The 62865-nt window shown below is 36.9% G+C and overlaps 2 protein-coding genes across 3 annotated transcripts; one reads left to right on the plus strand and one right to left on the minus strand.

Moving 5' to 3' along the window:
- Nucleotides 1-1356: 1356 nt before the first annotated feature.
- Nucleotides 1357-5402, minus strand: hsbp1l1 (heat shock factor binding protein 1 like 1). Its single transcript, XM_030146810.1, has 3 exons — nt 5188-5402; nt 5021-5087; nt 1357-1743 (listed from the first exon to the last, which is right to left on the minus strand). The coding sequence occupies exons 1-3, from the start codon at nt 5230-5232 to the stop codon at nt 1649-1651; spliced, it is 207 nt and encodes a 68-aa protein (XP_030002670.1). The 5' UTR covers nt 5233-5402; the 3' UTR covers nt 1357-1648.
- A 2001-nt stretch (nt 5403-7403) lies between these two features.
- Nucleotides 7404-50772, plus strand: slc66a2 (solute carrier family 66 member 2). Of its 2 annotated transcripts, XM_030146805.1 has the most exons (5): nt 7404-8459; nt 11702-11835; nt 13760-13810; nt 27752-27968; nt 48465-50772. In XM_030146805.1, the coding sequence occupies exons 1-5, from the start codon at nt 8257-8259 to the stop codon at nt 48673-48675; spliced, it is 816 nt and encodes a 271-aa protein (XP_030002665.1). In that variant the 5' UTR covers nt 7404-8256; the 3' UTR covers nt 48676-50772. The 2 variants fall into 2 exon arrangements, with proteins under 2 accessions (XP_030002665.1, XP_030002666.1); XM_030146806.1 differs by lacking the exon at nt 13760-13810.
- The last annotated feature ends 12093 nt before the right edge of the window (nt 50773-62865 follow it).

The raw sequence follows: 62865 nt of genomic DNA on the forward strand, positions 1-62865 counted from the left end.
GAATTAATGATATATTGTAAAGCTGCTTATTACATAAAATAATCTGAAATAAACTGCATAGATTCAACAAAGTATTCCAGAATGGAGACGATTATTTAACCACCACCTGCACCATTCACTGCTCAAGGGCACTGAATTATTTCACCTTTTGATGCCTTTCCAAGTGTTTTTATGGAGCCATTACAGAGACATTAGCGTTAATGCAAACTCTACTCTTTGGGTGAAAATACTGCAAATGATATAAAGCAACATCTGTGAGTTTTTGCTCCATTAGGCAATATTTTCAAAGCATACGACGTGTTGGTGGTTCTGGTTGTGGGCCAATTTATCACACAGAGTGAGTGGGCTTTTCTGTTCAAAAGCTGGAGGCTGAAGTCGAGACATTAGTAAAAACTGAGTTTGTTTTCATTGTATTCTTTGTGATGCTTATTTTTTTCTGCAGTTAGACAGTGTGGATATGTGAGCACAGATCACTGCAGGACTTGGCACCGTGCAAAGAGATAAAATCTTTTAATCTAGATTCTACTGAGGAAGCAAGACGATAAAGCTCTTATGTGTGATTTGTGACAGTCTTCATAAATATGTTCGTCATATGTTGGGTGTTTTTCTCTTAACAGAATAGCTGCTTGTGTGACATGCATTACATTTTTCTGGTGTTAGGACAGGAAGTGCAGTATAAAAGTATTCTGAGGTGCAGTTTTGTGTTTTGTCTCCATCTCCTTTCATAAAAGTGCATATAGAGTTTGAACATTTGTAATGAGTGATAACAAACTGCCACTAGATTTAAAAACTGCATATTTCAAATCCTTTTTTTAAGAAAATGAGGTAGTAAATGCATATAAAGGAGTGACATTTTGTTTTTTTTAAATGGAATTATGCATTTTAAAACATTTCCCTGTGGTCTACGTAAACTGTAAATGCTATGCTTGGGTCTGAATTCTTCATTAATTCAACTCCACAGGTCCATCTTCAACCCTATTTCTGAGTAATGACACCAGAAAGGTCATTTTGAGCACTGGCCCTTTAAATGCAAATGACCCCACCCCTTCCAGGTTGTTGACTGTGCTGCTCTGTCCCATTCAGCCACTTGTGTTCGTTAATACAACCAACAACTGAACATTTTAGGTAATCGACTCAAAGTTCTGACATATTTTCAGTTTTTACTACAACTGCTGCTGCTGATAAACAATTATGGCGTAACTCGGAGAAATGTTTGTCGGAAGTCTTGACCTTATATGTGCAAATGTCGTGACGTAGCTAGTTATAGATGCAACAAATTAAGAAGGAATTAAAACAGGTTGTAGCAATCCACTTCATTTTTGCCAAAATGAATATAAAGATAGCTTTGCAGCACCTGGGAGGTTCAAATTCCAACTTTTGGAACTATTTGTGTCCAAATACACAAATAAATGTACCAAAGACTAATAAAAGTAGGTTTAGTAAAATATGACCCCTTTAAGCTGCAAACAGGTTATCACTGTACAAATTCAGAGAAACTTTAAATGTCTGAGATTGAGTGCAGCACCTTAGAGAACTCAAACTTGTGTAAATCTTTGGGCATGTTTGATGTAAATTACTGGTATCAATCCTTGTTTGCAAGGATCTACGACACCAGTGTGAGGAGGTTACAGGGAAAAAGCGCTCCGCGTCATTTTGCGACCCCTTGCTGCTCCATGCCGGCTTGTGTCATTAACTCATTGACGTTCTTCTCCAGGTCATCGATGCGTGTTCCCATCTCATCTAGTGTGACAATTAAAGAAAAGAGTTGTACACATAACAGCGTAATACAGAATGCAGAAAAAGAAACTTAAACCAGTATTTATGGCTTTAGAGGAGTTTCACTTCAGTTTCAAAGACAAGATTTTTTTCAGCAAAATATATCATTAACTGAGGATAAAACAAGTGTCTACAACTGCTGTCATTTATTAAACTACATAGATTTTACTCATGAATCAATGTTACAAATGATGACAGTGTTTCCACGCTCAGTATGGAGCATCTGAATATCCAAGTGGGTCATATCTGGTGCCAGTGAAAAGCTGAAAAAGTCCATTTTATGTGGATTATTTCAGTACATTGACAGAATTAGTGGTTCAAAGGTTATTTAACATTTTATATCAGTAGATGGGTGAGGTCAAGGGAAGGTTAACATCTGGTCAAAAAAATGTTTGATTACAATAATCTACACCAAACTTATATTTTTGGGTAGGTAATTACTTATATTTTCAGGGAAATGTATTTTGAAATGGGAAAAAATTTGTGAAAAAAAACATTTGAGGAGTTTAATGAGTGTGAATGTTTGGAAAGTGACAAAGTTTTCTGCCGTCACTCTGGGTTCATTTTATAAACTCTCATAAATAAACTACATTTATTCCAAATACATTGATATTTGACTATTATATTATTTATGTTATATTCTAAACACACAATGTTTAAAATTTATAAATGCATATAGCTCTACACAATATGTTTGAATAAAATGTTAATATTATTTGTATGTTGTAAATATTGTAAATAAAAGAATATGATATTGATAATTGAAATAAAAAATGTTAAATAAATTTTTACTTTTGTTGTCCAACCGTGACACTGCCATTTTTCAAAACTATTGCTATTTAGATGTGATCAAATATTTTTTTCCTCTAACCAATTATTAGGTTGTAAAATAGAGGGTTTAAAGTATACACTGAATACATTTTAGGATAAAAATGTCAGAGGAACTTCACTTTTGAGAACTTTGTAATTCTTGCAAAAAACAGACGTCAATTTTTTGTCCATCCATAACCCAGTAGTCTTTGTTATTTTTCATTTAAAAATATCTGAAAGAAAATTTTGCCCTTTGAGGATGTTTAAGATGGCATTTAGACATTTCCAATCATGCGTAATATTTGTCTTAAACTTGTCTGGTTCAAAAGTTATGAATCAAAAAGTAGTGCACAAAATCATAAAATATTGATCCATGCCTGCGCAGAGTTGTATTTTTAGGGTTTGTATGGGTTTCTGTGTTGAAGAGGTGACGCCCAAAGTGATTGTTTTTTGTTTTTTTTCCAATGTGGCCCCAAATCCGTGGATACCCCCCTGTTCACAGTTGTATGTCTTTGTCTCTCCGTGCCAATACAAAGCTCTTTAATATGGCTAAAATTTGCTTAGAGGTCTTATTTCTGTCTTTGTGCATAAGAAATCAATATAAGTGAATCCCCAAAGGAACTTTGTGTTGGTAAATGCAAGTTATGCCAATTTACAGGATTTCAGTTCTGTTGCAACATGTTGATGGTCATATGAACTATGTTTTCAGCTCAAAAATGTCCAATTTCATCACAATTAATGCTATATTTTCATGTCACAAATGGCCAAGTTATATTTGAACTGAATTTACCTGAAAAACAAATATTCTATTCTTTTAGATTCCCCAGTTTTTCTTACAAGATTATAAACTACAAACCACGTTTTATTTTTACAGGTTGCAATTTGGAGTATGGTGCTGATCCATCCTGCTTATGTTACGCCAATACATACATTAAGAATGTCACACGTCACTTTTTAAATCAACAGTTTTCTAATAATAAGCATTTTTATAAAGAAATAACAATTCTATATTGTTATTTACTCTTTAGTATGATGATAAACTATACAATAAATAATTCTGATCCTAGTTTTTGCACAGGGATCATTAGTGTAAACGGTGACATGGCTGCCGAGCATCAGTATGATGGGATCTGTAACAACCATGTCACATCCGTCCACTGCCACATTTTGTGTTTTTGTGTCAGCTGTTATTGTTTTAGAGCCACAATACTAACATTTATGAATAAGAGGAGAATTAGCAATAGTAAGTCTATAAGTTTATTACTAATAAAGTACTGGTACTGACCAGAGCATCATGGGTAATGTCACGACCGTCCACCAGCCAAAGTTTTCACATACACGTGCTATTCAAAATCCAATATTTCTGAAAATAGAGCTTCCACTGTCAAATAATATCAGTAGCCTGTGCACTAATGTATTAGCATTATTTCAAGTTCTATGCATTTCTTAAAACTTTTTTTTTTTTTTTGACAAAAATGGCCACTCATTTGACCCCCTAAGTCACAGGTGTCAAATATGCGGCCTGGGGGCCAAATCCAGCCTGCCAAAGGGTCCTGTGTGGCCCCTGGAATGAATTTGTGAAATGCAAAAATTACACTGAAGACAATCATTTCAGTTCAGGTTCCATATACAGACCAATTTAATCTCAAGTGGGTCGGATCAGTAAAATACTAGCACAACAACCTATAAATGATCACAACTTCAAATTTTTGTCCTTGTAAATGTAAACATTTTCATGCCATTTTACTGTATTTACACTAAAACAAACTAACATTTCACAAAAACACAAATAACCTCAACAAATATGAACATTTTAAAATGTCTGAAGTGTAATTTTAACAATATTCTGCCTGTTTTTAAATCTTTTGTGTATTTGTTGATCCACTGTGATCTGTAAGTTGTAATTTACACGTTTAAATGATAAACTGAGACATAATATTGTTAAAATTGCAATTAGTTTGCTTAAGAAATTTCAGTTTGTTCATGTTATTCACATTAAAGGATAGTTAGTAGATGTAAACATTTTCATCGCATAATTTTACATTTTTTGCTCTACAACATAGAGGAAAATTTGGAGATGACATTATTTATATATTATTACCTTATTATTTTACTGGTTCAGCCCACTTCAGATCAAATTTGGATTAATGTGGCCCCTGAACTAAAATGAGTTTGACACCCCTGCCCTAAGTAAAGTTTAGTCGTAGCCCTATACTGGGAGTTGTAGTCCATTCCTTAATCTTAATACTACAAATTGCCCCTTTAATCTCCTCATGTTCCAACCTGTAAGTGTCCCCAGTGTTCATGCATTCTGAAACAGGTGTGTCTACCACTGGGAGACATCATGAATGTGTGGACACAGTGTGTCCATCTGGGTCTACTGTATCTAAAACTAAGCCATAAAATGACAACTAAATCAAACACAAAAGGATATCTTTGGACTCCAGCTGTTCAGACATCGCCTGGAACCTTCCCTGAAGCCGCTGCATCGTCTTCTCCATCTAAAAAGGCAGAAAATGATCAGTAAAACACACTAGAGCTAATGTTAGTCAGTCCAGCTGTGGTTCCAGGTGACATGTGCGTCATCTGAGCTCAACCTACCGCAGCAGTCAGATCCTGAGCAGCTTTACACTCTGTTTTGGACATGGTTTTTCCAATAACACACACACCTCCGCATAGAATGTAACTCCCCACTGTTAAACAGAACTATGGGTAAAATATCCTCCTGGTTTTGTTGAGTTTCACAGGCACAACAACGTTAGAAATCCCCTCGGAAGCATTAGCAGCTGTTTCTCACAACTTTACGGTAAGTTGGGTGGATAAAATGAAAACAAATAACTTCCGGTTGTAGTTTGGAAGATTTCAAAATAAAGGCAGTTTCACCACAATAGTATAAAAATGTAAAAATAAAGTTATGCACGTCATTATGAGGAGGACGAAGATTGAAACGAAAAGGATTGCTCCTTTAATTCCTAATCTTACAGAAGTAATAATGTAGACAAAAACCCAATATCTTTATGGCAGGGGTGTCAAACATGTGGCCCAGGGGCCAAATGCGGCCCACCAAAGGGTCCACTTCGGCCCCTGGGATGTTTTTGACAAGTGCAAAAATTCCACAGTCTTGAATTGAATAAAGCAAAAAAATACAATAAAAAAAATAGCTTGAATTAAGGAAAATATCTTGAATTAAGCCAAAAAAAAAAAAAATCTTCAATTAAGTTAAAAAAAAAAAAAAAAAAAAAAAAAAAAAAAATCTTGAATTAAGCCAAAAAAAAATCTTCAATTAAGTTTAAAAAAAAAAAAAATCTTCAATTAAGCCAGAAAAAAAAATCTTCAATTAAGTAAAAAAAAAAAATCTTCAATAAAGCCAAAACAAATCTTCAATTAGGCAAAAAAAAAAAAAAAAAAATCTTCAATTAAGTAAAAAAAAAATCTCGAATTAAGCCAAAACAAACATCTTCAATTAAGTAAAACAAATCTTGAATTAAGCCAAAAAAAAAAAAAAATCTTCAATTAAGTAAAAAAAAATCTTCAATTAAGCCAAAAAAATCTAGAATTAACAACTTAAGTTTTTTCCTTTGTTTTAGTGCAAAAATAACATTAAATTATGAAAATATTTACATTTACAAACCATCCTGTAACACTAAAATGTGAATAACCTGAACAAATATGAACAACCTGAAATATCTAAAGAAAATTCAGCACAATTTTAACAATTTTTCTGCCTGTTCCTCAGTGTTTAGTGTCTTTGTAGATCTGAGCCATAATGCACATGGACAAATGATAAGTTGAGGAATAATATTGTTAAAATTGCACTAAACTTTCTTATGTTTTTTTCATTTAAATTTCAGTTTTGTTTTGTTTTTTTTTTGTTTTTTTTTTTTTAGATAGTTTATGAAAGTAAGTATTTTCATAATTTAATGTTTTTGGTTTTTTTACACTAAAACAAAGACAAAAATTTGGAGTTGTCATTATTTATAGATTATTCTGTTATTATTTTTCTGGTCAGATCAAATTTAACTGAATATGGCCCCTGAACTAAAATGAGTTTGACACCCCTGCCTTATGGGAAAGAACATTAAAATCAAAAACTGTGGCATTAACATATTACCATCTGCAAATAAAACTACAATGCACACAATTAATCATTATCATCATCATCATCATCATCAGACAATCTTTTTTTTGTTTTTAAATGTAAAACTATGTAACGCCTCTTACTGTAAACGCTTTATCTTTTATTCTGAAGGTCTGCATGTATTTCCTGTTTCTTACTCATTTACCTTGACCATCCTGACTTTAACATTCTGGTTGATTTACATGCATGGCTGCGTATGGGGCCAGTGTTTTTAACTCTTTGTAACCCGGTTTGTCCCGTCAGACAGGTAACTGACTGTGTAGCAACGAGGAGGTACTGGTTTAGTCTTTGGTTTTATATAAGAGATTATCCTGGCTCACGTAGTGACACATGGTAGATGAGAAACTGTCTCCAATGGAGGTTACATAACTTTCATTAAGCTTCAGCAAATCTTTATAATCCGGATTTTGGTTTTGTAGCAGTTTGGAATATTGTAAAATTCAACTGCAATATTAACATAAAGGTTTGCATCCGCTGTAGCCTGCTTTTCTTATGATATTCCCAAAGCACGTCGACAAAAATAACCCATATTTATGAAATATTTAATATGTGGCTCTACAGTCAGGATAGAGAACATAAGGGCGGGACATGTCAGAGTCTGTTAGGCTCAAATTGCATGGTTTAACTAGTGATAATCTTTATTAAATGTGTGAAAGTCTCAGTGTTTTTGTCTATAACTACAAAAAATCCACAACAATGATGCTTTCAGAAGAGGTTGACAGATGTTAGCTAGCTAGTAACAGGCTTTCATAGGGCTATTTCATTGTATAAAACAGGCATACTTGAACTATTATTACTATTATTGTAGCTTGAGAATGTTTCCACACGTTTACAACTGTTTCTAGACATTCAAACTGCGAATGGGACATAAACAGGCCATTAATCCGCAGTTTTTAGTGTGACTTTTAGCTAGTGGGTTAACTTTCTTGTTTGAGCTAAGTATCTTTACGTGAACGCGTGACGTCAGACGTTCCAGGAAGTATGGACTGGACTATACAAATACCACTGGAAATCGACTAGACAGTGAATAAGGAGCTGTAACACAGAGAAATGTTGCTATTTTTGTCGCGTTTCCAGTCATTATCAGGGGTTGTTAATGCTGTTAGAGGGATTGTCGACGTCTTTGGCTTTGAAGGGACGTTAGCTAGATTTGACGGAGCAGTTTAAAAACAGAAAACGGAGGAATTCAGTGGAGTATCACTAGTCTGAACCTTGTCTTCCATTGTCATTTAAGACGTTTATTTTGGTGATAACATTCATGTGACCGCGGTGTACATGTGGCGACAATTTACATTTTCTGTTAGTGTAACGACAACCTCAGGAGTCGTCCTTGGTGTTTGAGTGCTCGGCTAGTGATGTCGTGGCATTAGCAGCTTCTTTGTGTGGAGCATCTATACATGGAAACGGATGTTAGTCTGTCCACAGTCTTCATCAGGAACAGGACAGTAAAGACCCTGGTATTATAGACTCCCAGTCTGCTGCCAGCACTTTCCAACCTGTTGGCCAGGAGTTGGACTGGTCAGCAGTTGAATATGGAAGATGAGGTGTTTGATCAGGTCGTGTCCGTGTTCAACAAGCTGGTGTCATGGGTGGCAGCCGGTGCCATGGTGTTCGGTGGGGTAGTGCCCTACATCCCCCAGTACAGAGACATCCGAAGGACCCAGAATGCAGAGGGCTTCTCCACCTACGTGTGCCTGGTCCTTCTAGTGGCAAACATACTGAGAATACTTTTCAGGTATGACACTATTCCATGTCTAGTCTTTTCAAACTAGGTTCATTTGTACATTAACCCTCAGGCAGATTATATATACAGGGTGTCCCATAAGTCTCCATACATAGGAGACATAATACATTCCATACATATATGGTTCTAACATGTATTTCTTTATATTTCTTCTTTATAGTTCTTCAGCAGTGGAGGACACGCATTGAAATGTGTTCCCGACAAAATGGCAGTCATATACAGCATATTATATAAATAAAAATGGTTTATGTCAAGAAAGTTTATTTTTCCTATGTATGGAGACTTATGGGACACCCTGTATATATATGTGTGCAATATAATCAACATGTTTGGTTTTCATTTGTCAGAGAGGGTGAAAACTGTAATTGGATAAGTAACTAAAGTTTTCAAGCCTTCAGATGTAGTGGAGGTAAAAACTACAACATTAAACTTTAAGTCAGGGGTGTCAAACTCATTTTAGTTCAGGGGCCTCATTCAGCTAAATTTGATCTGAAGTGGGCCGAACCAGTAAAATAATAACATAATAATATATAGATAATGTCAACTCCGAACTTTTCTCTATGTTTTAGAGTGAAAAAGTACATTTACATTATGAAAAGGTTTCCATCTGCAAACTATCTTTTCAAAAGATGTGAATAACATGAACAAACTGAAAAAATAAGTGTTATTTTAACAATTTTATGCCTCAGTTTATCATTTACACATGTACATTATAACTTACAGACAACAGTGGATCTACAAATATGCAAAACATTGAGTAACAGGCAGAATATTGTTAAAACTGTACTTCTCTTAAGACATTTCAGGTTGTTCATATCTGTTCAGGTTATTCACATTTTTTGCGAAATTATACTTTGTTTTAGTGTAAATACATGAAAATATTTACATTTACAAAGAGAAAAATTTGGAGTTGTCATTATTTATATGTTATTATGATAGTATTTTACTGGTCCTGCCCACTTGAGATTGAAATGTTCTGAATGTGGGACCTGAACTAAAGTGATTGTTAATATCTTAGTGTAATTTTTGCATTTCACAAATTCATCCTGAGGGCCAGGCTGGACCCTTTAGCGGGCCGGATTTGGCCCCCGGGCCACATGTTTGACACCTGTGCTTTAAGTGGTAAAAGTGCAGGTGAAGATTAGAGCTGCAAAAATGTAGTTTCATGTTTCATGTTTCAAGTTTCATGTGCTCAGATTTGTCTTTAAAGTTTCAATGTGTAATGTTTAGTGACCTCTGTTGAAGAGGTTGGAGATTGCTCCACTCTGTCCCCACTTCAAGCGCAGCTTAACTAAGGCCCTGTCCAGACAAAGATGGTTTCGGTCATATCCGCAAAAGTTTTGTATCAGATAGGCCTTTCTTCCACACAAAACCGGCGTTGTCAGTCACTGAAACCCCAACTTTGTGGAACCGGGTCCCAGGTGGATAAATTTGAAAATGCCGCTTTTGTGTATTCGTCTGTACAACCAAACCCCAACTCTTCTAAATCAATGATGTCATAGTCCCACCTCTCTAACCTTTCACCCCAGAAGCAAGACACCACTTCACAACAACAATGGTGGACTACAGAGTTGTGCTCGTGCCACAACAGCTGTTGAGCTTATTGAAAATATTGAACCAAAATCTTCGGCTACGCTTTCATTACAATGAGCAACAAACAACCATAGCTAACAATATTCACTACATGCTCTTGGATCTACAGCAGAGAGGGACAACCAGAAGGGACCAGACCTGGTAGAACCAAGCAACGCTCTGTTTTCTTGTTTTTTTGTGAGAGCATTACACCACATACAGGCCTGGCATTTGGACTACATAGTTTTCAGCCATTTTCAGTGGTTTCATGTGGACGCAGACATTTCCTGAAACGACTCCGTGTTTACGGAGCACTTTTTTGAAGACGACAAAGAAAAAGATTGGATAGGAAAAGATGCAAAATCATGTGGACATGGCTCAAGATGTTTAGTTGGGCTGTTGTCTTTGTCCCAGTCTACTGTACATACACTGGAGAGTAATTGACTTATTCTTGAAATCACCTCTCCTCCACTACAATAGGTGGCGATATGTACTCTTTCAGGTTGTTGACAAACCTCGTCACAGATCATAACAATTGCAAGTTAGCAACCCACAGGTAAACTGGAATGACAATCCATTACTAAAGTCCAGTTTTATTTAACATACTAATTCAGTTTTTTTTCCCATCAAGTAAACCCACTGAGCATTGGTGTTGTCTGCTCTTATCTGGAAATGGGAAACAAGATGGACTCTACTAAGAATGGACATTTCCGTTCCATCTGTAGACATAAACAAGCCATTCTATGATAACAACCATGAATCTTAGTGTTAAGAGATTATACATTAATGAAAACTTTACCAGAAATATTGTTTTCCCAGATGTTTTCAGGTCAAGACCCAGAAGATGAAACTGTAAAATTAGTAGTCACTCCAGATTCCAAACATCCACAAATACATACTATTTTTTTTTTTTTTTAAGATCTGCATGCTTGCATCAGTTGAGAAGGGCATGTTGGAATGCTACTTGCAGCTAAAACTGACAAATCAATGTTAGCTAGTTGCTGATACTTTAGTGCTGAAAGAAGTGCATTTTTTTCAGTTTTTGAGTATTCCATACTGAGAACCTCTCCACCTACAGCACATACAGTCTTGTCCTCTATATCTCTAATGGCATTTAAAAATTCATCCTTCAACCACCATATTTAAATAAATAATTTAGAAATTTGAGAGTTTGAAGTTAGAATTTTACATGCCATTTTGATTTCATAATTAAATGTCAGTAGTTGTAGGTACTTGGATCGCATGAATCGTATGCCAAACCTAATAAGATGTTACCAAGTAGGTTATTAGTGGTCTCAAAGTGATGTGTTTAATATGTTACACTAGTAATCTTGGATTGTAGCCCTGAAAAACCCTCACATTGTGTTATATTTGATGTTGCATTAGACTAGTCGAAGCAGGAGGTGGTGGATACATAAGAGACAAACCACAGTTTGATATTTGTCTGTCTTGATGAGCCTACTGAGATAATCCTGACAGGATTATACAAAGTGATCCTTTAATAATCTTTAATACTCTGCAAGATGTTGAGAGCAAGATATGGCACACGCTACAAGCCTTAATATCAGACTGTAAGAGAAGTACTCCTAATGGCAAAGATCTGACTTTTTTTCAACTCTGCTATCTGCTACAGTGGCTCACTCTTGCTTTTCTTCTGATAGATTTGGGCGATACTTTGAGACGCTGCTACTGTGGCAGAGTATCATCATGATCGCCACCATGCTCATCATGCTGAACTTGTGCACCGACGTCCGCATGGCCGCTGAACTCAACACCAAACGACGCTCATTCATAGGTCAGAAAACCCTTTGCAGGGCCTCTTTACAGTACATATGATACATTACATCAGTGAGTGAAAGCTTTTACAGTCCATTGTTTTGTGCATAAAAACCTCAGCGCGTGTGGGTGATGAGGATGTGACTGATCAGTGTGAGAGTTTAGAGATAACTTGAGCGTGAGTTGATGTGTGTAGGCAGGCGCAAGTGTGTGAATGAAGTTGCATGAGCGTGGTGTAAATAGGTGTAACTAACTGTAAATACAGAAAGTCCTTATGTTTTTAACGTACAGACTAACTAAACCTACTGTAAGACTTTTATAACAGTCACAAAGCATGAACAGAAGCTGGTGCACTGTAAAACCAGTGGGTGTTTACAGCATTATAAAGTTACTGAACACACTGCATGTTGAAACATTGTTTGATTTACACACTTCTGTAAATGATTCAATAAGTCATGTGATGTGTGTGTTCCTGCTGTAGGATTGGATATTCTGCTGTTTCCTTTTTCCGTGGCAGTCAAAGATAGGAACACTGGAGTGAGTGGCACTAATGTCAGGTTCAGGTTATGATCAGACAGACCTGAGGTATTTAACAAAAAACAAGCACGCAAGCAAAACTTTATTTGTATAGTAGTAATAGGAAGCATGAACTGTGAGATGGTATGGTATTGAAGTTATCTCTACCAAAACTGTGTGCATTGTGTAACAATAAAATATGTACATGTGAACATGTTTAAGACAAGCACAGAAAGTCTTACACATGATTTAAGAAAAATTAATAAAATAAGTGAATCAAAACAAATTATGAAGAAAAGAATAGATTAGTCATGAATAAAATTATAACCAAGACCAACAGTAGACTATTAGTGAATAACACGACTTAAAACTAATGAAAATAAAATAAAATCACCATCCAAATCTTATTTATGTTTTTCAAGTCAAGCATCCACTGTCCAGTTGAGCAGATATTTTTCAATTTTGTAAATAAAATTATAGGCTTAAATGGACGTGCCCTTTATTGTCAGATACTGTTTGTACAAGGAAGGAGTTTAAACCAATAAAAGCAAAAATAAGAGAAACAATAATTACACAAGAAAGCATGCTTTGGGACACTTCTAATGTACTTGTGTAGGAAGTTTGATCAGCCTGGACTATTAATGCCAAATGCAGCTTCACAAGTATCGTGGAGAAGAACAACCAGATGGCCATTGGCGACCGTGGCAAGGGTGTTACATGGTTGTATTTCTTTTTTTCCTGTTAATGAAATTCCTCTGCATTTGGAAGTAGCTGCAGTTGAGAACTAGGCTTTTCAGATATTCTTCTGAGTAGTAGTCTAGCTGACAAGAAACTAAACCATGGATGAATGTTAGTCAAGAGTTTCTAAAGCAGCACCATGAGACATTAACACATTAAACATCAATACAGGGCTTTGACACAATATTAACAACCAACATTAACTATTTAAGTCATATTTCAAACAAAGATGATACACACATGGCAATTTCAGACAAAATGTGAAAAAAAAACAAGAAATCTGATGTCATCACCTTGGACTCCTAATATTTTTTTAAATTTTGTTTGTGTTTTTATAGACTTTATAAATCAATGAACAGATAAACAAAGCAATTGGTGGTTTTCATCCATATTGTTGATTTTCCTCCTGGAGGTTCATGATAAATGCACCTGCTAGAGCGTTTTACTGGTTAACAGTTAAAGGAGATGATGTAGACACCGTGAATTTCACAGTAAAAATACTAGCATTACTAGGAAACTAGCATTGGGTAGTTTTGTAAATGGTAAAATTGTTTCCGACCATGTGATACAGCTTCACAGCTTCATTTGTCATATCCCAAGTTAATAGGTCTGGCAGAAAAAAAACCCAAACAAACCAAGCTGTGTTTTTCTTTCCCTCTCCTTTTTATTCCTCTATTTTGTGTCTGAAGCGACAGACAGTAAGGACGAGGAGGTCAGAATCCCTAAGAGGCTCTTTCTGGGTATGTAAACAACTCAACGTGTCTGCCATGAAACATCAGTCGTAGTTCATTTTGCCGCTCCCTCTTCCGTCTCTGTGTTCCATCTCATGACGTCTAACACCGCTCATCACATGTTGGGATGATGCATGAGCCTGTTAGTTGCATGTCACCCTGTCGTGTTTGATTCACTCAATGCCACTCACGTTCACTGTCCATCCATTGTAGCAACAGTTTGATGTTTCAATGCATGTTAATACACTTCTTCTCTTAACAATGGAAGAAGCAGCCTTCCTTTAACAAACCGGTGTGATTGTGATGTTTGCATGTATTATATGCAAAGAAATCTGTCATTTACGTGAAATGACAGATGAGGAAGAAATCAAAAGCTGGGTTGTAAACTAATTTTGACTACGGCTAAAATTTGCTTAGAGGTCTTATTTATGTCTTTGTGCATAAGAAATCAATATAAGTGAATCCCCAAAGGAACTTTGTGTTGGTAAATGCAAGTTATGCCAATTTACAGGATTTCAGTTCTGTTGCAACAGGTTGATGGTCATATGAACTACGTTTTCAGGTCAAAAATGTCCAATTTCATCGCAATTAATGCTATATTTTCATGTCACAAATGGCCAAGTTATATTTGAACTGAATTTACCTGAAAAACAAATATTCTATTCTTTTAGATTTCCCAATTTTTCTTACAAGATTATATACTACATATCACATGTTTTATTTTTACAGGTTGCAATATGGAGTATGGTGCTGATCCATCCTGCTTATGTTACGCCAATACATACATGAAGAATGTCACACGTCACTTTGTAAATCAACAGTTTTCTAATAATAAGCATTTTTATAAAGAAATAACAATTCTATATTGTTATTTACTCTTTAGTATGATGATAAACTATACAATAAATAATTCTGATCCTAGTTTTTGCACAGGGATCATTTGTGGAAACAGTGACATGGCTGCCGAGCATCAGTATGATGGGATCCGGAACAACCATGTCACATCCGTCCACTGACACATTTTGTGTTTTTGTGTCAGCTGTTATTGTTTTAGATCCACAATACTAACATTTATGAATAAGAGGAGAGTTAGCAATAGTAAGTCTATAAGTTTATTCCTAATAAAGTACTGGTACTGACCAGATCATCATGGGTAATGTCACGTCCGTCCACTGTCACGTCCATCCACCAGCAAAAGTTTTCACATACACGTGCTATTCAAAATCCAATGTTTCTGAAAATATAGCTTCCACTGTCAGATAATATCAATAGTCTGTGCACAAATGTATTAGCATTAGTTCAAGTTCTATGCATTTCTTACAACTTTTTTTTTTTTGACAAAATGGCCACTCATTTGACCCCCTAAGTAAATTTTAGCCGACTATTAAATATCAGTTTAATAGACTAACATACTGACTATAGATAGATAGTTTAACATACTGCTATCTATACTTGTCTTTTTTTCCCTAATGTGAATGATAATGCAAATGTCAGAATGAATATTCACTCTAAACAGATGCATGTTCACAAGTAATCTGTGTATTTTTTTGTCTACAATTAAATGCCAATGCACAGTATCTCACTTATTGCTGATGTATGCCAATGTATGTGCTAATGGCTGAACTGTATTGTTTCTAACCGACTTTTAACAAACTGCTTCGAACTACAATTGGTTGCAGCATATTCGCTCCTTACACATCATCTGTATGTGCAATGAAGGGTTGAAACAGGACAGTGTTGGCAGCAAAACTCGCAGGGAGAGTTTGTTAAAGTTTTAAAAGTACACAACTTGCACATTTTCACCCTTTATGGAGACAGAACTTAATGAACTTTAAATAAAGGATTTTCCAATTTGTGCAACAGCAGTTTCACTTTATTAGCCCGTCACAGTGTCTTACCAGGTTGCTGCTGACTGGCGCAAAAACCATGGGGCAGTAAACTCTTCCTTACACCTGTGGCTAGATAAATGACTTGGATATCAAATAAAGAGCTGGAAATCTCTCATTCAAACAGCCCAGTCTAACCTTTATAACCTGAGGCCCAGTGCCATAGTACTGTACCTATGAGCATAAATCAGGGTTGACGTCAAATGGTCTTTTTCTGCTTGGGAAGGTGTCTATGAGTATGTGACTGCCAGGAAAGATGATTTAATGTTTCCTTTCTGTCTCTTTTGTATCTCCTCTAGTACAGGATACAGTGGGCCATCCTTTACAAAAGGAGATAATACAGTCCCATAATTCCTAGAATGATGCACGATCTGATCGTTCATGTCATTATTATTAATGTAGTCCGAGTACAACCAGCCAGAGTCTTTTTGTAAGTCCTCGTAAAATCTTTGCATCTTTTATTAGTTTCATCAAGGAAAGATGGTTCCTACAGAGCCTAAAAAAGTCAAAAAAAAGGTGAATCTGAGGCCTTAAAATGTATGAACTATAATTGTGATAGAAATTTAGTGCTTTGTTGAAGCCTGTTGAAAGCTGCTGCAAAAAAGGTTTAAAGGAGGAACTTGAAGGCTTTAGATATGAAGATATGTGAAGTATATGTGAAGGCTGAGAATGTAAAAACAAAGCAGATGTACAGAAGCAGTACCAAAGCCCTGCCACTGCAAGAATTATTATTATTATTTTTTTATTTTTATTTTTTTGTAATATATATAATTATTTTTAAATTCTGGTCTGAAATGAATGCTAACAGGTCTTAAAATCCACAAAGTGACAGATTACAAAACTCTTCGAAAGGAACATTTATTTTATGCTTTTATAGCTATCTTGTCACATTTAAGAACTTCGAAAGCCATGTAATAAATGTGACTAAGTTGGGGGAATTTATAGTGAAAGGTTCTACTATTATGTTGTAAAATAAGTTGCTCCAGAGTGTTGGTGAAGAAGGGGTTGTTGTTGTTTCTGATAATGACACTAGATGGCAGTAGGAACCAATATTTATTTGACATCCACCTGGCTCAGTGTGCTACAATACCTCACACAATCTCACCCAAGTACTGACTAACGCACTGTAGATCACTTGATATATCGAAATACTGTTTTATAACTTTATACAGATGGGTGACACAAAAAAATCATTAAAAAAAAAAGTGTCTTTGTAAGATGTTGTGGCATTGATTCTGTGAACTCTACTAGAGAGAATGGCATTCTATCATCACATTGTTGTTTTGATGGGGTTTGGTTTTGGGTTTTGATTCTTAGATTGTTTTTATTTTGTGGGAATGTAGGGAACCAACCTAAATTCCAACCAGTTTTTGCAATCAAAGAGGAATCAACAAGAGAAGGGTACGGAAGATCATAATATGTAAACATTATACAGCTCACATTTTTATTCGTATTTTTGAGTCTCAGGGAGATTTGTTGTTGAGTTTGCTAACGTTGGAGTAAAACCAGCCTTGGGCAACAATTCCTACCTCAGCATTGTTGTTTTGTCTATCACCTCTGTCCAGCCTGTAGAAGACAGATGTCAAACATGCGGCCCGGGGGCCAAATCCTGCCCACCAAAGGGTCCAGTCCGGCCCTTGGGATGAATTTGTGAAATGCAAAAATTACGCTAAAATATGAACAATCCTTTTAGTTCAGGTTCCACATTTAGACCAATTCAATCTCCAGTGGGTCAGACCAGTAAAATACTATCATAATAACATATAAATAATGACAACTTCAAATGTTTCTCTTTGTAAATGTAAATATTTTCATGTATTTACACTAAAACAAAGTTTAATTTTGCAAAAAAAAATTCGAAAAACCTGAAATGTCTTAAGAGAAGCAAGTTTAATTTTAACTATTCTGCCTGTTATGAAATGTTTTGTGTATTTGTAGATCTACTGTGATCGATAAATTCTAATCCACATGTGTAAATGATAAACTGAGGCATAATATTGTTAAAATTACACTTATTTTTTTCAGTTTGTTCACGTTAATCACAGCTTTTGAAAGGATAGTTTGTAGATGTAAACCTGTCCATAATATAAATTTACTTTTTTTGCTCTAAAACAGAGAAAAGTTTGGAGTTGACATTATTTATATATTATTATGTTATTATTTTACTGGTCCGGCCCACTTCAGATCAAATTTAGCCGAAGCTGGCCCCTGAACTAAAATGAGTTTGACACTCCTTCTGTAGAACATCAAGCACCCACAAGGATTTGCTCCTCAGGTCAGGAACAGTCTTCCAGTTTTATTGATTTATTTTTGATTGTGAAGCTTTGAATGGTGCCAAATTAGGTGCACGAACCAGATTCTAGGGCTGTCAGTGATTCCTCATTCACTATGGATGGGAGGCCTTCTCGTCTTTGAACAGTCCACTCACATTTGTTTTTCCTGTAACTTGTTGCCATCTGTATCATATAGATATCACTGTGTGCCTAGCAGGTACAGTAAACCATAAAACTATCCCATTAGCACTGTGGTTTTCAGTAACTGAGCTGCCTTTTCCTGGCATCCTTCCGGAGACAATGAAACAAAGCATTTCCTTGCCTTCAGTACCAGGTGTTGCTTGCTTGGTGTGGTTATGTTGAAACTGGCTTCGTGTACTCTTTTATACATGCCCATCAATCAGTGAGCCCTGCCAAACATTATCAGAATTGACAGACGGCTATGTTCTTTGATCATTCCTTTGCTGTTATATGCCTGCTCATTGATCTGCCAGGGGAAATATCAAGGGTAAGCATGTTGTAATGGATTATTGATGGATAGAAAGGAAACACACCCGTGAATGGAGTAAGGAAAAATGAACCGGATTAGTTAGATGGCACAACCTTTACTTAGAAGGTGCAACAACTTTAGCCAGTGTCAGTGCTTTTGGCCTGATGTGGGATCAGAGGTGCTGCAACAAAAAAAAAAGACAACTGCATCAACCATCTTGAAATATAACACAAATACGTACACAAAAAATACATACAAGTATGGGTTTCAGATGCCTCTAATTGAACTTTAACCCATAGACAGATTTTGTACAATTGTGCACTTGTCAATATCAAACTTTTTGCAAAGTATTTAATTAAATTATACTATTAAAAGATTTTTAAGTGTAGTAGCTTACTATGAATAAAATGAATCCTAAAGACAAAGTGTATTTCAGATGTCCTCTACATGCAAGGGTGTGGTAGCTTACCGTTAATATGAAACAGTGTTGAGAATGTCACGTGGATGGATGAAATTAGATTAAGAAGATCTAGTTACCCCACCCCCGAAGGGAAGGTAAGGGGTATTGTTTTTGGTTCGGTTTGTTTGTTTCTTTGATTGTTAACACTCTAGCAGCAAAACTATCAGTTGAATTCATACTAAATTGGGTTTATTGATTGCCAGTGACCCAGAATTCATGTGGTTACATTTTGGGGAAAAGCAGGTCAAAGTTAAAATTTTTTATGAATTTTTTAAGTCTTTTTTTTTTTTCTTCTCCCATTTACTTATAGTGGGTGAAATTTCAAATGTCAATAAAAACATCAATTTTGTTTGAATTTACTTCAAACTTGGCACATATGTAGAGGCAATTGATATGATGACAATCATAGACATAGGCATAGACATGATGACATCGGCTGGATCGATGCCACAATTTGTGTGAGGGGCGGGCTTTGTTGTGCCTGGCACCACTTGTTATATAAATAATGAATCGCTGTTAATGCAACATTTCTGGGTAACCTTTTTTTTTTTCTTTTATCAAAATTGACATTGCCTTATGTATGTTTGTTTTTGCCTGCTTTTAGACGTGATATGTGTTGTGAGATCGTACCAGAATTCTTTGCTGAAACAGAGACAGGCCTCAAACAAATTTCTTCTGTGTGTCTTAAGAAATGTCACTCTAATGTCAGAAGATATGACGCCTGTGGAAAGGCAGCCAGTTGTTACTTGGGTGACTTGAATGAACGAGACAGGATCTGCATCATCTAGAGGGGTGGAACAGTGGAGAAACCATGTGACACTGAAACAGGAAGTCACTCTCCAATGAACATCCAGTTCTTAAGAATCTTTGTTTAGTTCACGACAGTGATGTAAAATTGTGTTGTGATGATCTTTACCATTTTATCAACCAGTCTAGTTTGCAGCTCTGTCAGTGACATTGGAATTGGAATGAAGTTTATCTTCATTATTGTTAAGATGGTGGACAGTTTAATGGTCTTTGCATTATAGTGATAAGACATGACCTACAAAAACAGTCTTACAAATGTTCAAACAGATACTTTTTTTTTTTTTGCTACAGCCAGTTTGCAGTTTTCAGGTGGACCGGCTTCCTGTGGTTGCTTTATGTTGTGTTGTGTAGTCAGCGGGGGAAACTCTCAATCTGTACATCTCTCCAATTGTTCAGTTTGTTCCCTCTGTGCTCTGTAAGCTTTAATCATAGCACATATTTTTGTTCTCATAGTAGCACAGTGTCATTATCGCACCAGGCACTTCTATCAAACAGCTGGACATTTGTACTGAGAAAGAAATACGCTGCACAGCCAACTTTTAATAGCATAGATGAGGATGGATCATAGTAGGTCTAAGTGACTGAGAACACTTTAAATCCAGACCTCATACGTCATTATGTGCTGTTGGATGGTTATGGATATGGATATATATATACATACACATACACACACACCTCTGGTGGCGCAGCTTAGTCACTCAGCCGGCCACATTTGCACCATACATGCATGTTTTGTGTGTAGTTTCAGTTTTCTGACAATGAACAGTGTAATCCTGGTGTAATAGCAGCTCAGTGTGATTTATATGGAAGACTGCCTGCTGCAATCCTTTAAGGAGATTAAAAGATCAGATCATTCGGCTGCGTCAGAATCAGAAATTCTGGTGATCACTCAGGTGGACGTAAAAGGGTTCGGGAGACAAAAGAAGGATGGAACATTTGGAGGGAAAAAAGTCCCAGCAGGGATTTTTGGGAAAGTTCTTTTTTTATTTGAGGTTAGTTCAAAAATCTTACAGAGTTGTGTGAATGTTTATCAGATTCTTAACTGCATAAAAATAACATCAAGTGCGCAAATGAGCAATGAAGTCTCTGCTCTAAATTTTGCATTAAATGGTAGGATTTCAGGGACAGCGGTAGCTTTTGTTCATTGCAGTCGGTTCAACTACTTCATGTGAAAAGGATCATAGTGATGGAACTCTTCAACTTGAAGATCATTATTTAGATTTTATTGTCCACTGTACATTGTTTTTGGTTTGGTTCATGGTCTCATCAACGTTCTTTGGAGGTGAATTCAGTGAAAAAGCATAGATTTACCCACAGAAGACACATATGGTTAGAGACTGGCGAGTAAATTATTGGGGATTTTAATGCCTGTAGAGTTATCCTGCAAGAGTGGAAAGTATCTTAACCCTTAAAGGCCCAAACAGCAGCTGGCAACCAAGAATCGCCCACTGATCCTATCAATACAGGTAAATAATTCAGATAAAACGCTGTTTCTCATCTTTTCATGGCCTTTAGATATGACCCATTGGGGCGTTCAGAGGCTCCATAGTAAACATGCAAACACCATCAACTTCTGCAACATTGATTCACCAGTAAAACCCAAGGAGTTTGTTTGACAATGAGTGGTTGCAAGCGTTTGTTTTTAAGTTCAGTTAATTATATATTTTGTTGAAAAAGTCGCAGTCCACAAACAAATGGGTGATATCAGGGTGACTATATCCACCTATTTTAGTCTGTAGATGAGATAAGGTAAAATAACCCTGTATTAGCTCCACAACCGGGAAATTTGCAGTGTTACAACAGCACAAGCGATAGGAATATTAAAAGTAAGGACTGAAGTAAAGCTATAAAAACATAAAAAACAAACAAACAATAAAACCAGTAATAATAAATAGCCACAGAAAAATGAGAGTGCAGAGTGTGTACACTATTTACCAAAAATCTTGCACCTTGCGAAGAGCCCTTTGCTCAATAATAACTGGACGTTTAAAAAATAAATAAATACCAAAATAGGTAAGTAAGGGAATAAATATTGGATCTTACTGGATGATTTACAACTAAAGGTGAAGAGAAATGTTGCTTGAATGTGTTACCAAAATAACTGCTAAGTAACTAGTTTGCTTTATGCATTATACCTCCTTCAGGTGGTCGAATAGTGAGTTATTGATGTAGTCAGTGACATAGTTACATGCTGAAATAGTATAAAGAGAATGTGTTACAAACCATCTGTTCAGCACATCTGAATTGCATATACATGAAGATATAGACATCATAAGCAAAACACTTAAAAGTGATTGAGTGACAGTTACAAATTGAATCTTGTTATCCTTCCCACAGAAAAGTAACTCAAATACTGTGGTAAAGTTGCCATCCCGCTCCTGTTGTGGTATTCTTAAACAGTTTCCATTATGTCACAATGATTGACAGATCTCAAATCACAGCAGCACTGGGAGAATGAGGTTACAAATGTACGTAGCACTACAAGAGACTGTGGTTATGATTCATGGCCCATTCTGATTCCAGACTCTGTTATACCCGTTGCATGAAATCCATCCTCTAGTTGTGATTATATCCATTCCTAAGGACAGGTAGGGGCCATAACTTTCAACCTCAGTCCTTTTTTATAGGGGCAGACTTGGCATATAGTTTTGGTGGCTGGCAGTGTAGAAAAATGGCTGTGCTTTGGCTTGGCAGTGAAAGCCTATTAGTCATTGTGAAAAAGCTCCCTGTCGAAATTTCAGAAAATGAAGCTTGTTGAAATCCGAAGTTTAATTTCCCGCTACGTTATAACTGTCTTTCATGATAATGTCCCTGCTTCTCCCACGGGCGCTTTTGAGTGACAGCAAGCCATTATTTCGGCTACCTCCATCAACTTTTCCCGGAGCCTAACTGAAGCTGGCAAGTAACAGTTGGTAAACAAGCAACTGAAATCTTCAGGTCTGACCTGTGTCTTCCTACACATGTACCAAGAGCTCGGTGGGACTTCAAACTGAGCTATGTGAACGGTGTTTGGCCACCACAGGGAGCCTGTTATATGCAGCTCCTGTCTGCCCACACACATTGGCACTGTGGCTGCCACACAACATGGGGATTAAAGAGGAAAGGGAGACTGCCCCAAGGCTCCACTGTGGCATTGTAAGCGAAGTGGTGTGGCAGTGTGTGGCTGACGTACAGTAGACCAATAAACATCCCTTGGTGGTCAATGTGAAATTCCATGTCAAAGTCTTTTTCTGCCACAACACTGCATGTTCTATGAGATGTTATTTTTACATCAGTTGTTGCTTAGTGTCTTCAGCCTGTCTACATTAGATTAAGAGATGAAGAGATAAAACACTGGTGGAAACAGGGGCTACTCAAACAGAAAAGCATTCCATAAACCCTGTTTCCTGTGATGGCGATCTGAACAAACCAGTCGAAAACTGGCTGAAGTTTTGTTTAATGAGCTTTTGCAAAACGTTCTTTCATTCATTCATTCATCATCAGAACTGCTTTGTTCTCGAGAGGGAGTGCTGGAGCCTATCCTAGGTACCTATTGGCGAAGGCGGGGTACACCCTGGATGTGTGGTCAGATCATCGCAGGGCTAACACGAACAACCAATCACTCTCACATTCAAACCTATGGGCAATTTTAGCTTAACCAATTAACCTATCAGTGCGTGTCTTTGGACTGTGAGAGGAAGCCAGAGTACCCAGAGAGAACCCACACACACGGGGAAAACAGGCAAACTCCACACAGAAATCTAACCCAGGACCTTCTTACTGTGAGGCAACAGTGCAAAAGGTTCAGCCCAGAGTCAAAAAGACTAAGCAGAGGACTGACAAAGAAGAACGGACCCAAAGGGATGTTTTATACCCACAAATTATAAGCATCCTTGTACAAAGGCAGCATAAACTCATAAAAGTCAAACAAATAGTTGGCCGATCTCCACAATTAAAGACAGGTTATGTTTCAGCAGAGACGTCCTGGAGTTGAGAAGGATGTACTCTCTCATATATGATATTGCCTACTGTGTTTACATTTGGAAAACAAGACTCTTATACACCCATGATAGTCATCTTCAATATAAATGTTCCCGTATTCAACATATGACCCAATACAGACACAGTTTAAGCCTCCAGTCAAGAGTTCAGGCTGGGGTTTGGCATCATACACTGTAACCTGAAGAACTATTTTGCTTTATTTTGGTATATTTTGTGGCTTCTTTACATATAATTGTGAACAAGGGTCATTCTTAGGTCAGACATAAATCAGGGCTGTCCCCGTAAGTGGATAAACTGATATGGTCTGCATAATGCATCCACCTATAGAAATTAGAAAGTCTGTGCATGTATCATTAAGTTTCCTTTATATCTAGACCCAAATTGTGTGTTGATAGGATGGTGTTTCTGCTTTTTGCAGAGTCCCTGATTCCCAAATTAAATTGCACCCTGGAAAAATATCTTTAATTCTACCACCAAGGAAATTTCACACATCACTTCTGCTGTTTTGAGTCCACAAAATCTGCTGTAGGAACTAGGAGAAAAGTTAGTTTTTACTCTTTTTACTTTAAGACCCAAAAAAGAAACTGGGCACATAGAGTTGTTCTCATGAATATGGAGTATTTGCTGCATGTTTACAGCAGTTAGAGGTTCATGTGAGATTCAGTTATTCAAAAATATTATATCTTAGGGCAGACAGAGAATAGGATCATAATCACAATATCCGTCTGTACAACCATATAATCACAAAAGGGTGTGAACTATCCTTTCACAACAAATTATGAAGACCCTGAACAATTATGAACAATATTAAATATCTTAAGAGAAGTACGTGCAATTTAACAATAGTATGGCTATTACCATATGTTGTGCGCCTGAGTATATCTGTATAACTGCAACCTGTATATTGTATTGCACATGCGTAAATGATGAGCTGAGGCATTATATTGTTTAAATTGCACTTATCGTTGATGGTCATTAAAGGGTCATTTGTAGATGTAAACAATTTCATAAAGTAATTTGACTTTTTTCCCGCTAAAACAGAAAAGTTGGGAGTTGACATTACTTATTGTTTATCTTATTATTATTTTACAGGTCTGGCCCCCTTGAGATCATGTTGGACTGTATGTGACCCCTAAACTAAAATGAGTTTGACACCCCTGGTCTAGACAATATAAAGTTATGACAACACAAACATTGGCATGAATATGACTTACTGTTCAGGTCATTTGTAAATGCACATATGACTGTGTGGTGTATTCCTTTGTCTTTAGCTGCTTTGTAAAACTTAAGTGACCTATCCTGAATAAGCTGCTAGCATGATAACAAGCCAGAACAGTAGCTAAAGCAAAGCGTCCGTCAGCTAATCCTACTGATATTATGTCTCTTTATATAGGACTGAGTTGAAACCATACATCTTATGCATGGTATGTTGTTTTTGTGTTTCGTGTAAAGCTGTGCATGCCTCTTAAATGGCCAGGTTGGCGCTGACTGCTGCTCTATTGCCCCTGATTGGCTCCCTGTGTGTTCAGCTGTTATCAGCCAGTGCCAGCCTGGTGCTAGCTGGCCTACATTCACAGTCTTGTGGCTCTGTTTCCAGCAAAAGCTCCACAGTCACACCACCAACACCTACAGAACAGTGTTGCCTTACAGTACAGAGAACAGCTCTCAAAGGATATTTGTAGGTATTCCAAAGAAATGCATTCTCTTGTTGCCTTACATTCAGCTCAGGACATTGTGTTGTTATTGTGCTGTAGTACCAGGTAAGTGTGTGTGTGTGTGTGTGTGTGTGTGTGTGTGTGTGTGTGTGTGTGTGTGTGTGTGTGTTGAGTTGACAGAAGGCTGTGGCCTGGCTGGAATTGCTCTCTGAGATTGATTCAGGTACATTTATGGGATTTGTTTCACTTCCCTGTCGCTGAGGAACAATTGGATTGTCTCAACATTGCCAAACCACGCTGCCATTCGTGGTCATTCACAAATGTCAACCAAATGTCAGAATCAGTCACTGTTAATTCTGTAATGAACAATAATTTCAGTCAATCATAGACTCAAATGTCAGAAACATTCCTTTTTACTTCCCCAGTTATTGGAAAAAATATCATGTTTGTTTAATCTAGGTCTGGTATTTACTCATATCTCTGTGGAAGCCTTCATGGGCCTATCGTGTCAGCCTCCGTAGAGATCGTGGATGTGTCTCTTAGATAAGGAAGGCCTCATTTAAACACGATTAAACCAATAGGCTCAATTTCATTTGAGGCTTGCAGAAATCCCACTTAAGATACAGTAATGCAGCAACATCTTTTCTAGGACATTATTAGATTTTTATGATTAACTCTTTCATTCTCACATACTTTACACCAATGCCACAAATATCCATTATATATTCTATTCATAGCCTTGAGGCACAGTGTATCACGTATTTGAATGCATTATGTTATTGCAGAATAGGTACAGAAGAGGAAATTGACTTTGATTTATTTATTTTCTCCGAGCAAATGCAGTATTGTAATCATTGTGTTGCTTCCATGCCATTCCTTCATCAGCCCTGGTTGAAGTACTACCTGAGGCACAGGGCACTTTGCGGCCTTGAGATATTATCACAGTCTGATTAGTATTGGCTCTGTTGTTTATTACAGGAAGCCAACGTTGTGGCGCTCTGAATCTTTATCTAACTGTTGCCTTTAGAGAGCATACGAGATGCCAGAGGGCAGAAAACGGGGTTTAAATCATTCAGCAGTGTCTACATTTTAACTGTGTGGAGGATATTATAACTTGGGCCCCCCCCCCCCCTCAGGGCGCCACACTCATAAAGTATCCTCACTCATGACCCTTAAGTGAAAAGCGTCTGTATTACAAGAAACTGAAAGAGATGTCATCTAAAGCGCTCTATTTGTGGCCGCCATGTATAGATTTTTTTCCGAGTACAATCAGGGGATTGTGGGAGTCGTGAAAATTCGCAGCTCAAGTGTGAAGTGAGTTAAAGTTTCAAGATAAAGGAATTTTTGCTTCTTTTCATTGAACAATTAGAACTGAAAAAAGAATTAATGGGATGGGTAGATGATTCTTTCTGCCAAAATATGAAATGTACAAGCAAGTAACAGCTGACCGACTGACCTGAATGTATTACTTGGTGTTTCAAGATCCTTTCAGGGCTAGAGACGGCAATTTCCGATTTCTAAAAAATTCAGCTGAGGTGGTGTTTTTCATTTAGCACTCAGCTTTTCTTTGGCTTAGAATGAGCTTTTTGTGTGTACTAATGGGACAGAGTCTGGCCTTGGATGTATTATTAGATCTGGATCAGGGCTGTAAAGTGGCACTCATTCTTTTCAACTCAAATTTACTCAAAAAGTTTCTTCTTCCCAAGGTACTTCCACTGTATTTGACCCCTGTACAGACTAATGTTCACCCTCTGCACATACCCACACCTTCTCTGTCAGCCCTTTTTGGCTGTTAAATCCTGTGTTATAAAATGAATATTTGTAATTTTAATTACTTTTTTTTTTTTACCTTGACAGACACAGTGCACCATTTCATGGATTAAGCTTCTTTAATGATTAGGGTTTTTTGTTGCTTTTTTCTTGATCATTAAATACTTGTGAGTTTTCTGGCTTTTGGTTATTTATAATAATTAACATAAACACATTAAAATTTGAAAGTTTCTTCAGTTTTGAAGTGAAAGATGAACAAAAGCACGCGTTAATAAGAGCTAATCCAAATCCTGCTGCTGGTCATGCCGCAGGAAAATCAGAATCGCTGTTAATCATTGTGTCATTTTGCTATTTTGGGTTACAAATCATCCTGAGACAGCTAATGAGGCTTCAGACTTTTTGTTTTCCCAAAAATTGCACCTGGGAATGAAACACTTTCAGTGATTTTTCTCTGAACAACATAACTGTAGCTCATCCCTGAGTTCACACTAACACTCAGTGTACATCAAATAATAAATTATAGCTTTCTAGTATTTGCCAACTGTTTTATTTTTTTTCGTTCGGATAGTCCCTTGAGTGGCTTGATGTTACAAGATACTAATTAATTTTCCACCTATATACTGTTCAGACTTTGACTGGAACTACTTCTGGTTGTGGAGCCGCTTCGTGGACTACATGCAGTGTGTGCTGGCCTTCACTATGGTGGCGGCCTACATCACCTACCTCCTGCTGGACTCTGCGCTGTTCGTAGAGACTTTGGGTTTTCTGGCCGTCTTTACAGAGGCAATGCTGGGCACGCCGCAACTCTACTGCAACTATCAGAATAAGTCAACAGAAGGCATGAGGTAAGTGACTGTTCAAGTTAACGTCCTAAAAGTTATTGTCATATTTCTTATTTAAGCCAGTTGTGTCACTTCAGTATCAGCTAGATTATATTAATGCAGTGTCATTTTAGGGACATACAATAAACAGGTCCACTGCCATAGTGATTTCTCACTTGACTAGACAAAGAGTATAGGTTTGAAGAATGGATAACTATCTTACTGGGGTGAAAAGAAAAATGTGCAACAGTTTTTGCACAGTTTGTACTTTTTGCACTTTATGTTTCTGAGAATATGTGCAATGTAAAACTGGGTCATTATAGCCACAGACACTGTTAAAATATTCATCTTTGTTACCAAAAATGTGTTCTTCTCAAAAAATAGAAAAGTAACTTTATCATGTAGTTTTAACAAGATAATTACACATTTCATGTTTTACTTGTTACACTACACTCTTGTTGAGTTTATTTGTATTATTCAAGCAGAAATTTAAGTTGTTTTTTAATTTGCACCACAAATTATTCAAAGAAAAGCAAAAAGTAGGATTGCAATATTGATGTTTCTTTCAATAAGTTAGATTACAACCAGTTACGATTAGGGGTTAGGAGGCAGAAATGTCTCTTCCTCCAATGGGGGGCCCCAACAGAAAAAAGTGTGAGAACCACTGTATTAATCACACACAATACTGCTGCAAGCTTTTAATGTAAAAAGTAGCAGAAAGTACTGATTAATTACATCTGTCATTTGTCCGATAGAAATAGCCAGAGCGTGACAGTTACATATGCAGTTTTACCTATAGATGTTGTGCACATACTGTTACTGTGTTTGATACTCTCACATCTGCACAGAGAAAGTAAACAAACACCTGATTTCATGCCCTTTTATTAAGTATGGATGAGTACTGACACCTGAAAAGCTGTAACTTTTTCGTAGTAGGTATATTTTAGTTGGTAATTTCTCCATGTGTCAATGTTTAGCACCAGACTAAGCCTTAACCATTTAGTCTCTGTGCATGATTTGGCAAAAGTCAGTGAGATGAAATGCAAAGTGAAGCATGTTGTGTTCTAGATTAATGAATGAGTCTCAGTCCTGATGAGCGCTGTTTTATTTATGAGCGACACCTCGGTCACAGCAGCCGAGACGCCGTGTCGTTGCACACATATCTGAGTAATGGCTCCAGATTATATTGTCTCACATATGATCATTAACACTGACACGTGCCTATTAAGTATTTCTGGCATCTGTCAAGCAGGATCTAAAGACAGGGATTGTGACAACTATTCATTATGTGAACATGACAATTTGGCCTCTTGATGTTTCTTCAAAAATCAGTATGTTAATATGGTACTCTGTTCTCACTGTATCTATTCCTACTGTATCATTTTGGTTCATTAATTTTGATTTGCATCAAGTAATTAGAGGTTTTGACATAAAATAGATATTTGAAGGTATGTAAAGTGTTGAAATGTGCCTTTTCTGAGTTGCAGCAAGCCCTGAAAATGTTCTCCAGTACTGTACAAGACTTTCAATATCCTGTAAAATGCAATGATGCAAGAACTGGATAGGATCACCGCATTTAGGGCTGTTCAAAGTAATTGAAAAGATGAAGATGATAATGTATATATTAAGACATGAGAGTTTGAGATTGTCCACAGAACACACAGGCCTGATAACATGCTCTCTCACAGTGTGTGTCCTGCCTTGGAGCAGTGTGAGCCCCCCCACCCCCCCACTCCCCCTCTGCTGGTTGGCTTTCTGTAGCAGACAGATAACAGAGCTCCAGCAGAGCTGCCCGTCCACTTAACCGGCCATGACAGCTCCCACGCTGGCTTTTTCCATACCCTCTCTGTCCTATGCTTTCATTTTGGTCTTTTGTTTGTTAGTTATTGTGTTTGTTTTTTTTTTTTTTGGGGTGGGGGTGGGGAGGTACTTCCTGTGCAACATTTTGTCTTCCCACCCTCAGTGTCAAGTACTTACATGAAGAATCCAGAATCCCTCTTCGCCTCTCAGCCTCACATCTGACAGGTTCCATGATTTATTTTGTGATGCGCCACTGTTTTTTGGTAATCAGCGCTTTCATGACAACTTCAGTCGATTGGTTTCCCAGAATGCCTAGCAACAAACCTCCAGAGACTGGTGGTAAATGTGCTTTCAGTCAGTGTGGACATATAGGTACCATATGTATAAATTCTGTACAACCTGCAGTGCCAAAGAATATCTATAGTCAGACTCGAACTTCAACACCTTTTATCACTGCAATGCATTCTGGGCTGTTTTTCAGCCTTTGTCTGCACAGAAATTGGTACCTGTTTCATGTATTTATCACTGTGTGATACAGAGTGCAGCTCAAAAGAGCACTTTTTTTCTCCTTATGGATGCTTGTTGAGCGTCATGTGTTCAGGTCCCTTAAAGGAACAGTTTGACAGTCTCTTAGAATTGAACATAAAGTTGATATTTTGATTCACATTTTAGCTCTACAGAGAAGACATTTATTGGCTGTATGATTTGATGAACATTTAACATTACAGCGAGGGAAGTAGCGAGATAGTGGTGTATTGATAATCAAGAGGTAACTACTTTATACCATATGATTACCAAAGAAATGACCTGTTTTAGCTTCATTTTCATTTTAGTTATATCTGTCTAATATTAAACTGAAATATATGTTACAGGATGATAATAAGGATAATAACTTGTTAACAATGAAGCGGTTATCAGTGCAATATTTGGAGTATAGGTTGCTGATATTATCTGGCTAAAAATTTGATAATACTGAGTCAGTGTTAGTTGATGTTTTTGTCAAGCTATTCGTTGACATAAAATCGTTTTTAGCAGCTCAAATGACCACTGATAAGAATCTTTCAGAAGTGCCCATGTTTGTCGTAGAAGAAGAGCCACATTCAATCTGGAAGTGACTTTTAGTGTACAAGGGAGGATGAATTTCAGCATTATGATATGCTAATTAATTGTTTTAATGTTAAAATAAATTTGATGTGATTTTCAAAGTATTTCAAGGCTCACTATATTAAATTGTCAACGTGTCAGCATGTAATACCTCTTTATAATCACATTATAAATCAATCATCACTAGGAATGTCACAATTATTAAATAATCCCTGTATTGCAGTGATTTAAGATAATGGTGATCATTTTATTAGTTTTATTTCCTTAATGTACAAAAGGCTTCCTGTCTGATCCAAGTGTCAGGCAGAACCTGCATCTTCATCCAGTCCTGTTTTCAATAGTACTATGTTGAGCGCAGTATGCTAACAAATAGTCATTAAAATGTATTTTGTGAATTTTCAGTGGCCGATGTTGTGTACTGAACACTTTGCATCTCTGATGGTAAGTAAGTGTAGACATTAAATATTAGTTTAAGTCAAGTTATATGATGAAACCTGTGCATTCAGCCTGTTCATAGTAAGCAACACAAAACAAAACAAGTGGTGCCAGGCACAGGCCCCACCCCTCACACATATTGTAGTGTATTTTGGCATCGATCCAGCTGATGTCATCATGTCTATCCGTGTGGTGATGTCAGCGTATCAGTTACCTCTATATATGTGCCGAGTTTGAAGTAAATTCAAACAAACTTGCTGTTTTATAGACATTTGAAATTTCGCCCATTATAAGTAAATGGGGGGGGGGGGGGGGGGCGGTTAAACAATTCATAAAGAAATTTGAACTTTGACCTACTTTTTCCAAAATTTAACCACATCTATTCTGGGTTATTGGCAAAGTATAAACCCAATTTGGTATGAATTCAACCAATAGTTTTGCTGTTAGAGTGTTAACAAACAAAGAAACTGAACCAAAAACAATGCCCCTTGGTCATCATATTGTCACTTTAATATTGATTGTTTACGAAGAAAGCCTTATTATATTGATTTTTCATGTATGAAAAAAAAAAGCCAGATCCGGGTGTATCAATTTGTTCTTTTTTCCAGTATGTTTGCCCTGAATCCTATTGTGTCATCCACCCTGCAGTGGAGAATAGGCTGCCATAGACAGTAGAGGACAATATCATTTCCAGTTCTGTTTGTTGTTTGTGTCCTATCCTCCCTCTGTGCACAACCTGTTGAGTATGGCGGGCTGTTGCTAGGTTACTTTACCTCAGCAGTCTGTTCAAGGTCTCTGTGTGCATATGTGTGTGTGTGTGTGTGTGTGTGTGTGTGTGTGTGTGTGTGTGTGTGTGTGTGTGTGTGTGTGTGTGTGTGTGTGTGTGTGTGTGTGTGTGTGTGTGCCGGAACAGGAAGATGAGCAACATTTTGTAGATATCTTGCTTTTAAAGTGCAATTTTAAGGGTGGTTGCAGGGTTAAGATGGTTCAGCACATTGTTGCTATGGTTAAGTGTGAGGAAATGAATGAATGCGTACATGTGAATGAAAAAAACATGCACATATATTTGCAGAAACTAACGTAAGAAGGGATGGTTGCTGCCCTTTTCAGATGCTCGCCTGTCTGTGTGACCGAACAATGGCCTGACCAGTTTGCCCTGGAGTAACATTTAAAGTGCCAGACTACTTATATATTCAGGAGAGCAGCAGGAAGCTTCAGCGCCTTACTCACCTTCCCAAGTAGGCAGGGGATGGAGTAAGAACAGGTTTAAGGCGGAATGAATCACACTATATGTCAAACCCTGTATACACATCAGCAGAGCACCGTCACACACTGTCAGACACTTAGAAGTGAACCTGCTTCTAATAAGGACATACAGAGGGGAGGGTGATGAGCCTGTCACCAAGGCACTGAAGGCTTTTAGCATTTGTCTCATACCGATTCAGCCTCAGATTGTTCTTCTGACCTCCGTGTTAACCCTCTGATGCCGGTTCATTTGGTAACTGCTCCGGGATAGTAATTGGCCCCAAGTGGTTTGCATTAATGACTCCCATACACTGTGTATGTGGTCATAGCAACGCTGTCATCCCATCCATCGGTCTTCACAGTATAACAGAGTAACTTACACATGGAACTGATAATAAAGGAACGTGTCAAGCAATACAGTGGTAAGAGAATTATTTTCTTCTTGTTTGTGTGAAGGGGCAGGAACTATGATGTCAATGTGGACATATATTAAAGTATAGTACCAATGACAACTACTAGATGCTGGCTCCAAAACAATATTGGCTCCAGATAGGAGGAAAAAAAACAACTATTTCCTAGAAATGTGAAGTCAGTCTCTGAGGCATTCCGTTCTGTTCTGTTTTGTTTTATTTGGACCATCTAATGAGTGTACTAGTCGTCCTTTTGTAAATTAGTTCTCGTTGAATGGGGTCTAGGACTAACAAGTGGTACCAGGCACAACAAACCCCACCCCTCACACGTATTGTAGATTTTTTGGTATCAATCCAGCTGATGTCATCATGTCTATGCGTGTGCTGATGTCAGCATATCAGTTACCTCTATATATGTGCCAAGTTTGAAGTTAATTGAAACAACATTGATGTATTTATAGACATGTGAAATTTTGCCCATCATAAGAAAATGGGGGAAAAAAAAGATTCTAAAAATTCATAAAAGATGTAAGTTAATATAAGTAAATGGTTGACCTACTTATTCCACAATCTATTGACATCTATTCTGAGTCTCTGGCAATCTGGCAATCCCAATTTGGTATGAATTCAACCAATAGTTTGGCTGCTAAAGTGTTAATAAATGACTGAGACTGAGTGGTAATAAAAGACTGAGCATTGATTATCAGATATAATTCAACAGAGAGTGATAAAGTGATTGTACTGTACCAAATAAGTGGTTAGCTTGTGGGGAGAATATGATCTGTTACCAGGTAAACTCCATTCATGGGTGTGGGCTAGAAGGTTGGAGAAGCGGTTTGTGATCAAAGAGAAATGATGAATTGTAGGCTGATGTGCCATTGAGCAAGGCTCTTAAATCCCCTTTTACTCTCCAGACACCTGACATGGCAGCCCAACTGCTCCTAGTCTGCAGTGTGTGGTGTTCGTACATATTCAGCTAGTGATGGGTTAAATACAGGGGGTCCATTTTAGTGCATGTTGCATGTACAGTATACTGACAAATAATGATTCTTCTTCTCCTAAACAGCTGCAGCAGAGAAAGCACACTAATCCTAACTGGACTAAGTTATGCAGTTGCAGCTGAGGATACCTGAGAAATATTTTTCTCAGAAATCTACTCCAGTTCAAAAAATGATGCTTTTTTGAAGTATGTGAGTCACATCTGTCCAGTAAGAGTCATGTGGTTTGTAGTCTTTTTTTTTTTTTTTTCTCTGTGGATAGAAACTGAACCAAGGTTTCCAAACTCATCAATATATTTGGACCAGAGCCAATGAATCCTGAAAAAGTCAAAAGCAGAACCAGTGGAAAGAGCGCGGTGATGTAACTCATGGAGTCATGGAGGTCAGTGTGGATAGATGAGTCACTGAAGGTATCGACTTTAACATGTCTGAAAGGAACGCTGCCGTTTTCAGACTGGTCTGGTCATCACTCAGCATTTTGATGGAGGTTTTAAGTCCTGAAAACTGGCATATATTTTTATGAGAAATGAAGAAAAAGGCAAGAAGATACTGTACAAAAACACTTGGATTTACCCAATCCCATTGGATATAGACACAAATCTACACATCTAACATATTGTGTGCTGGTTGCAACAGTAAAAATGTTGATGTAAAATTCCAAGGGGCTTACTTAATTGGCTGGAAACTGCTTGTGCGTTTGTCATAATATATTTCTCATACAAATTTAATCTTAAAAAAATTAAAAATGGAGGCTTATAATGTGGCTGCAGCCAAGCTTAAACGTTATAAGAGCATTTAATGTGGACCAGTGAGGGGCAAGAGCGCAGATTAAAGGTGTGTATTCAGGGTTTGGAGCCAGTTGAAGTTGGTGTGAGGAGGTTTTCAGACTGCTGCTATTATTAGGAAGTCTTGAGCCTACAGAGCCAGAGGTACATACTGATACAGACCAGCCTGCCATAAAGCAAAGCAAATACAACAACAACACACAGACAACAGGGAGATGGGACATCCAGACAGCCAAGTGCTGCCTTATAAGGCTTGTGGTCTTGAGCTCCATCCCAGTATGCTAGATAACAGTGCCAGAGCCTTATTTAGCCTGCAGGCTGCAGGACACACACTTACACACAAAGCCACATGCTGAGATCCAGGCGTATTGACTGCTGATGCTGCCGGGTGTCAGCCCTGCGGCCAGGTGCTCACAGCCACAGCGTACAGCCAGGTCCCTGCAGGGGATCACTGCATCTGGACAACCTTCACATCATCTGCCCAAGCCTTTCCATCCTCCATCTGCTCAACCTTCTCTCATGCTGCTTTATCATATTGGGACGCATTAAAGAGAAATTGGTTCATTTCTGCTCTTTAAGGGTAAAAACTCTGGGATTTACCCATTGACCTAAAGTCTTAGTTTTTAAGGCAAACACTTCAGCATTTTGTATTTGGTTTTTCTTTCTCTGAAGAACAAATTGTACATATTGTGGTTTTAAGACAGCAGGCAAAACAAACAATAAAGGGAGGGATCACAAAGAACCATGTAATGATTTTCAAAAATAGTTGAAGCACAACAAACAATAAATGAAATTACCTTTTATATGTGACTTGGTGCAGCTGCTTTGTGGACAAAATATTACTTTTCAGCCCAGAACCCTTAATATTTGAGTGTTTCAACTCAGGACTCTTTTTCATTGTCACTATGTTTACATGGACCAAATATGTTTTATACACAACTTCCTACACAATCAAGCATCTGAGTCAGCAGTTGTAGTCACTGTAGTCAGATCATCTAAGATCATTTTATTTCCGTAGCTGCTGGAAATCCTGTCGTACAGACTTGTGCAGGTTAAAGAGGACAAGCCTGATACTTTAACCTATTTATATAGACTCTAAAGACTCAATATAAATGGACTTAAATACACCTTATAGCCTCGCAACATTAATGTTACAACAACCTATAATCCAACACCCTCTGTATCCACTCATAAAATTTATACTGGTGGAGCAGGGAAGTTCACTAACTAACTAAATAAATAAATTAATTAATTAATTAAAAACAAAGAAAACAATTTAAATAGATATAAATCCAGCAATTTAATAATGCTTTGGCCAGAAATAAGTACACTTATCCTTGTCAGTTATTCAATACCTGTAAAAAGTTTGGAAATGGATACTTTTATAGTGTTTTGAGACACATGCACTAAAGTAAGTAATTTCACAGTATGAAGATTATTTTAGACCACATAAAAATACATATCTACATACGAATATCAAAAGCTTAATTTTTGTCAAACTGTCACATTATGCAAGACCAGTAGATATTTAGGTGAAATACATGTAGCTGTATCACCATCTTTTATAGAGGTTTTGGAGAACATGTGAACACACGTACAGTCATGGCCAACGTTTTGACAGTGACAAAAAAATGACCTAATTTGATAATAAAATTCTTATAATTGTTCTTGACCTCAGAAACACCTAGGAAAAAAATCTAAAAAAAAAATAAAATGAAGTAGCAAAGCTTGTCAAAACAAAATATGACAGCCAAAACTTTAGCCGTGATTGAGTGTACTGATGCATGAAAAGCAATGAAACACACCGTGGTGGTTCAGCATTGATACTGTCACCGTCCTGAGAAATAATGGCTATTCTTTGTGAGTTATAGCAAAGACATTGAAGATTGAAAAAGAGTTTATGAGTATCTGCAGAGAAAAAGCAGTGCAAGGCCTGACAAGGACACAAAAGGAATGGAAGGTCAAAACGTACCACTCCTCTAGAGGACGAGTACCTCAGAAAGCCTTCACAAGCGACACTTAACTACTCCTGAACTCACAGCAGAGTCCAGTGACACATGTGATGTACCAATGTCAGCTTCCACCATTGAAACGAGGCTCTGAGATACAGGGCTGATGGGTAGAAGTGCTTTCAATAAACCACAACGAAAAGCTACATATACAGGGAAGCAGCAGTAAAGCAGACAAAAACACATAAGAATTGGGACAGGAGGAAAGTTCTGTGGACGTATGTGTCCAAATGTGGAATATTTGGCTCTAACAAAAGAACTTGGAGTGTGTAAGATGAAGAGGAGAGAAGATGTTACGAATCAAGGTTATCATTAACGAAAACTAACGAAATGACGAAAACTAGAATTGTAAAAACATTTCAAAGAAATTAAAAGAAAAAAACGATAACTAACTGAAACTGTGTTGCGTGCTTACAAACCTAACTAAAACGTATAAAATTATGGATAAAATTCCCTTCGTTTTTGTCTTTGTCAATGTCGGATTGATGTGAAATCGATTTATTTCCCTCAACCAGTTTTAGCTGCTGGCACCACATGATATTCAACAATCCGTCACTTCTTGTCACTTGTGGTTTACAGTCGTCTTTTGGTTCCCACTCTACCTGGAAACATGGAGACTAAAGTTGGGAGAAAGCAGAGTCCTGTCTGGGATTTATTTGAATTCGACGAAGAAGAAGAGAAAAGATACAAAAAAAACCCTGAAACTAAACTAAAAGTAAGCATTTAGAAAATAACAAAAACTAATAAAAACTAGCAAACCTGCTCTAAAAACTAATTAAAGCTAACTGAATTAGAGAAAAAAAAAGTCAAAACTAAATAAAACTAAACTATAATGAAAAATCCAAAACTAGTTTAACCTTGTTACAAATTGCCTCTCATCTACAGGCAGACATGGAGGTGGAAACATGATGGTTAATGGGCTTATTCTGGGTGAAAGGATTTGGAAACAACATGGCTACCATTCCATACTTCAAGGCCCAGTATCTGTAATTTTTTTATATTTTGTTGACCTGCCCAGTTTGTTGGATATAAACAACAGGAACATGTACTGTATCTCTCAAAATTATAAAGACTAGAGGCTAGATTTACAAATTAGTGCTGGAAAGGTGTGGATTGCATATGTATTTGTAGGAATTTCCTTTTTCAAAGTGAACATTTTGGGGGAGGAGAGTATTTAAATAAGCTGCGGAACATGGTTTACTAAGGGTTACACCTGATTTCTTGCTGATTGTGCCTTTATTTTAGGCCAAAGAAAAGCATGACTTAACTCAGCTGTGCCTGGTATGACTGACAGTTACACACAGAGGGGAATTTTATTCTACTTTTATGGATTTATTTGAAAAGATAGAGGAAAGTCTCATCAGTCTTCCTGTCAGAAAAACTCAAGTGAATTTTTAAGCCGATTACATTCTAATTTCTATGTCTTTTTCCTGGTTCTGTAGCAAAGACAGACAGTACACCATGTTTTCTCTGTATTAGGTTATTGTTTTGTAATATCACTCTCTGCCGTACAGGATAAATGTATTTACCTCAGAGGTTTGACCACAGTGTGTTGTGATCTGTGAATGTAAGTCAGAATTCAGTCGCTACTATGGAACCATACAAATGTGTCCCCTCTGTGCGTCTCCTTTGTTTCATGGGCTGTATCATCTTCTTTAATTTCCTCTGTGGAATACATCTCTCCCCTCCTGTATTTACCTCCCTCCCTGTGGTGATCCAGATCTGCCATTGAGAGGGAGGTGATTTTAAAGCATTTTAGCCACTATTATAGACTAGGTTCCATTCATCCACCGCCTCCTCTAGTTTTATCACAGAAAACCCATTTTTTTCTGCCTTTCTTTGGTCTGTGTTGTTGTTTCCAGAGAAACAAATGCTTGCTTTCATCAGATGTATCTATGCGCAATTTGCCTTTGCTCTAAAGCAGGGGTGTCAAACTCATTTTAGTTCAGGGGCCACATTCACCCCAATATGATCTGCAGTGGGCTGGACCAGTGAATTAATAACATAATAATATATAAATAATGCCAACTCCAAGTATTTCCATGTGTTTTATAGTGAAAAAAAATAAAATTACATTATGGAAACGTTTACATCTATAAACTGTCCTTTTAAAAATGTGAATAACATGAACAACCATGAAAAAACTGAAATTTATTAAGAAAAATAAGTGCAATTTTAACTATATTTTGCCTCTGCTTGTCATTTGTAAATGTGTATTACAACTTACAGATCACAATGGATCTACAAATTTACAAACTATTTTAGTAACTGGCAGAATGTTAGTAAAATTACGCTTACTTCTCTTAACACATTTCTAATTTTTCATATTTTTTGTGAAAGGCTAGTTTGTAAATTTACACATTTTCATGTAATTTCACCTTTTTTTTTACACTAAAACAGAGTAAAAATTTGGAATTGTCATTATTTGTAGGTTTTTATGGTAGTATTTTACTGATCTGACCCACTTGAGACTAAAGTAGGGCTTTTTATGGCCCCTAAAGTAAAACGATTGACTGTTAATATCTTGAGTGTAATTTTTGCATTTCACAAATTCATCCTACGGGCCGGATTGGACCCTTTGGTGTGCCGGATTTGGCCGCATGTTTGACACTTGTGCTCTAAAGCAATGCAGGTCATTATTGAAATGAACTAATAGCGTAGTTCTGTGAGTCCTTAGTAAGTCACCCACTAAAGGTACCACTCCCTCAGGTGCTTTTTTTGGATTTTACCCTCACTAATTCATGCTGCCTTTAGAATATCTGGCCCTAAGTGTTCCTAAAGTTTTGACAGACGCTGTATATTAAGTGATAACTTTATAAACAACCATTTGCCCCGATCCTAGCTTACAGTGGGTTAGGGTTAGTCTATGGGTGTGCCTTAGGAAGTGGACTGTGTGACAGCTGATTGAGAGGTCGGCGGTGTGTCATCGTCCACTCCAGCATCATCTGGGCTTTCAGTTCAGTTCACATCACTACAGAACATCTCAAGGCACTTAAAACAATGCATGTATATGATATTACAGAGGCAAACTTAAGCCCTTGGTGACAGAGGGAGGGAAAAATGTCCTTTAACAGAACCAGGCTCAGAGTTCATATGCCTCGACAGGTTGGGCTGAGGGTAAAGGAAGAGAGAAGTAAAAAAGCACAGAAATGGCAAACACAATTACTTCAAATTCTGAGTTTTGCTTGCATTGGTATTTTCTTTTTAATGAAATGTAAATGTTATTCCGATTACATTGTGCTCATTACTTTAAAAAGCAGACAAATGCAAATATCGTCTTACAGCTGGATGCCATCACTTACACCCTCATTTCTCGGCATCATCCCACTCGTGGATGTTTGTGCAGTAATTGTGGTGAATCTGTCTTCGCCTGAGAGAGATCAGGTAGTCCTCATCTTCAACCTGTTCTCTTCTTTTGTTCTTGTTTCTTAATCTTTGTTACATAAAATTGTAACTTTTTTGTTTGTTTGTTTGTTTGTTTGTGTGTTTTTTTACCTGAGCTACAGTCACAGGATACAGTGACAGACTATATTATAGATTATATAACCACAGTCAACACCAAGGAAACACTCATAAAGTCTATTCGTCTGGCTACTTCAAATGCTGAAGATGAAATTATTTTACTTTTTTGCTTTAGGGGGCAACCTCACCACTTTCTGAATCCAACACACTTGTATACAATGTATTTCCTCATATAGAAATGGGGACAAAAAGCTGTCAGTTGTGAATAATTCAGATTCACAAACACACACACACTTTGTACTAAGAAGTGTGCATGTGTCATGAATCCAATGGTAATTTTGCAGCCACACTTTGACTGTTATGTGACTAGAGGTGCTATTACTTTAAGGGGTCATATTTAGCTTTTTTAAATGGAATTATGCATTTTCAAACATTTCACTGTGGTCTACATAAACTGTAAATATGCTTGGGTCTGAATTCTTCTTTAATTCAACTCCACAGGTCCATCTTCAACCCTATTTCTGAGTAATGACACCAGAAAGGTCGTTTTGAGCGCTGGCCCTTTAAATGCACATGAGCCACTTCATGCCCCACCCCCTCCAGGTTGTTGACTGTGCTGCTCTGTCCCGTTTCTGTATACTTGGACAAATGTTCATCAGAAGTCTTGACCTTATATGTGCAAATGTCGTGACGTAACTACTTATAGACACAACAAATTAAGAAAGAATTAAAACAGGTTTTAGAAATCCACTTGATTTTTGCCAAAATGAATATAAAGATAGCTTTGCTGCACCTGGAGGGTTCAAATTCAAATTTTTGAAACTATTAGGGTCCACAAATATACAAATAAATGTACTAAAGACTAATAAAAGTGGGTCTAGTAAAATATGACCCCTTTAAGCACATAGTACAGTGAGGCCAACTATTCCCACTATGCTGTTTACACGCTCAGTTAATGAATGAATGTTCCTGAAAATATCCAGCCATGCATGCTCAGAAAAATGTACAACACCTCTGCAACTTATGTCCCACAGCTATGCCTTTTTAAATAGCTGAATTCAGCATTAAAAACCAAGTCTTTGCTGTATTTGATATAAAAAAAAAACAACTTTTTGTTTATGTCCATAATAATGCTTAAAAGTAGATTAGTTTCTCTCTATCTCTATCCATAAATATGGCTTTTGTTTTACTATGTATCTCTGCTGTAGTCTTTAAACTGTTGGCTAGTTGGTCATAGACATGTGATTGTAAACAGGACAGAAGCCATGTTTTGTAAACTATGTTAGAAACTTACTCTGACACATACTGAATGCATGTCCACAGAATTCTCTTCCAACGTGAATAATATGGTCATATAATGTCATATGTGGAATATTAATGTGCATGTGAACATAGTGATTCATAGTTTTCCATTACTATCAAGTTAAACTTTTAAATTTCCACTTTCTTTTGTCTTTAATTAGCGCTAACTTTAAAGAAGTCAAGAAGTTCTGGATGAAGTTTGGTTGCGCAGCAGGAGTTTGCACTGACTTCGTACTGACCTGCCACGTTTGAAACTCTTTACATTTTCCGATACTTAACTTTAATTCCTCTACGCCTTAAGACTTTTTCCCTACTCCTAAAGATAGACTTCCCAATGTCAAAGCCTTTTATGAAGTTCAGAGTGAGCCTGAAGACTTTTCTGTTGCTCAAAAAACATACACCCTGCTGCCTCCATATTTAAAAAAAAAAAAAAAAAAAAAAAAAAAGTCAAATACAATTACAGCTGAACACACTGAAATGCGTAAAAGCTGGAGCGAGGCGATAAGATTTAGAAAATACAGTGTGGAGATGGGTGTGGGTTGCCGACTTGACGGTGTCTGCTTAGTAAGATGATATGACTACATATAGAAAAAAGTTTATTTTAGTATTAATTCATCACGGCTCAGAATAGCTTTCTTCATGACAGTGGCTGCTGTGTAGAGTCAAAACCAGTGTTACTAAATTATAACTGTCTATCTCCTTGTAAAAATAGTATGATTCAAATCTTCCTACAGCTCAGCATGCTTTCCATCCTCTACCTTCTATATGTCTCGGTGATAAATAAGTAGCCAGACATGTTCTCACCCTGTTCCTGGCCCTCCTGTGTTAGCTCTTATTAGGAAACCAGCGGAGGAATTGATCAAACACGAATCCCGCCTTTCTTATCATTACCTGCATATACGCGTTGTCATAACTCAGACAGCAGCCGCTGTGGAAGAGGCAGAAGGAGGGCCTCTTTCCACAGAGCTAACAAGCTCCTTACTGAGAGGGAAGAGTGCGAGGGTAGTATGAGGGGGGGCGGGAGGCAAACGCAAACAGGTGTAGAGAAGCGAGGCGACTATAGGAGGGGGAGGTGGGAAGATGAATGGAAGGAGAGAAGGACAGAAGTGCTGTGGAGAGCCGGTCCATAAAGGAAAAATGTGAAAATCGAAGCCAGTTGAGACAGTCAGAGGTAATGTAAAGAGGCAGAATAACTAAAGAGGGTGGATAAGGGGAAAAAAAGCAAGGTTTGCATAAAACTGGCCACACAAATAAAAAAGGGCTGAGGTGAAAAATGAAACATGAATAATGCAAAAAGGAGATTTGGCTGGTGAGATTTGTTCCAACAAGGCTAGTTGGAGGGAGAAGCACTAGAGTACCCTTCATCCTTTCTTTACATGTGTAAAGAGGCTTATGTGTAGAAGCAGGATATCTGTTACTTCACACACTTTTTATCCTGTTTCTTTTATCATCCAAGCACTGTTTCACTGCCGCAGTCTAAGTCCAGTGTTATTAAAAGCAGTTTGTAGATGTTCCGTGATCAGATTTTACTTTTTTACAGACCATATTGCTGAAAAACAAAGCTTTATTTTTGGGTTGTCCATCTGTTTCATGCATGGGAACCAAAAATCTCAGGAACACATTGACAGAATTTTCTTCAAATTTGGCACAAACATTAACATGAACTCAAGGATAAACAGTTCAGTCAAAGGTAATTGTCTCTATGACCTCAGTTTCACTTTACAGCCCTGGTCTTGCACATCAATCTAAAGCAGGGGTGTCCAAAACATTTTAGTTCAGGGGCCACATACACCCCAATGTGATCTCTTTTTCTTTGTATGGTGCAAAAAGTAAAATAAAATGATGAAAATGTGTAAATTTACTAACTATCCTTTCACAAAAAATGGGAATAACCTCAACCTGAATTTTTTTAAGAAAGATAAGTGCAATTTTAACAATATTATGCCTCAACTTATCCTTTACATATGTGCATTACAGATCACAGTGGATCTACCAATGCACAAAACATTTAGTAACAGGCGTAATATTGTTCAAATTTTGAGGTTGGAGTTTAGAAATAAAATGACTTTGACACCTTTTACTGTTAATATCTTAAGTGTAATTTTTGCACTCTGAAAATTCATAGTGGTGGCCAGATTGGAACCTTTAGCGGGCCACATGTTTGACACCCCTGATCTAAAGAGTAATTTTTCTACAGAAAATATTTTTGTGTTTTATATGAGTGTGAGGAGACATGGATGTGAACTGCAATCACACCACTTTATGGAGTTACTTATTAAAAGTGAAGCAAAATTTATTGTTGCACTGTCAGAGTCATTTTTGATCATAGGTTTTAGTCGGCCTCCTTTATCCTTTATCCTAATTACATTTGTACCCCGTAACATCATTATCTACATGAGCTCCAAACACACAGAATCATTTAGACTGTAGTGTTAACATGTTCACATTCACTCATTTTCACTAATGGACTTACAAGTAATACTTGACCCCGCTGTGGATTAATGGTTCTGACCCTGTTATGAGATCACATCAGTGATTGATCTATTACATCAAGGGCATACTTCCTCGAAACCTATGAGTGGAAATATGTCTAGAGCATCAGCCTCTGTCACACCTAGCTCATATATCACATGTAAAACACAGTAAATGCATCCTAGCATCTCTATTAATGGCTCTGCATGATGACCATGGATGCAGGCCATGTCTGTGAATGCTCATCTGTTCCATTCACGTAAATATCTCTGGAAGAATTTGGCCCAAACATTCACTTGGACTTTAGGATGAACAGATTAGAATTTGGTCGGCAAAGGTCACTCGATCCATCTCATCTCACTGTGATCCATCAGAACACATTCCTGACCATAATCCACAAATTCTTTCAGCAGTTACCACAAAATTACACACCTCGCCACTGTCAGTATGTGGATGGTGGGCATTGTGTGGCCAAAACACAAGTACTATATTCATCATACGGCAAGAATATCAAAATATTTTAGGAATTTTCCCCTATTAAGCAGATAACTGTTGTCAGCTACTGGTGCTGTAATGGGTAAAGGTTATGGTTTGGTGCAGGCCAGCATTCACCGAATTCAGAAAAAGAGACTGTTTTATAAACGTGTTAGTTGTATCTAACATGTTAAAACAGGTGAAATAAACTTGTGGGGAGAGCGTGGGCTGGTGTTGCTGTGGAAGAGAAGCAAATTAGAGCAGTTGTGAACATAAAACACTTTGTTGTATTGGAAAAAAATATGCTGCTACAGTTACTACATGTACACATGGGAAAAAAAAAAAACTGACCCAGAGTGTAAAAGCCATTTTGATCACAGCTGCACTTCTTCTCTGTGTTGCTAAATTTCATAAAATTCTACATTTCTGAAAAATGTTTTATGACTTTTTTTTTTTTTTAACCAATGTATCTGTTGGTGTTGGTGATTTCGCCGCAAGAATTTCATGCAGAACCAGGCTGTAGAGGTCCTCCAGATGTTAGATGCATAACATTGTCTACTGGGTTAGTGAATCAAAGCGGAGCTGCCTTGAATAGATTTTTGCGCATCACAGTTTGCCTAAAATATCACTATATAGTTGTCAGGTTCATCACCATCTCTTCACTGTGTTAGAGCTATGCCACCATCTACTGCCATTCAGGAAAAGGGGAAAACTCTCAGGTTTGTTTGTATGTCTTACATCAAATCATTCATTTTTGAGGGGATGTAGCAACATTACCTTTGGAAAAATAGGGTGTAAAGATATCTTAGTGGAATATTTGCCCATGGAGAAGTCAGCTATAGAATTAAATTAATTAAATCCCTGCAATAGAAAATGCCTCGCAAAACATGTCCTCGTTGAAATCTTTCTATTTTCAAGATGTAGTTGCAGCTACAGATTGGTGACTGAAATATTCACCCAACGCTCAGATTGTTCCAAACCACTGTAGGTACTGTAGGTGAACATTTGTTTACATCAGAGTGGAGTTGTTCTGAGTCAAATGTCTCTTCAGCAGAAAGTAGTTCAAGTAAAACTATGGAAATTTGGAGAGACGTGCTACTGTCGGCTTTTTTAGGTGCTCTTACCATATCAGTCAAAATCCCCTTTAGAAGTGATTACCTCTACTCCGGATAAGGGCGAAATCCCAGAGACTGAGCAAATAAAGCCAAATCTGACTGTCTGGGTTGATACCACGGGGAATGAACCAAGCTTTTCAACTGAGAGACGCACGTGGCTCAGACGCAAAGAAAACTCCTGCAAAGCTTATTCAAATATTGCTGACCAACCAAAGCGCCACGCATGAGTGAAAGGATTTCAAATGTCTCAGCATGTGTTCATATTGTTGTGGGCAGGTTGCTTTAGGAAGCACATCTGATGGCTCCTGTGTTGTGTGTGGGGTGTGCACATCGGTGCATTGGAGACGGTGCTGGCTCAGTCTTTTTCTTTTGTCAGCACTGCCTACGTTTATCCCTGCCTCAAGCAAAAAAAAAAGGAATAAACTTTAGAAAAACAACACGCACATAGACAAGGGAGCTCTGCAGAAGTCAGTAGGTATATTGGTACTGTCATGAAGCGATGGGCAAAAACCTCTCACCATCAGCATCAGCAAAGCCTCTAATGAAACCTATACGGACCTCCAGAGTTGGTGTCATCACCTTTCCTTTGTAGAGTTGTAGAGTTGAATACCTTGTCTTCTTGCTATTTTTAGAAAATATAATATCTGAAGTTGTGTGTTTGGACCCTGGAGCATGGTTCTGTTCCTATCTTTCTTCAGCTCTCATTAGACTTCCTTTTCCATCTCATTAGTTGAGTTTGCGCTGCTTCCGACTGCCAGTAAGAGGACAAAGCTTATACCCTGGCTTCTCAAGTCACATGGCCACTTTTCAACATCCCCTTCCTAAATCTTTTTTTATTTTTTTTTATTTTTTTTTATTTTTTAATTTAAACACCAAACCCATCCCCAGTATTGTCTGGAACACTCTGAGAATAGCACGCTATGTACCAGACAGAAATGTGCCACAGGATGTATAGTTGATGAGAAGCGCATACCCTGAGAAGATTCATTATTTCAATTTCCCATGGTTGTTGTTGTGGCAAATTTTCTATTCCCTTCTTGGCTGAACTGATATTGCATTTCTCTGACCCCTTTTCCTCTTATCATTATCATGCGCTCTTGGCAACCAAATTGAATTCAGAGTGAAAAAAAAAGTTAGATGGAAATATATCAGGGATGCACTTAAAGTCTGCATGCACAAGTAAGGTCTGGTTAAATGTAAAATGCTAATGCTAGGTGGTGGAGCTAAATTCTGCTCCTTTTAACTGGTGATTGTGATGCGTTATCTCTGCTGTATTAAAAGTTAACTAGTTGTTTCTGAACAGTACCTGCATGTTGGTAAAGTCAGATAAAGATCCACAGAACTTTTTCTCTGTGGTTTCTGTGGTGTAACAGCATATGCAACTTGGCTAACACTGCTAACAATAGCAGTGAACTTGGATTCTCAGTATTAGTATTAGCTACTTTGCTGTTAAATACAGCATTGTTGAGTTTAATATTGTGAAAAGATACATTGGATAATTGCTGTTAAATTGATATTATCTTTTAACCTTACAGCTAACTAGCAAAATAATTAGGTTGGTAGTAGTTGTTGGGGTTCTGAGTATTTGTTGATGTGATTATAAAATGTTCTAATTATATGTGATAAAGTACTGTACAGAGTTATTCAAAAAGAATGAACCAATTTCATTATGCAATATTTTAATAAGGAAAAGTAATAGAAAACTCCAGCCAAGTCACAAGTATTCTACTCGCAATCAACTTTTATTTCCTTCTTACAAGTGTTCAGTGTGTCCACCACCTGCAGCACGGACAATATCAGTGCGATAAGAGAATTCCTTCCAGACGCGTATCAGCATATCACGATCCACTGAGTTGATCGCTGTTGTTTTTCAATGTTTAAGGTCATCGAGGTTAGTGGGTAGCGGTGGAACATAAATGCGATCTTTTACGTATCCCCACGAGAAAAAGTCACACACTGTGAGGTCTGGGGATCTCGCAGGCCAAGCACAATGAGTAAGGTCATGGGCCCCCTTCTAACCAATCCATCACTGGGGCACTTTTTCATTTAAAAAAAGATCGAACTTAGAAAACTCCTCTTTCAAATGGTCACTCACTCATTCCATGACAATGCTTGAGAACTGAAGCAATGCGTCATGAAATTGGTTCGTTCTTTTTGAAAATATGTATTTGGAAATGACTTATGCATATGATTGTTTCCAAAAATGTTTACTCATATCATTCATCGTATCATTTCATTTCTTTTTCACTTTTTTTGTCTTTTTCTTTTTTTTTTTAGTCTTCTGTATGTCCACTTATTTTGGGCTGAACTTTCCTTATTGTATTTATTTAACAATAAAGGCCAATATGTAAGATTCTTGCATGTTTATGCACTTATGTGAATTATGTGCCGTAGTCTACATTGTGCTGGAAATCAGTTATTTGTTGACGTTAGCCAACTTTCTCTATACTCATACACACTGTAGAGGAGCACAATTGAAGCAAGGTAATGAAGCTCTCCAGAGCAACCATTGTTTCAGAAAAAAAAAAAAAAACAGTTCTTTTTTTTCTATTTTAATTAGTGAAAATCAGTATACTGAGTGTTAGAGTCCATTGATGCAGATGACTGAGACAGTTAAGATGGATTTGGCTAATGCTAACAAGCAACCAGCTCGCAGCACTAAGTACAAATGTCATGTTAAGTACACAAACATGCTTAAATCATACATATTGAATCTCTTTATGCTTCTGTAGAATATGATGCACCAGCATGTCTCCACCTTCAAAAACTAACTGCCTATCATCAGTCATCATCAAATACTCCATTTCTGGTTAAGTTTTTTTGTGTTTTATGTAATATCTGAAAACATAACTTTGGCAGTTACTTAAGAAAGGTGATGATTTAATGTCCTCCTGTCTCTCATGTCTTAGTATCAAGATGGTGCTGATGTGGACCAGCGGTGACACCTTTAAAACGGGCTACTTCCTGCTCACCCAGGCCCCGGTGCAGTTCTGGACATGTGGCCTACTACAGGTCGCCGTGGACTTCACCATCCTGTTTCAGGTTTACTACTACAGCCGCTACCCACAGAAGCCTGTGTCTCACACCGTGTCCCATACCACCAGTGCCAAAGCCCTGTGAAGGCCTCTGCAAGGATGTCTGAACCACCAATGATGAAGCACTTCGAAATGCCCTGCTTTGGAGCCGTGGACGTCTATAAACATCCAGGAGTACCAAAGTACCTTGAGATGATGCAGGCTGCCCACACTCATCTCCAAGTATATATAAAGACATAAACACCCATAACTAAGGTATAAACATACACAACCACTTTTGTCAGGGTTTGCAGCAGTACCTGAAGGACACTTGTTACAGATTGGACATTTTTGTTTTATTTATAATCCCACTGATTTATTCTCAAAGGAACAATATGCTCGTGTCTTGGAATGCATACTTCTCAAAGAATATATCCTTTGACTCTACCTGTGCATGTAGACAATATTATTCACACAGATGAACACACAGTAAACTTTTAAGTGGACACTGGAATCAGTGCTCAAGGAAACGTGGACCAGCTTTGTCATCCACGAATGCAAATGATTGTTGCATGGACCCTCTGCCTTAAATAAGACACGTTGAATCACGCTTGCTGCATTACCAGCAATATAAATGTATAAATCAATCAAAAAAAACAAAAATCAAACATTACTGAATGTACAAAATGGCATTTGTAATTTTTTTTTTCCCCAATACAGTGTAGAGATGCTGTTCAAGTCGAGCACATGTTGGCCACAAGGTCTTCATGTGCTGTGACACAAAGGCTCAATCTTGAGTAGAACTGTAAGAAACTAGAGGCAATCAAACTTTACCAAAAGAAAAATGTCCAAAGGTTCGGACGCACAGTCTTGTGGATTCTGTAAAAGATACAGATATGCCATAACCTTGTCAATCTGAAACTTTTGAGTGTTTAGTTTGAACACAGTTTGGCCCCATGCAAAAAATATCAACGTGGCAACATGAGACAACATGGATATTGATGCCAAGAGTTTTGTATCAAAGTGATATTTTGTTGTGTGGTCTCTTCATGTTACATCTTCCAATTTAGTCTTTAGTTCTGATTGTACTTGAAGTAAATTTCAGGCCATCCAAGGTGGATTATGTGAGCGATTGCGAAAGTTTTTCAACATGAGCAAAGAACATTTGCCCCAGTTTTTTTTTTTCTATTCTCCATATGAAGGACAGTTTACTGTTTACACAGCCTTTCAATGTTGGCGAAAATAACTCACATCTTGTGCTTTGGGCATGAGATTTTACATGGGAAGACAAAATTAGAAGTGCTTTTAGCAGGAGAACAAAGATGCCATTAAATTGCATCATGGGAAATGTAGGATCTTGCTTGCTTGGAGCCACATGTGAGGGGCGATGTGACACTGATGTTCTTTCTTCAGTCTCTCAGCTTCATGAAAGTGCAAAATAATATCAGTGAAGTATTGTTTAAAACACAAGTCTGCAGCAGCACCACACACATCATACATCACCTGTGTGTGTTCACTATAAATAAGTAATTTCAGAACCGTCAGTATTTCCTTTTTGGAATAATTAAGCTCAAGCAGGGAAGGTTTTTTTGCCCATTGTTCAATCTGAACACACCTTTATTTTCATGACACTTGCCCTGAAATGTTTCCAGGTTAGCAACTCCTTGAGAGATAATGATGGTTTATTACAAATTAGTTCTTATTTTAGTTCTTATTGCAGTTCTGACCATCATCCTGTAATTAACATCCTACTCATCTGGTGAATTACAGAGATTTGCAAACGTATCCTGAAATTAAAGACCAAGACAAACACACAATTTCTCCATAAGCCTCCAGGTTATGCATCTTTCATCTTTCATAGTTTGAAGAAAATCCTCTCTCTTGCACTTTGACTTATTTTTCTCAGTGTAATGAGGGACTATTAACATTTCAGGCTTGCAGACATATTTGGTGGCTGATTATCAGGCTCCTTGTACTTGTTGCCAAGTCATATACATTAGCCTAGTTGTTATGTGAAGTTACCATACCTCTACAAATGTCAGTGCATTGTAATTATAACGGGTTAGAATAGATGCATACAGTAATGTACACAGCCCTTATGTTATTATCTAATGTGAGCTAGATAAATGTTCATACAAAATAATGACCTGTTTGATAGTATTGATATTCCAACCTCCCGACTGCAGAGGGAATTCACCTTTGAGAACACACGACCAAAAAAAACGAAAAATCAACACTATGTACCCACAGACTGTATCACTTACTGAATAAAGTATGAAGGTCATTGTTTACACACATCAGTATTATCATATCTTCAGGTTTCAAATCTTCATGTGCTGTGTCAGCTGATAGTTTACATTATAGCTCTGTTAGCTAAGCTCTGTTTTAGGTAGAAAACAGCCACAGTAAAACCACAAATCACCTCTGTTTCTGTACAGTTTGTGTCATTAGCTGCTCTAAAGATCGATTTGGAATTGTCCAAACAAGGTCAGAACTGTTACACTTTAGTCTGAACCATGGAGCAACAAACTCTGAACTTATCAAATGTAATAATAACCTTATACGTTCATAAGCCTCATAATTAAACTCACCTGTGTGGAAGAAATGCTGTGATTTAAGCATCAAATGGTGTCAAGTGGTGAAAACTACACTTCTCGTTTTTATGACTTTGTCGTTTTCTTTGAGTCTAAATGTGACTCACTATTCCCTCTAGTGGTCACATAAATCCACCAGACTGGATATGAATACAGTGGTGGAAAAAGTTATTAGACCACAACTTGTTTTCTTCAATTTCTTGTTCATTTTAATGCCTGGTCAAACTAAATGTAAATTTGTTTGGACAAATATAATGATAACAACAAAAATAGCTCATAACAGTTTAATTTCAGAGCTGATATCTATCCATTTTCCATGTTTTCTTGATAATAATCAAAATCACTTCAGTTCTTACATCAGTAGCTATGGCACTGTACTGACAAAAACAGTGCTTTTAAGCATTCCATGTTTTCTTTTCTGTCTGTTTTAGTCACATGATACACACAGGAGTTAGTGCTTGATTGCATAACCATTGTTTCTGATGACTTTAGATCAGGGGTGTCAAACTCATTTTAGTTCAGGGGCCACATTAAGCCAAATTTGATCTGCAGTGGGCCGGACCAGTGCAATAATAACATAATAATAAATAAATAATGTCAATTCCAAACTTTCCTCTATGTTTTAGAGTGAAAAAAGTAAAATTATGCAATGAGAATGTTTATATCTACCAACTCTCCTTTAAAACAATGTGAATAACATGAACAAACTGAAATTTCTTAAGAAAACTAAGTGCAATTTTAACAATATTATGCCTCAGTTTATCATTTACATATTAAATTACAACGTACAGTGCATCAACAAATACACGAAACATTTAATAACAAACAGAATAATGGTAAAATTACACTTCAGACATTTCAAAATGTTCATATTTGTTCAGGTTTTTTGCGTTTTTGTGAAATGTTAGTTTGTTTTAGTGCAGATACAGTAAAATGACATGAAAATGTTTACATTTATAAAGGAAAAAAATTTGGATTTGTGAGTATTTATAGGTTACTTTGATAGTGTTTTACTGATCTGACCCACTGGAGATTAAATTGATCTGTATGTGGAACCTGAACTAAAATTATTAATATCTTCAGTGTCATTTTTGCATTTCACAAATTCATCTCAGGGGCCAGACTGGACCCTTTGGTGGGCCAGATTTGGCCCCCGGGCCACATGTTTGACACCTGTGCTTTAGATGGTCTAATAATTTTTTCCACAACTGTAGATTCAGTTCATATCTCTACAAACAAATACACTGGCATCTTTGGAAGATCTCCACAGCTCTTCTTTCTAAACACTCTAGTGATAATTTTTGATCATTTCTTTTAATATTTCAAAGAAATACTGCGTACAGTCCCTTTAAAACAGGTTAAGTTCAGGTATTGCAGTTATTATGGATTTTTATTAAAATCACATCTTCACCCCCATCATATTAGCAGGAAGTAACAGACTGGTCAGTTTATTTTGGTCTCTGAAGTCCAAATGTCCTAACTCGTGACTCCATGTCCATGTGGTGGTGCTTTCTGCAGGTCGGTGCTCATTTCCATTTTGTCATAAGACATTCATTTCCTGTTCAGGATGTGTATCAGCCACCAACACAGTGAGGATTTTTTTCGCTTTCTTTTGTTTTGTAATTTTTCTCTCGGGAGGAGAAAATGCCAAACCAGGAGGTGTTGGACTGTCAACCCTTCAGTGAACTGTGCACCGGAGTAGACCTGATTCTGTCCTCGTCTTCTACCTTCTACGCCTGAAAAAAAAAAAAGGAGACTTTGCTTTTGTTCCAGTGGGACAGAGCATAAGTTTTCTGGATTTTTCTCCCTCTCTTCTTAAACATAAAGAAAATGGACCTGATGGAATGAGTCCCTGGTTACTTAGTGGAGGAGTACTTTTTTGGACCTCTCCTTATGAATATTTATTTTGTTATCCATTTTTGTAATCTTGAGATGCTCGTGTAAGAAGGTGTATGCCTGTTCTATATTCAGACAGTGGTGAAGTTGAAAGTGTTTTTTGGATAACTCCTGACAGGTGCGTGCTGTACTCAACTGGATCAAAATGTCCTCAAAACACTTTAATTCCTTGTATCCAAGTTTAATACTTTATGTTTTATACACTTTTGGTTCGTTTATTTTATTTGATGGTATTTTTTTTCCTATAAATATGGCCAATATTTTAATATTTTTTCCTCTGTGAAACCCTCATCTCCTTTGTAAATGTACCAAAAATATTATTACCTGTATGTTTTTAAGGTATTTTCTACGTTATGTTATATATGTTCTTTTGACTTTCATTTTTACATTAAATTGCCAAAATGTCCACCTTTTGTAACTGGTATCCATTCAACACTTGAGGTGTTTTTATCGACAAGTACTGAGAAAAGTCTCAGATTAAAGAGGACATGGTGAGTACTTGGACATGATGTTTTGTTTGATGGAGCTGTTTGTGTTCATTATATTTCTTTTGGTGATATCCACTGTAGTTCCTGTCAGCGGTGCAGCTCTGGCAGACATCAGTTGTCAAAAGGAAGAATAAGCCCACCAGCTGTGGTCCTGGTTTGGGCTCTGGGCATCTGCCATATAAAGCAATAATAAAGCACATAAACTGTAATGTGCTGTTCTTTCACATCATTATCCATTGGCACAAAAAAAGACATAATAGATGTACTAGCCAAAGAGCGGTTAAAAAAAGACCAATATGAAAAGGCTGTTCACAAGTACAGAAACAGACTGAAAATCCCTTTTACATTTCTGTCTCTTACACTGTGGATTAGCTTCAACAATTTTAGCATTGGATTTTTCATTTGTGCTGATGTAAATAATTGTACAGACCCACAGTTTTAAAAAAGAAAAAAAGAAGCTGCACCAAACACTGTGTGCCATACAATTTGCCTAACTGTGTAACTAAACAGCTAACTTTAGAGACTCCCTGAAAAAGAGTTGAGTTTTATCTCAAACTGAAAGTCAGGGTCAGTGCTTCACTCCCAATTTTTCTTTTAATTTACATCAGAAGTACCTCAGGAGTTCAGAGCGTGTCAGAGCTTTCCACTTTGATAAAAATGTCTGCTACCAGCTTTAGAAATCCTCCCCTGACTTGTGCTGTGCAGATTATGGGTTTCTCCTCAAACCTCTTCAAATGCAAATCACCACATCAAACCTGGTGTGGTGATGCAGATTTTTACTAAAGTGCTCCTCTAAGATTACATTTTGTACAAGTTATATATATTGAACTCATTCTAAATCTACCTAAATAGGACCCAGGTCTGCCGCATTGATATGTTGAGTTGGGAGGTTTACATACATTTAAAGCACTTTTCACAAATCTAAGCATTTTACTTCAACCAAGTGACAAATTCTAGGAATGTAAAATGAAGAATCAATGAACTCGACCGAGGTGGCCACTTGAGGCCTGGCTGCAAAAGCAAGTCACTCCTCATAGACCTAATGGTATAAAAGGCTTCATATGTTGATAGTGTGGTACAAAAGCTGGTTTTGGTCTTTATAGCTTGAGGTTAAAAGGTTTATTTGCTTTATTATACCTGTAGGGAAATTCGATCTGTGCGTTTTACCCATCCTAACACAGTACTTGGCATTAGCACACATTAGATGCAGTGAGCTGTCATCAAAGATGTTCAGGGACCAAGTCCAGATCTCTACCAGTGCTGTGGTCAGGGACACTCACACTGCAAAAATCAAACTCTTACCAAGTGTATTTTTCTCATTTCTAGTCAAAATATCTCATCATGCTTAAAATAACACATAATCACCTAAAGAGTAACTTTTAAGTGAGATATAAGAAGTTTTTTTTGGCAGCCACACTTCCGTCACACAGTTAAAAAGAAAAAAAAAAACTGTAAAAAAAAAACGGTATTTTTCCGGCAGCAGGGGTGCCAAAAAAAAATACGGTTTAATAACGGAAAATAACCATCTCATAAAAATACTGTAATTTTCCTTAATTAAAATACAGGTTTTTTGCCCTAACTTTACATGAGATTTTGCATATTTTTTGACTTTTTTATGTTTACTAAAGAATATTTACATGTATTAAAACAATCAAATTACCTATAAATATATATGTATATAACTACTTTTCAATGAGACTAAGTTGTACAATCCACTGATAAAAACTGTATTTGGACAGTTTATCAGTGCTTATACATGTTATACATTCACAAAAATACATTTATTCAACATTTTAGTTGTGAAACCTCCTGTAATTACACAAGATATTTGTCAATTAACAAACAAGTCTTGTTAAACTTACAGAAGAAATACTTCTTTTACTGTTAATTGTCAGTAATTTTACCTCATTTTATTTTATTTTTTACAGTATTAAACTTTAAATTAACAGTTTAATCTCATGAATAGAGAGTAAATATTTGTGAAATTACGATACATTTGCAAATGTATTTTAACTGTATTTTTCTGTGAAAAAAAAATCTTAAAAAAAAATGGAAATTTTATGGTTATTCACAGTTACAGTTTTTTCGTGTTATTTTGCATTTGACATGTAAAATCACAGTCTGTTTTTGTCATTTCATTGATATTTTCCTGTATCTTAAAAATACAGGAAAAATCTGTAAAATAAACAGTAAAATTTCTGTTAAATTACAGGTTTTTTGTTTTTTTTGTTTTTTTACAGTGCAGTCTGCCCCAGGGCAGCTGTGGATACATATGTAGTTTACCACCACCAGAGGGAATTTGTGAGTGAATGAATAATGGATCCACTGTACGCGCTTTGAGTATGCGTTCATTGGAGAGCACTATATAAATCTAATTCATTATTTATTTATTTATTTTTTAAGACAGTAGATCTTGAAAATCTTCTTTCAAGAAATCTTTCCAAGATAATTTTCACTTTTCACTCTCACAGATTTTTTTGCTTGAATTAAGCAAAAATAAATAAATAAAATCTGCCAATGGAACAAGTGAATATTATCTTGATAAGATTTCTTGAAATAAGATTTTCAACATCTATCATCTAAAAATAAGTTCTTATATCTCACTTACAAGTTACTCTTTAGGTCAGGTGTCAAACTCCGGTCCTCGAGGGCCAGTCTCCTGCATGTTTTAGATATTTCCCTCTTCCAGCACACCTGGTTCAATTAATGATCAGCTCATCATCCAGCTCTGCAGAAGCCTGATAATAATATAATGGCTTCCAGGTGTGGATGGAAAATGGGAAATATCTAAAACATGCAGGATACCGACCCTCGAGGACCTGAGTTTGACACCCCTGCTTTAGGTAATTATGTCTTATCTGAAGTGTGATGAAATATTTTGACTAGAAATGAGAAAAATACACTTGGTAAGATTTAGATTTTTGCAGTGCACAAGAGAAAAAACCTGTTTGTGGAGAGAACAAGTAAACTCAGCACAAAAAGGCTCCGATCCGACTGAAAATCCAACCTGAAAGCCTTCTAGCGTCTTTATATATTTATTTATTTAGTGGTTACGCTGGAAGATTGTCAAAGCAAGTATTTAATGAAGTTCATAAATATTTAATATACCATTTTAGTATATCATGCCGATTAACACAGCTACATAAGCTAATGTTAGCATTAAATTAGAGGTCTACCAGTAGCATGCTAATTCAGAAAGCTAACACTAATGAATATTTTTATACATTACCTACAGAAAGTTGAAACTACTGTTGTGATGCATTAAGGCTGGTTTATGCTTGCCACGTCAGCGAGCTTTTTTTTTTTTTTTCCATACTTTATTTACAAAATACTGTATACACATAGACCAGAACATGGCATGGAGAAAAAAAACCCATAATGCTCGAGGTGAGGCAGGAAGAAATTAAATATGATTACATAAATAGGTAAGTAAATAAAATAAAATAAAAGTAAAGGAATAAACAAGTAGAGAAAAAAAAAAAATGCGTCAGCGAGTTCCACGCGGCTTCATGCGGTCAATTAACGCAATTTTCACGCGGTCAAATGATGTCATTTTCACAGCCACGCCCCTTCGCCGCGCAGACAACATGGCCGACACTGAGGAGCTCGTGGTGGTAGAAGTACAGAAGTACAGGCACTGGGAGGATTCATCACACAGGGACCACCGCCACAGCCGTGTGGTGAACAATTCATGGAGGGAAATTACAGCTACAGTCAGCAAAGAGGAGGAATGGACAAAAAAACCTGGAAAAATATTCGGGACAGATGTAAAGGCAAAAAAAGACCACCAAAGGGAGAAGTGCAGACCCAGGGGGGAGCCCAAATGTCCCACGGATTCTGAGAGAGTTGAACTGGCTGTGGAATTTTATTCAACACAGGGAAACAGACGCAAATTTCCCTCCGGAGGTGGTAAGTTTATTGATAATTTTCTTCTTCTCTAGTTTTTTTTTTTTTTTTTTTTTTTTTACTGTGATAGACGTGCGTTTGTGGCACACTGCCCCCTGCAGTTTGGGAATAGACGCCGCCCGGAGTATAAGAGCACCCCGCGTACTCTCGTGCAGACTCCCCGCGTCTGTTATCCGCACGTCAAGTTCGTGCAGCAAGCATTAACCAGCCTTTACTGTGTTAACTAATAGTAAGTGGAAGAAATTACTTGTTGGTCTTTAACACAACTACCAGTCATGGTTATAAGTGGTGTCTGTTTTTTGTGTTAGCAGTAGTGTTAGCTTAGCCAGTTTCACTCCTCAATCTTCTCTTCAGCTTCAGTCTCATGTCCAGTGATGATTTTTCACTTCAAAGTATGAACAAAATCCGTAATGGAAGACTTCACTACTCTTCATTTAGTTTCAGAAAGCCTAACTGTTTTATTTAGATATTTAAAAACATCGGGGAAGGGTTTTTTGTTGGTTTTTTACTGTCGCAAACCAATAAAAGATGTTGGATTCACATAAATACATGCAGTGCACAGATTATAAGGGTTCTGTTCCAACAGGTGAAAAAACAGCAAGTCTAAAGTAACAGACCTTACCTTTTGGACAGAATCTTCTCAGGTCACTCATAAACGTGTCTTGAATTGTGGATAAACTGAGCTGGAATGCATTTCGGCTAAAATTTACTTAGGGGGTCAAATGAGCGGCCATTTTTGTCAAAAAAAAAAAAAAAAAAAAAAGTTGTAAGAAATGCATAGAACTGTGTTGAAATAATGCTTATACGTTTGTGCACAGACTACTGATATTATTTGACAGTGGAAGCTGTATTTTCAGAAATATTGGATATTTGAATAGCATGTGTATGTGAAAACTTTTGCTGGTGGATGGACGTGACATTACCCATGATCATCTGGTCAGTACCAGTACTTTATTAGTAATAAACTTATATACTTACTATTGCTAATTCTCCTCTTCTTCATAAATGTTAGTATTGTGGATCTAAAACAATAACAGCTGACACAAAAACACAAAATGTGGCAGTGGACGGATGTGACATGGTTGTTACAGATCCCATCATACTGATGCTCGGCAGCCATGTCACCGTTTACACTAATGATCCCTGTGCAAAAACTAGGATCAGAATTATTTATTGTATAGTTAATCATCATACTAAAGAGTAAATAACAGTATATAATTGTTATTTCTTTATAAAAATGCTTATTATCAGAAAACTATTGATTTTAAAAAGTGACATGTGACATTCTTAATGTATGTATTGGTGTAACATAAGCAGGATGGATCAGCACCATACTCCATACTGCAACCTGTAAAAATAAAACATGTGATATGTAGGATATAATCTTGTAAGAAAAACTGGGGAATCTAAAAGAATAGAATATTTGTTTTTCAGGTAAATTCAGTTCAAATATAACTTGGCCATTTGTGACATGAAAATATAGCATTAATTGTGATGAAATTGGACATTTTTGAGCTGAAAACATAGTTCATATGACCATCAACATGTTGTAACAGAACTGAAATCCTGTAAATTTGCATAACTTGCATTTACCAACACAAAGTTCCTTTGGGGATTCACTTATATTGATTTCTTATGCACAAAGACATAAATAAGACCTCTAACCAAATTTTAGCCGATTTAATTGTGGTGTGTGTGTGTGTGTGTGTGTGTGTGTGTGTGTGTGTGTGTGTGTGTGTGTAAACAACACATCTCCTCAAGTGGAGACTTAATCACACTTAATCCTGGATTAATAAGCATTTTAAGGTTAAAAAGATTTTTTTAAAAATAGAGAGAGAGTTTTGAAAAATTATCATCAATCTGCCGTCTGCTCCAGCAATACTTGGTGTTTTACTACTGTAGCCCTAATGAGCCAACCATGGACTCTCAGGTTAGCAGCAACCTAGAGAAATACTGCATTTAGTGGATAAAAAGACACATGTTGTCCAGTAGTTTGTGAAGAACCAAACATTACAACAAGGAAATCAACTGTTGAAATTCCAGTAGTTGGATGATAGTCTCATATCCCCAGACCCATCTCCATACTTGTGCCAGTGCTGTACATATATATCAAACTCCCTCCTGTATCCTCCTGGAATAAGGGCAGAAGTTACCACGGTTGTTTGGCTTGCTCTTGGGCAGCACTGACTGCAGGATGCTTCAACAGTATATTTGCATAGAAGTATCAGGGGAGGCGTTGCTTTGGTGTAATGAGGAAGCACATGTGCACATGAGGAAGTTAATATATTAAAATGATGAAAAAAAAAATGCATAAATACATGTGCATTTGTCAAACTTGCCATTCTCAGGCTGTAGTTGGAGCTCAGATGTTCTTTCATGTAGCTATATGTGGACTTTCAAAGCAATATAACCAACATACCAGAGGGAAAGAGCGATAATCCTGCCTTTGCGTGACAAATATTCACCTTTATTCCTGCAGTACATCCAGACTACCTGGGTGGTACAGCATATCATAACCCTTATGTATGGAAATTGACTGTTTCCTGATGTATACCTTTAAGCAACATGCAGCTAAAACTGATCACATTTTTACTGGAAAGTGTATTCCATCCTGCAACTGTAAAAATCTAAATCTTACCAAGTGTATTTCTCTCATTTCTAGCCAAAATATCTCATCACACTTCAAATAAGATATGATCACCTAAAGAATAACTTTTCAGATCTGGAAAATCCTATTTCAAGAAATCTTACCAAGATAGTTTTCACTTGTTCCATTGGCAGATTTTGTTTTTGTTTTGTTTTTTTTGCTTAATTCTAAAATTTTTGCTTAATTCAAGCAAAAAAAAAATCTGCCAATGGAACAAGTGAAAACTATCTTGGAAAGATTTCTTGAAATAAGATTTTCAAGATTTATTGTCTAAAAATAAGTTCTTATATCTAACTGGAGAGTTACCCTTTAGGTGATTATGTCTTATTTTAAGTGCGATGAGATATTTTGACTGGAAATGAAGAAAAATACACTTGGGAAAATTTAGATTTTTTCAGTGTGTTGTCATGAAGAGTGAAACCTTTTGACCAGGAGTCAGAATAATGTACCTTGAGAGTGTTAACAGTGTACTGAAAAAAAGATATTATTAATAATTTAGTTGGGGGAGAAACATGCCATAGACATTAAGTGTGCAACTTCAACAAACCAGCTTTGCAAATTTCATAATATCCTTGGGTATAATAAATTGTAAAATCAAAGCCTCTCCACACGGGACTGTGTTCATTATAATTTTTATTACATTTTGCAAAAGAGGCTCTTCCTCAGGCTATGGATTTATGACGCAAAGCACAAATCCATTTAAGTTTTTATTCAAATGATGTCCCTTTGCACCATACACTACTCATCAAAAACAGTATTTTCACAGAGATTTTGTAAAACTTAAATATTGTGGTTATAGTAGTTGGTGGTCTGTGTAATATTTCCATGCTTTTTAATGACTCATTTCATCCAGTGACTGCGATTCAGAAATGAAGATCCACGTCCTTTTAAAAAATCCATATTATTCTCAGCCTCGGGGACTGATTGGTTCCAACTCATCAACAAATGGTTAATGCGTCTTCTGCTTTTTGCTTCTCAGTACAAGGCACTAAAATGAAAGAAAATGAAAAGCTGTATTTGTAATTATATTAGAAAATCATATCAGACTGTGAACAAAAATGGGTTTAGACTGTTATTTTAGCTCCTTACAAACATAGATGGTGCATTTGCCACAGTTCACCAGACACTCATGGTGCTGTTTACATTAAATTTCACTGGGCCACTGGTCACTTGACAAGAGGACTGGCCGGAACATCATCTCCATCTTCTCATTTCAAGCATCATGTTCACGGTCCCGTATGCAAAAGGATTAGCATGTGCATTAAAACAGAACTAACAAATAGAGTCAGTGAACTTTTCAACACTTTCTATAGCCTTCTGACACATCAGTTAGCTTCATATTATTGTGTGTGTGATTTATTAGCTCCGCTTCACTGGTAATAAATGTGGTGACATCATTACATACGTATACTTATTATAGCAAAGCTTCATCTACAATTAGTTATTTCGTTGGACTGCATACAATATAGAGGAAATGGAGGCAATAGTGAGAGTCAATAATGAACTGCATGATTGACATATCAGCAAACAGCTTTATTTTGGGTTTTCAATTGCAGCCAATGAAGGAACATTACTGACCAGTATTATTGGTCTAAGGTTTGAGCATCACTCACTACATTTACATGCAGACTAATATTTAACCCATAAGGGCCCAATGTAACTTTTATGGCAGTTCCCAAATGAATTTTTCTCTCTATTTAACCTTTCCTATGTGATTTATCACCATTTATTATCATATTATCCTCTGCATTTTGCATTTTTTCAAGTGAAAATCATCTATTTTCCTACATTTAATTTACTTATTATGAAGATGTTCATGAAAGCTCAGTGTAAAGTCAAAGGTTATTGCATCAAAACAGAAAAAAATGAAGAATAGGTGATTTTTTTTTTTCAGTGAAATATAGCATTAATTGAACATAAACTCAGTGTCTCCATCCACTGTTATTGATCCAACTCCATGGGTTTTACTGGTGAATCAATGTTGTGGAAGATGACAGTGTTTCCATGTTCACTACAGAGCCTCTCAATGTCCAAAAGGGTCATATCTGATGACCATGAAAAGATGACAAACTGCATTTTACCCCAATTATTTACATGGATTGATAGGATTAGTGGATCAACAGTTTAGATCAGTAGATGCTTTTGGTCAGTGGTGGATGTTTGGGTCTTTGTGAGTAATAAAGGTCAAGTAAACAGTATTTTCCTTTTGGGTATTCCAAATAAGTTTTTTTCTGAATTGAGAATTTTCCAATTAAGATGTGGGATCCTAATTATGTTTTACAGCATTCTTTAGACATGTGTAAAATGCATTCAGAATATTTACAGGGTGGGGAAGCAAAATTTACAATGAACATTTAGTTGTTTTTTCTCAGCAGGCACTACGTCAATTGTTTTGAAACCAAACATATATTGATGTCATAATCATACCTAACACTATTATCTATACCTTTTCAGAAATTTTTGCCCATATGAGTAATCAGGAAAGCAAACGTCAAAGAGTGTGTGATTTGCTGAATGCACTCGTCACACCAAAGGAGATTTCAAAAATAGTTGGAGTGTCCATAAAGACTGTTTATAATGGAAAGAAGAGAATGACTATGAGCAAAACTATTAGGAGAAAGTCTGGAAGATACTATTAAAGAAGAATGGGAGAAGTTGTCACCCGAATATTTGAGGAACACTTGCGCAAGTTTCAGGAAGCGTGTGAAGGCAGTTATTGAGAAAGAAGGAGGACACATAGAATAAAAACATTTTCTATTATGTAC

Source organism: Sphaeramia orbicularis, chromosome 11 (genome assembly GCF_902148855.1).
Source record: "Sphaeramia orbicularis chromosome 11, fSphaOr1.1, whole genome shotgun sequence".
Taxonomy (NCBI): Eukaryota; Metazoa; Chordata; class Actinopteri; order Kurtiformes; family Apogonidae; genus Sphaeramia; species Sphaeramia orbicularis.

Coding starts and splice junctions, on each gene's coding strand:
- slc66a2 (XM_030146805.1), top strand. CDS start 8,257: ATGGAAGATGAGGTGTTTGATCAGGTCGTGTCCGTGTTCAACAAGCTG. Junction 11,836..13,759: donor CAAACGACGCTCATTCATAG/GTCAGAAAACCC, acceptor TTGTGTCTGAAG/CGACAGACAGTAAGGACGAG. Junction 13,811..27,751: donor CCCTAAGAGGCTCTTTCTGG/GTATGTAAACAA, acceptor TATACTGTTCAG/ACTTTGACTGGAACTACTTC.
- hsbp1l1 (XM_030146810.1), bottom strand. CDS start 5,232: ATGTCCAAAACAGAGTGTAAAGCTGCTCAGGATCTGACTGCTGCG. Junction 5,088..5,187: donor CTCAGGATCTGACTGCTGCG/GTAGGTTGAGCT, acceptor CTGCCTTTTTAG/ATGGAGAAGACGATGCAGCG. Junction 1,744..5,020: donor TGAACAGCTGGAGTCCAAAG/ATATCCTTTTGT, acceptor TAATTGTCACAC/TAGATGAGATGGGAACACGC.